This window comes from Nyctereutes procyonoides, unplaced genomic scaffold (genome assembly GCF_905146905.1).
Source record: "Nyctereutes procyonoides isolate TBG_1078 unplaced genomic scaffold, NYPRO_anot_genome, whole genome shotgun sequence".
In the NCBI taxonomy this organism is placed as follows: Eukaryota; Metazoa; Chordata; class Mammalia; order Carnivora; family Canidae; genus Nyctereutes; species Nyctereutes procyonoides.
Window position 1 is genome coordinate 60041335 of NW_026575046.1, and position 71601 is coordinate 60112935.

The 71601-nt window shown below is 51.0% G+C and overlaps 1 long non-coding RNA gene across 1 annotated transcript; it reads right to left on the minus strand.

Annotated features, from left to right (window-relative positions):
* Positions 1–9301: 9301 nt before the first annotated feature.
* On the minus strand, positions 9302–58573 carry LOC129509966 (uncharacterized). The gene is made up of 5 exons (XR_008664447.1): positions 58149–58573; positions 52284–52392; positions 26289–26421; positions 15319–15457; positions 9302–9344 (listed from the first exon to the last, which is right to left on the minus strand). It is a non-coding gene; the product is annotated as an uncharacterized LOC129509966 (long non-coding RNA).
* Between the last annotated feature and the right edge of the window lie 13028 nt (positions 58574–71601).

Sequence of the window (71601 nt, forward strand, 5' to 3'; positions counted from 1 at the left end):
GTTGTGAATAATGGAAAGTAAAATGGAAGGGGGGATGAGGAATGGTCTGACCTAATATTGAAGTTGTTAATAATGTGGGAAAGTTTTCAGGATTTTATTCTAAGGGTGATGAAAAGCCGCTGGAGGGTTTTAAGCAGAAACAGACACGGCCAAAACACCAGGGCAGATTGTCCTTCCCACGGCTCGCAGACCCAGGGAGCTTGAAGGGGTCTCTGAGGACACCCACTCGTCCCTCAGCTGGTGTCCTCCACTCCCCCCACTTTGATGTTTGCAAAGACTCACCTGACCCCTTCTCCTACATTTCCACTGACAGAAAGTGCACTTCCTTTTGGGACTTCTCATTTTATTTTGGGATTGCTCTGAAATTTTTCATTTTCCTGCAGCCCCTCTCTACTGGCAACGCATAACAAGTCTGAACAAATTCCCCAGCCTCAGAGGCCACGCACAGGGCTTGCTGCCCTAGTTATGCTCTGCTGAATACACAGCCCCTGGATACTGGTCTCCCAAATCTGTCTCTAGCAGAACAAGATCCTGAAAGCAGGGGAGGGTATAAGATCAGGGATGCAGGATCCCTGCTCTGAGAGTGTACCCAGCCCAGTGCAACAGCATGACATGGCAGTGGTGGGTTCACAGAATCTCTTATACTCCCGTAGCCTCCACGGGGGCCTTTCGAGTCTCTGGGTGTGTTTCCTCAGCTGCCCAGCTCTGCATCCCCAGCCTAACCTTCAGCTTCATGAGCTGATGCAGCAGGAATTTATTTACAAGCTCATTATCCCTGTGAATCATGTCCAGCTTGAGTTGGGGCACAACAAGGAGCTGAGGAGTGGTCCTGCAAGCAGCTGTGCCCATGAGGCTTAGGGAGGGCACAGGCCAGAACAAGCAGGACCTCACTGCGCCGAGAGCCAAGAGGGCAGATGGGAACAGTGGATGGGAGGTGGTTCGTGCCAGCCCTGGAGTTTGTTCCGGCTCCAGCAATGCCAGGGTTTTTCCAAACTCTGGATTCATTCCAACACAGAGGCCCCAGATGGAAGATTTGGCTGGCAATCATTCTTGACTTCGAAGTCCCACAACGTACCACGGTACTTGAGAAGGTAGAGAAGTGGAGACCAACATCCCTCCGACTTGTATCCTTCCCAGCAGGGGGGCTCTTGCTCTACAGCCCCTGCTCCACCAGCCCCTAGGATGAAAGATTTTACACTACCCTTATTCCAATGCAAGTGATGACCATTATCATTCAAACTCCTCTTGGGAGTTATTTATTTGATTGCCACACATAAATTTATCCATTTTCATTTGAGAGAAAAAGGTTTAGGTCTCTGAACAGCAAAAAGATTGGCCTGATGTCAACTTGTTGTAAACGGTGCAGCCCAGGACTTAAAGCCAAACCCTTAACTCCGTGCCCACACTTAATACAAATCTTACTATCTGCCTCTGCTTTCTGAGTGCCTTCTGAAATGCAGAATGCCACATACACCTGTTCAGGTTGACTCGAGAACACAGAGATTTCCCAGCTCTTTCAAGAAGGAAGAGATTTAAAACAGGACATAGAAGCCATGGTAGGTGGTTTGCAAAATTGGCCATGACTGTTCCCCTCCCCATGGCCATGTGAAGTGCTTTGAATTGGGGCCAGTCTTGTAGCTTAGTTTGGTCAACAGACTACAGTAAACGTTATGTCGCGCCACTTTCCCGCCTACCCAAGAAACCTTGTGTCCTTCCACTGCTCTCCTGGAGCCCTGTACCATCACCATGTGAACAAGAATGAGAGACCCCCATGGAGGACAGACAAGTCATCCAAGCCAAGGATGCTCTAGACTGTCCAGCCTATGGACCATCTTGCCGCTGACTTCCGACCCATGAGTGAGCTCAACCAAGGCCAGAAGAACTGCCCAGCTGAGCCCAGCCCAAATTCTGATCCACATTATGAGCTAAATATGTTCATTTTAAATGACTAACTTTTTGAATGTCTGGTTATTCAGCAAAAGCTAACCGATAGAGAGCTCATAATGCTTTTAGAATGGCTAAAAAAGGGAAGGTTATTAGATATTTAGAGAATAGAGGTTCTCTGCAAACTTTCAGGAAGTAAAAAAATCGTGAGATGTGTGGGAACTGCTGCAATGTTCACAGACACCACCAATGTTGTGGACTCGCAGGAAAATTCTGAGCTTGTTTTAAAATCTCATGTCTGGGGCACCTGGGTGGCTCCATCAGTTAAGCATCTGCCTTCAGCTCAGGTCATGGGCTCTGGGATCAAGCCCACATTATGCTCCCTGCTCAGCAGAGAGCCTGCTTCTCCCTCTCCCTCTGCCCCTACCCCTGCTTATGCGCTCACTCTCTCTCTCTCTCCTCTCTCTCCCTGTTTATCAACTAAATACATAAAATCTTTAAAAAAGAAAAAGAAAATAAAATCTCACATCTGCCAATGCCCACCAATCCACCTGCCACAGCTGATGGGACAATGGTATGGCTTCTGCTTCTTTCCCACCTTCTGAATCTCATGCAATTGCCTCTCATTAGAAGAATCTAATCCAGAACCTGCACGTGTGGCAAGAATTCTTGGAAATGTAGTTCTCGGGCATCTAGCCCCCAGCATAGACAGGAAAGTGTGGAAGCAGAAAAGTGAGACTGAGTTGCCCACCAATGACCTCCACAGACAAGGGGTCTACCCTGCCTCAGATATTGCTTCTGAAGATGCTTCATATTGGGAAGGATGCTTGTTTCCATGTAACTCCCTCTACCACTCCCCACCATGACCCTTATTTCTACCTCCAAGATCACCTTGGCATTCTTAGCTCATTTCATTCTCATTGAAGGTCTGCAAGGAAGGAATGGATGAACGTTCAGCTTCCCCAACTTACAGGAGGGTTTGGCCAAGTCCCCAGAAATGAGGACAATCTGGACAACTTCCCCCAGCTACCACTCGGCTGGCTCCATCTTCTTGATTCTACAGCAGCAACTTTGTGATGGAAGCAGCAGACAAAATCCAGTTCTCTCTCCATTATAGGGATGGGAAAACTGGTCCAGGAGCACGGGCAAAGCCTAGTGATGACGAGGTAAGCCTAAAGAGCTTGGCACCGTGAGTTTTCTCCTGCTGGGGACTAATCCCTAATGGCCCAGGTTTAAGATAAACTGTCAGGATTTGAGGGTAGAGGAGCTTTCCCTGGAGGAGGGAAAGCAGCTACTTTGGGAACTCGAATTTGTGAGAAATGTGGACTAAGTGCCTGCAGAACCTGTGCTCTTGCAGGAGGATTCTCTTCTCTGCTTTCCCTCAGGGTCCAGCTCCCAGGGCTGCCTTGATGCCGACCCTCTTTGAACAACCTCATATACTCCTATGGATTCAGTTTCCATTGAAATACTGGTGACTCCCAGATCTAAATCTCCAGACCCATATATCCAGCTGCCTGCTGTGCTTGTGCCTGGGATTGCCCGCATGGTCCTCCACTCAACATGACTCAAGCTCAGGCCCCTCCCTCTAAACCAGCACCAATTACCACCAATTCAATTGGTGGCATCAACAAGTCACCCTCACCAAGAATTTCCCTAACCCCGCTCAGTTTCCATAACCAGCTCCCCATCTGGTCTCTTGGCCTCCGGTCTTGTGCCTCTCCAACCAATCTCCAAGCTACCAGAAGGAGCTTCCTACCCACACACCTGCCGTGACACTCTCTAGATTGAAACACCTTCTTAGCTCCCTGGCACCCACAGGAAAACATCCCAGCTCCTTGGTCTGGCATGCAAGGCCCTCCCCCAGCTGGTCCCTGCCAACATCTTCAACGCCACCCATTCTCACATTATTTCCTAGCCACACTGAACTGCCTGGGCCACCCAAGGAGGTCAGGCACCTTCATCCTGCCTTTAGTCTGCAACAGCCTACCTCCACGTCCCTGGATCCAAGCTAGGTGCTCTTCCTGTGGGCTGTCACAGCACCATGTTCTTACAATCCCTTGGTAGTTATATCTTAACTTCATCTACCCCACAAGACTGGAGATGAGGCCAAACTTCCAGATTCATCTTCATATCTCAGTCTCCACCAGGAGTGAACACTAGTAAGTGATGGTTAGACAGGACCCTGAGCTCCCCCAGATTCTGTCAAGTTCATGGCAGGAAGTGTGTTCAATCCATAGTAAAATAACTAATAATAATAATAATAATAATAATAATAATAATAATAACAATAACAATATAATAATATAATAATAAATAGCTAAACATTTTTAGCCCTTACTATGAACCAGAGAGTGTGCAGGCATGATTAGCTCAGGTTGTTCTCACTACAAGCTGAAGAGCTATTACTGTCAGTAGCCAAGCTTCAGAGAGGTGAAATCACTTGCCCAAAGTGCTTAGCAAGAATGTGGTGGAATCAGACACTAGTTCTTTCTTTGGGATCACAGAGCCGTTTTTAACTCATTTGATCTTCATTGAAAGCCATCTGCAGCCTCCAACCCTAGTGATCCCCATGGAAATAGAAGATGACACCTATGTGCCTGCCCTTCTCCAGGCTGGAGAAGGAAGCAAGAAGACCTGCATGTGTCACCTAGATACTGTGCCTTAGGATCTACCCCCTGCCCTCATCAATCTAGTCTAGTATTCACAGCAAGGAAGGAAGGAATGGCTGGAAAGATTCAAAGTCAGATGGTCCACACTCTTGATCACTAGACATACAACCTCTCTAGCATACCCCTCTGCATGGCAAAGTCCGCTCCATCACGACAGGATGAGGGCCAGGGTGACTTCTTCGGTCATGCCGTTAGCAACTATACTTTGCAAATATTTGGGGGAAGTGCTTGGCTAATTAAATAAGCGTTCTTGCTTCAGAACTTATCAGAGCCTTTAATATGCCAGCGTGCCTTGAGCAAAAGATGTGTGGCATTCCCCAAACTCACTGGACCACAGAGCACTTCATCTCCTCAGGCATCTGCCAGGACTAGTGACCCACGAAACACGCTCTGGGCTTTGGCAACGTTGACTCCTACACCCCGTGCCTCTAGAGGTCTGGCTGCACTTGCCTTCATGAGATAAACCAGATTCTTTCCAAAGAATTTTCTTCCTTGCTAAAGTTAAGTCAGGTCAGTTTCCATTACTTCCAACAATAGACCTGGACTGAGACGTGCCCTCACTTGCCCTCAGAAAGGCCAAACCTCTGGAGCCTGCTGGGATTTACACGCCAGGGTAGAACACAAGAGATGGATTTGGGGAGACCAGAACAGTCAGATGTGGTCAGGCAGGCTTGACAGAGACCTACCACGGAGGTCTCATCCTCAAAAATTCATGCTAAAGTGCTCCTCGCTCTTTTTTGTTTTCAATTTCCTTCCTGATGAGAAAATTTGCCATTTTTAGATAAAGAGAATGGCAACTTCTGTTTCTGAATCCCTGTGGGCAAGCTCATGGCCTTCTGACCTTTCTGTCACACTTCTGGCTGTCACAAAGACGGGCCCTTTCCTCCAGAACGTTGAGGCAGCGAGTCGCACATCCCTCTCCCCTCCACTCGCCCCAGCTCTGGCACATACACACACGAGCACCCTATTTCTGCTTGCTTCCCCCCAAGTTTACCGTCTAGGCTGGTGGGGGGTTTGGGCACAGGAATACCTCCCCTCTTGGGCTGGTGGATGCTCCAGACAGGCTGCAGGAGGCCTGGCCTCCAGAGTATGGCCCTCCTCCTCACCATTCCCCACTCCCAGGTGAACCAAAGTCCTGTTCTCTTAGCCAACGCCGCCTGCTAGACCATGACTTCAGGTGGCTTGCTTGCACCAGAATGACCGCTCAGAAGCTCACCACGGAGGGCGGCAAACCTAGAATCAATCATTCTAGATCTCTCCAACCCGCCTACTGCAGTCTGTCCTCACTACCTGAGCCAAGCTGCACAGCCACACCAGCACCAAAGGAGGTGCCTCGAGGACAGAGCCAGACCTGGTCCCCCACCCGGGGGGGGACACTGCTCCCAGAGCCCTGGCCAGGGAAGATGGCAATCCCACCCCCACACACACGCCACAAGCTGGGATCGGGGTCCTTTCTCTCACTCCACATCACCACTCACCCCATATGAGGTTTGTGCCACCTAGCTCCAAGACCACCCCTTCAACCCTCTCTGAGCCCCCCGCCAGTCTTCCAGCCCTGGCCCAGGATCATCAAAGACGTTGGCAGTGGGGTCACAGCCCTCCTCTCCACCCAGACCTCACCCTGGGGACTTGAGTGTCCGCACGGATATCCCACCCAACACAACGGATGCTCAGTTCCTTAACCTCACCCCGCAGCAACCTTCTCCTCCTCCTCTCCATGCCAGCCACCCACATCTCCAGCCAGCCTACTTCTGCTACCCGGAAATCCTAACTGCAGACTAGCCCCTTCTTTCCAGTTTGCGATTTTTTTTTTTTTACTGTGGTAAAATACCCATAGCATAAAATCAACCATCTTAAACATTTTTAAGTGTACAGTTTAGTGGCATTAAATCCACTCACATTGTTGTGCAACCATCCATCTCCAGAACTCTTTTCATCTTGCAAAACTGACATTCTGTTCCCAATAAATACTAACTCCCTGTTCCCCGCCCCCCCCCCCCCGGCCCTCTACCCTCGGCAACACCAGTGACGGTCTCTGTGACTTTGACGACTCTAAATGCTTCAGACTTAATAAGTGGAATCATCCAGTGTTTGTCATTCTGTTATTTGCTTATTGCACCGAACATAATGTCCCCAACATCCATCCATGTTGCAAGATATGTCGGAATTTCCTACCTTTTTAAGGCTGAATTACTAATTCCGGTGTGTGTTTCTATGTTATATTTCGCTCATCCATTCATCATCAATAGGCCCCTGGGTTGCTTCCACCTTTGGGCTCTTGTGATCCATGCTGCTATGAACATGGGTGTGCTCAGAGCTCTCTGAGGTCCCGCTTTCAGTTCTTCAGGGTATATGGCCAGAAGTGGCATTGTTGAACCATACAGTAATTCTACTTGTAATTATTTGAGGAAACATACTGTTTCCCCAGTGGCTGCATATTCCACATTCCCACCAACAGGTCACAAGGGTTCCAATGTCTCCGCAACCTCCTAATACCAGGTGTTTTCTGTTGAATACATCAGCCAAGCATCTCCAAGTCTTTACCTAAACCCTTAATGTCTTTGAGGCATTTCACACCACAAGCCACTGCATCTTTCTCAAAATGTTCTCCTTACCTGGCTCCTCCAGGCTGCCCTCACCTGGCTTCCTCTCTAGCATCAGACGGCTTATTCTTAGTCTCCATCATCGCCACCATATCTTCTGTCCACACTCTTTGTTATTTTTTGCAGGAGCGGATGGAAGTAATATGTTTTTGACTTTCAAAAGCTGTAAAAGTGTGTACAGTGAAGAATTTCCTTTCTCACTCCTGCCTCTTAACCACAAGACTCCCATCCCCAGAGGCAACCAATATTACCAGTTTCTCATATATTATTACGCATAAACATTCAGACAACTACAAATTCTCCCCCACACAAACACACACCATACTTTTTCACCACAAGAACGGCAGCATTCTACATGCATCAAAACTTCCCTTGTTTTCTTCACGACCGTATATCTCGAAGGTCTTTCATATCAGCACATCACAAACTTCTTTGTCCTCTCTTCCACCTCTAGCACACTTCTGCATGCACGTGCCCGGTTAATTTTATCATCTCCCTTCGGATGCCTTTTGGGGTTGCTTTCCAACTTTTGCTATTGCAAACCATGTCGCATGGAGCTCGCTGTGATGATGCAATGTTGTAATCATCTTACGTGCATCGCTGTCCACCTGTGGGGATCTTTCCACACAAATCCTCAGAAGTGGTGAGGCCAAAAGCAGGTGTCAGGGTCAGAAGATCTTGCCCTGATCCCCCGCACTGAGCCTCACCGTCTCCACTCACATCAGCAGTGATGATGTGGATGGAGGGTCTGATTCTGCAGACAGCATGCTATCAAATGTTTTGATTTTAGCCAAACTGAGAGATGAAACAATGTCTTAGCGAAGCTTTAATTATATTTCTGCTATTAGGAATAATGGGGCATCATCTTTTTTTTTTTTTTTTTTAGGTTTCAGTAAGTCTTTGCATCTTGTCCGTCTTTCATGTTGTTGATCTGTTTCATACTGATTCGTGGACATTCTTTATAAAAGAGGGAGATAAGCTCTTGTCGCTGGAGTCACAAATACTTTCCAAGTGTGTCTTTTGACTTGGCCCGGGTTGGCCTTTGCCGCACAGAAGTATTGTTCTCACAGTTAAAATAATCAGTCTTTTCTTTCACGGCATCGTGCTTAGGAACTTTTAAAATTCTCTCATGCTTCTGGTACTTTCAAGGCTTCATTTTGTTACATTTACATCGTTGTTTCATATGGAATTTATTCTACTATAAAATATGGGGTATGGATCCAATTTTTTTTTCCCAGATGTTTCTCCAGTTGTCCCAACCCCATCTGTTCAATAATGTATTTTCCCACTCAGTGCAAAATACCCTATTTACCTCAGACCAAATTCTCATGTATTGTTTTTGGGATTATATTTTGTTTCACTGAGTTTTCCAGTACCATACTGTTTTATATAATAGAGCCTCACAGTACAGTTTAATTTCTGATACAGCTGGTTCTCTCTCTTTACTACCTTTTTTATAGGCAGGAGAGGGGCAGGTGGGGGGAGAGAATCTTAAGCAGGCTCCATGCCCAGCACGGAGCCTGACACAGGGCTCCATCCCAGGACGCTGAGATCATAACCTGAGCTGAAATCAAGAGTCGGATGCTTCACCAACTGAGCCACCCAGGTGCCCCTTTACTATTCTTCCTCAAAAATGTTAAGGCTATTAATGCTGTCAAGGACTATAAAGAGTCTGAGTGAGTTTTTAGTCTTCTTGCAAGCCAAGAAGTTAACCTGCCTCGTTTCCTGGATGCTGGCAAAAGATCTGAGGCTTTAAGGTCAGGGACAAAGGACTCTGTTACTCTTGACAACAGCAACAGCCAGAGTATCAGCATTTGTGACAGTTCTACGAGCCCCAGTTCCCACAGGGTGACACGAAAAAATCCAGGGGATACCCTCACGTGGGCGAGCTGGGTCACAACCTTCTTGAGTCTGGGGAGCCCGAACCTTTTACAAGGAGCCTAAGCCCGCCTGGGCTTTGCCCCAGAGGGAGACAGTATCATTATTACACCAGACAGGAAACAAACCTGTGCTTTTCTCCAGAGGGAAACACTGTCTCTACTTACCAAGCGTGTTCACTATGCAAACAGCCCGGAGGAGACAGTCTGGAACAAAGGTGGTCACTGCTTCTGCTCATCCAGAAACATCTACAGAGAAGTGGTGCTCAACACTTGCTGATTTTCCCACAGGAACTCGAGAATCAGTTAGTCTAAATAACAACAAAGTCTTCACTTTTATGGAGAAGCTTATTAAATTCTAAATTATCCGAGATAGGACAGGCAATTTTATGATGTTAGTCTTCCTATCCAAAAACATTATTCAAATGCTTTTTTGTCCCTTGGAAGCATTTTAATGCTTTTTCCACTTAGATTTTGCACATCTCTTGTTACGTTTATTCTTATGGTTTTTTTTTAATCTTTTTTGTTGCTATTATAAATGTTTTCTATTCCCATTTTGATCTCTAACAGGTTGTCATTAATTCTTGCTCTTTAAATGAATAGTTTTCCTCCAGGGTCCCTCCTCTGCCTTCCTCTCTCCTAACTGTAGGATTTCCCGGAATGAGCTCATTCTCTCCCAAAACTTCAATGAGCATCTGTCAGCCGATACCTCCTGTACTGTCATTTTCAGCCCTGGTCTCTCTCAGGAGCTCCTGACACAGATGCCACGGACACCCCATGGGCACTTCACACCCAGGCAGCATTGAAATTAAACTCCTCATCTTCTCCCTACACTAGCTCCTCCCTCATACTCCAGCCTCTGCCAACAGCATGACCATTCCCCCCCAGGCTCCCTCCATCTCACTCCCGCAGAAGAGAGAGGCTTTCCCTCACCCTCTTTTCCAATCAGCCACCAGGTCCTATCCATTCTTCCTCCTCAGTTCCTCTTTACTCCATGCCCTTAACCCCATCTTCACTGCCAGGGCCTGAGTCCCACACAAATGCCTAGGGAGCCCCCTGAGTGACTGCTTGCTCTTGCATCTCCTCTCTGTTACCTAATCCTATCCTCCTGCAGGAGCAGCCCACAGATTAGATCATGCCAATCCCCAGAAGCTCCAGAATAAAACAGAGGCCACCATACCCCCAACATAGCACCCCTGGCCATTAGTGACCCGGCCTCTCCCACCTTCCTGGGCTTCAAGCCTTCCCCAGCCATCCCACACCCACATTTTTGCACATCTCTGTGCCTAAGCCCTGGCTTCACCTGAAATATCTCAATCCACCAGGGCCCTCTTTCCCCAGCTACCTCCTACCCCTCCCTGAGAGTTCAACTCAGACACTAACTCCTCCAGACTTCCCAACACCCTCTCATCTGCATGAGACGCATTCACTCTTTCATTCATTTCTCCACTTCAGCAAGCATTTATTTGGTTCTCCACTTGCCAAGCTCTCTGCTAAGTACCAAGGACACCAGGATGAATTGTGTACAAGCCACTGCCCTCTAGGGATTCACTAAGTTCTTGTTATTCAAAATGTGGCCTGGGACCAGCAGCATCAGCATGTATCAGGGAACTGGCCAGAAATGCAGACATTCAGGCCTCATCCCACACCTGCTGAATCAAATCTGCACTTGGACGAGATCTCTGAGAGGTTCGTGTGCACAGTAACATTTGAGAAGCACTGATCCAGGTGACATGTAAACAGAAATAAAACAAACCGAGTAAGAGGAACCTCAGAGCCACACAAGGAGGACAGGTGAGAGCTAACTAAGGGAACAGGAAGGGAGGAAGGGAGGGAGGGGCAGGACAGGTAAGCTCAGGACAGAAAAGTGGAGCTGGAGCTGGGAGGAAGGGGCTTCCAGGCGGAGGACACAGTTGGAGCAAAGGCATGGAGGAGAGAAAGCGCATGCGCTGGACTGGGGCTGCAGGAACCGCCGCTGCTCAGCATCATGAGAGAGCGCACTCCAGCTTCACTTCCTAACCCTCCACTCTAGACCCACCCATAGCCTGTCTGTCTCTTCAACCACGCATGGTCAGGGGTAGGGGCCAGGGAGCACAATCCCGCAGGCCAGGGGTGACACCAGACCAAAGCAGAGCAGAGGCAGCCCAGGTGGAGGAGAGAACACACATTCCAGAAAGATTTGGGAGGTCAGATTGGTGGTGGGGAGTGTGGGGAAGATGCAAGAGAAGAGCGGATGTGAGTCTCAGGACCCAGGCTTGTGCGGGTGAAAGTAGAAACCAACAAGGCCGGGAGAACAGCAGGAAGAACAGGCGTGGGAGCCAAGTTGGTAAGTGCCCGTGTTTATGCAGCACTTGTTCTGTGACGGGCACCAAAATCAGCACTCCGCATGGGTTTCCTCAATGAGTCCTCATCCAGCAATCCTCGAGGCGGGTATTGTTACTGTCCCCGGGTTACAGAGGAGGAAAGAGGCACAGAGAGGTTAGACTCCTTGCCCAGAGTCACACAGCAAGAAGTAGGAGAGCTGGGAGCTGAGCTCAGGCCACAGCCAGTTTGTCATCCCACTTGATGGGTTGGCTTCAGACACGGTGGGAGTTAAGAGCCTGCAGACTCCAGATGGAGAAGAGTGAGTGGACCGGAGGCTCAGGTGAGCCACGAGAAGAGGTGCGGGCTCACAGAGGTTGCCAGAGCCCCTGGGTGGATGAGGCGATGCTGGGGGCAGGGCTGGCAGGCAGTCATCTGGGCTGACCAGTGCCCCCTGTGGGCTGCCATTTGCTGGTTTAGCCAGAACCCGGCACTAGACAGATACCTCCGGAACCTTCAGAAACCGACCTCTTTCTCTGGAACCCAGGCTTCCATGGGGGGGGGGGGGCAGGGCTGCGGGGAGCCAGAGAGCCTGATCACGGCCTCAGAGAGAGAGATGTCCCAGAGGCAGGCAGAGGACAGCTTCAGGAGGCACAAGGGAGAGACCACTACCTCCCAGTACCTTCTCTACCTCCTCATCCAAGGAGGGAGAGCGGCAGAGGGACTCTGCTCCCACCCACCCCAGCAGGGGATGGAGCACCCTTTCTGCACTTTCTGACTACACAGCACTCCCAGCCTACCATCTTCTCAAGCGTAAGGGGGTGGCATCCCACTCCCAGAGCTCCCAGTACGATGAATGGTCCTTATGGCCAGAAGGTACCATGCAGATCGCAGAGAGTCTCCCCATGGCCGCAGCACATGCCAACACCCTAAGGAGGGGAGAGTCTCCTCACTATGGGTATCAGGCTAGATGGAACCAAGAGCTCCCCACTCCCTGCTCAGGCCCCAGAGGCAGGGCTGGGGGTCCAGGCTGGAACTCCTGGCTAGCTGACAAAGGCTCCAGGGAGCCGGGGCCTGCCATCTGGGGGGACAGGCTGAGGTCCCTGAGAGGGTGGGGGGCGAGCCTCAAGCATGGGCGGGAGGGGCTGCTGCTGCGCAGGCCCCACCCCCGCCCAGTTTGGCCAGCCGGAAACAGGCCTCCACTGGCCTGCTTCCAATTTTGCAAGAGAAGGTAGAGATGCAGATTTCCATGTGAAATCTCCAGGTTCTCAAATGTAGATAACAAACTGGCAGTGTAAATGTGAGGTGGCTTGGATCAGGATCCAGGGATCACCCTGCGCGCCCTGGATCAGGTCTAGGATTTGGATGAGGCCAAGGACCCAAGGACGGGACCTGGCTGTGCCCGAGTCCGCATGGGCATGGCCCCGCGTGTTCCCACAGACGAGCGTGTAAGCAGGGCACGGCTGCAGCACCAAACAGGCCATGGTGCGTGAGCACGTGTGCGTGGTCCTCGCCCGGGCCTTTGCGAACGCGCGGCAGCAAGCACAGGCACAGCATGTGCGCTCACACAGTGCGCGGGGGTTGGCGTGAGCCCGCACTTAGGTGTCCGCACACATGCCCGTGGGCTCCAGTCGGGCCGTGTTCGCGGGCACCGAGCTCCCAGCTCCAGCGGCAGGTTCCGGGGCGGGGGTGGGGGGCCGGCGGGGGTCAAGCCCACACCCGCGGCAGCAGGGGTGCGCGCACACACATGCACGCTCATGCACGTGCACAGGGTGGGGGCGGTAGAGGGGAGGTGGCGGCGGCCAGGGCCTGGCAGAGGGCAGCGGAGGGGAGGGGGGGGAGGTCGGCAGGGGGGAGGCCGGCGGAAGGGAGGCCCAGGGAGGGGAGGCCGGCAGAGGGGAGGCCTGGGGAGGGGGAGTCCAGCGGAGGGGAGGCCCGGGGAGGGGGAGGCCAGTGGAGGGGAGGCCCAGGGAGGGGAGGCCCGGGGAGGGGAGGCCCGGGGAGGAGAGGCCGGCAGAAGGGAGGTCTGGGGAGGGGAGGCCAGCAGAGGGGAGGCCCGGGGAGGGGAGGCCGGTGGAGGGGAGGCTCAGGGAGAGGAGGCTGGCAGAGGGGAGGCCCGTGGAGGGGAGGCTGGCGGAGGGGAGGCCGGCAGAGGGGAGGCCACCAGAGGGGAGGCCACCAGAGGGGAGGCCGGCAGAGGGGAGGCCGGGAGGGAAGGACCGTGGAGAGGAGGCTGGCAGAGGGGAGGCCGGCGGAGGGGAGGCTCAGGGAGGGGAGGCCCGGGGAGGGGAGGTCGGTGGAGGAGAGGCCCGGGGAGGGGAGGCCCACAGGGGGGTGAGGCCCACACGGCAGCAGCCCCCGGGCGCCGCGGGAGGAAGGAGCTCGCACGCAGCCTTGGCCATCAGTCACCAGATGTCACCTTCTGCTGCCGATGCAGCGCGGGGTGCAGACAATGGCTGCGTGGGCCACCCCCCCACCCGCGACCCCACTGCCCTCGTCCGCGCTCGGCCTCCCCAGCTCTGGGCGCCCCACCTGGCGGCCACCCCCTCCTCCACATCCCCTCCCCTTATCTGCTTTCAGGACAGGGCTGTCTCCCCCAGGGAGCATTTCTGGGCCTCCTTTCTCTGGTCCACCCCGTCCCCGAGCCCCCAAACTCGGGTGTTTGTGCTGGGGCCACCTCCCGGGGCGGCACTGGCCTCCCAGACTGCTGCTGATAGGAGACCTTCTGCCAACTAGTATCTGCGGGGAAGAGGGGGGATGAATGAATTAGGAGAGTCACCATTTTGCAAGGCGCATTAATGGAAGCACCTAGGACACGGTCACAGTTCTGTGACGGTTGCACAGGAGTAGACCTTACACAGAGGCAGCAGCCTGGCACCGTCTTGGCACCACTAAGAACAGGGCCAGAGTAGGCTGCATGACCAGGTATAAGAAGTCCACGCACCACCTATGCTGTCCTCTTGCCGAAATAATTAGCCTGGGATATAATCACGTGTCTGGAACGAACCACCCAGTATGGGTAGTATCATTTGGATCCTGACTCAAAGCAAAGGTAAAAAGACTTTTTCAAGATGATCAAGGCACACTGACAAGAAATAGGTATTCACGATCTTGTTAAATGGTAATGTATTAAATCCCTCTGTGGACGTCTAACTCTGGGAAAGGAACAAGGGGTAGTGGAAAGGGAGGTGGGCAGAGGGATGGGGTGACTGGGTGACAGGCACTGAGGGGGGCACTTGACAGGATGAGCACTGTGTGTTATACTATATGTTGGCAAATCGAATCCAATAAAAAATATTTTAAAAAATAAAAATAACTGAATCCCTCTGTGTTAGAGATATGAGGAATTGTATTTAAGTGAAATGTGTTGTCTGTTGTAAACAACTCAAGGGGAAAAAGTGGGTGAGGGAAGAGCTAAAACAAAATTTAGCAAAATGTTGACAGTTGGTGGATGGCGGTGATGGGTACATGGGACTTCCTTATACTGTTGTGTCTGCTTTTGTAAATGTTTTAAGATTTCCAAAGTGAAAAAAAAAACACAACTGTACTAAATGTCTGCAAACTTACTTGAAAATACCTATGAGTAAGAGATTGAGATTGGTGGATGGATGGAGGTATGGGCAAGATGGACAGATTCAGGAATGATGTAAAATGACAACGGCAGATCTGGGTGGTGGTATATGGATGCTCACTATATATTGCCTTTTATTTTTCTGTCTGTTTGGAATTTTCCAAATACAGTATTTGGGGAAGATTTTCTTTTTTTTTTTCAATATTTATTTGAGTTAGAAAGGGAGAGTGAGAGGGGGGAGAGCAAGTCTTAAGGAGACTCCACCCTCAGGGTAGAGCCCATTTGGGGCTCAGTCTCACCACCCTGAGATCATGACCTGAGCTGAAACCAAGAGTTGAACATTTAACCAGATGAGCTACCCAGATGTCCCAGGTATTATTATTATTATTAAAAAACAAAAATAAAATGCTTACCTGTACCACAGCCAGTGCTTTTGGTACACAGCCCCTGCTCAGGTATGACACTGAGACTGCCAAGGGTGGACAATGAGGACGCAGGCCCAAAGAATTCTCCGTGAATCTCAGGATCCTAGGCCAGACATACACAAACGTTCTGTAAAGGGCCAAGAGGTAAATATGTGAGGCTTTGTCAGCCACGTATTTCTCTGTCACATATTTTTCTTTGATTTTTTTTTTTTTTTTTACAATCCATCAGAAATGTAAGGACAATTCTTAGCTCAGAAGCCTACCCAAGGGATCCCTGGGTGGCGCAGTGGTTTAGTGTCTGCCTTTGGCCCAGGGCGCGATCCTGGAGACCCGGGATCGAGTCCCACGTCGGGCTCCCGGTGCATGGAGCCTGCTTCTCCCTCTGCCTGTGTCTCTGCCTCTCTCTCTCTCTCTCTCTCTGTGTGACTATCATAAATAAATAAAAATTACAAAAAAAAAAAAAAAAGAAGCCTACCCAAAACGGGCAGCAGGCTGCATTTGGCCCTTGTTTGCATCAGTTTGCCACACCTGCCCCAGCCCTACAAAACGTCCGTAGCCAGGGAAGATCAGAAGTGTGGCAGGACACTGGGGTGAGGAGCAGGTCAGACCATCCCAGACTGGAATCCCAGTTCACGCTTCGGAGAATCACTTCGCTGGCCAGGCCTCTGAGGTAAATGGGAATGTCATTACGATAAACCACTTGGGCTTGCCAAAAGAGAGCACGAGTTCTGACACAGGGTCTGGCACACGGACATCCAGTAACCACCCTCCTCCCCCTCCTCACCTAGTACATGTGTTTATGCACATGCACACACACACACACAGCCCTCCAGGAAGAAAAAACTCACCTGTGATCTTTAGAGACCCTGCCACAAAGTCAGAAAGGCACTCAAACCAGAGACTATGGTTGGAATTCTGGCTTTGAGCTCAATTGGCTCTGTGACCTCCAGTAAATGTTGAGCCTTTCTGAGCCTCAGTTTCCCTCATTTAAAACCAATATAATATCACTACCAACTTCCTCCTGATATTGTCAGGGTGACTCGCTGAAGTTACTGATAAGGGCAGTTAACATAATGCCTGATACGGGATAAGCTGGACAAGTGGGGGCAATGTCCTTTTGGCTACTATGTTGTTCCAAAATGAGAAAGCAGCTTCCCTGAGAAGAGGTGCAGGATGCTTGGCCCAGTAGATCACAGCAGGCAAGGGGCAATGACAGACCATTCAGGGAGGGCTGCCTGGAGGAAATGCCAACATGACCTCAGCCATGGTCATGCTTGGAATCCCCTGTCTCTTTCAGTGGAGAGAGCAGTGGGAATGGGGAGGATATGGAGCCATATCTTTCCCTTGGGAATAAGAAACCCCTTCTTCATGCTGATGGCCTGCTGGAGCTCCTTCTGCCCCCTAGCCTCTCCAGAGAGGACTACCCAGGCCCTGGAGATAGCAGGTCCTTCCCGAGTCCCGAAGAGACTTGGCCTTCGTGATATTTGGTTTTGTTTCCTTTTTAAAATAATGCCTATTTTAAAAAATTTTTATTACAAAAGTAATGTATACAGTTTGAAACAATTTGAAAAAGAATAAGAAATTTTTCCTAAATTACCCTTTATCCCATCATCATTGAGAACTGTTATCTTGTGTAAATTTTCCAGGCTTTTTCCTCTGTAGTATACATTTTTATGTAGATATGTATTTTTGCAAAAATAGAAACATATACTGTTTCTTTTTTGAAAGAAATCTTGTTTTCTTTTCACATAACACAGCTTGAACACCTCTTCATATCCTTAACTCTGCTACATCTTTGTGTTTGATGCCTATATAGTAGTCTACAGTGCAGATAAACTCCTAGTAAACCAATTGACTATCACTAAAAGAACACAGATATTTTATTTTAAAGATTTATTTATTATCTATTTATCTGACAGAGAGAGAGCACACACATGCGCATGAGCTGGGGGACGGGCAGAGGGAGAGGGAGAGAGAGAATCTCAAGCAGACTCCCTGCTGAGTGTGAAGCTGGACATGGGGCTGAGATCATGAGATCCACGACCCTGAGATCATGACCTAGGCCAAAACCAAGAATCAGATATTCAAGCAACTGGGCCACCCAGGTGCCCCAAGAACACAATTATTTTAAATGGCAATTAGTCAACAGCATTGCCAAGTCTCATGAGCACTTGCATCAAGGAAGATGTTCAACTCCGAGCTGAGTACTCAACCCAGAATGCAAAAGGGGCTTTGCATGGAGAGAGTGTTCATCACCTTCTCCCAAGGGTCTCGGGTTCCTCCCCACCAGAGTAGCGCGTGCTGGCCTGGATGTGCAGAGGGCCCCTGCAGCTCAGCTATTTTCTGGGAGAAACTTGTTGGCCATAAACAAGAAGTCATGGTGAAAGGAAGAAGAGAAACAAATCTCTCACCCCGGCCAGTCCTGTGCTGCCTCGGAGCCTCAGTGCTTTGCTTCCCTGACATATAAAACATATTGCTCACCTGAGCATTTTCCCTCTAACTCAGCGAGGGGAGCCCAGCTATGAACCCTGCGGGAAAACACTGAGAGAAGAGAGAACAACTCTGCAAGGCCTTCAACAACTCTTCAGCCAGCTCGTGTGGCAAATAGCAAGTGTGACGAGGATGCTGAGGTTGGATGCAGTCTGAGGTCTCTTGCTGCTCTGAGCTCACACCAGAAAATTCTCAGCCAGAATTTGACCTGTGATCTTGGGCAAGTCAGTTCCCCTCTCAGGGTCTCTAAGAGTGACACAGAGATGTAATACCTACACAAGGTCACCATGAGGATGTACAAACACAGGAGGGACTCTGAGATGTCCCCTCCCTACCAGACTCCAACCCCATCCTGGGTCTTGACAACCAGTTGCTAGGTATCTATTGAGGCCCTATTGTGGATGAGGTGCCTGGGAGGCAGGAATGAGCAAAACAGATGGAACACTTGCCCCCATAGCACTTAAGATTAGTGAGCAAACAACAAATAAATGATGACAGTGTGTAGTATGGTGAAGAAGCACAAAGTGTCCCTAGAGTTAAAAAACCTCTCACCTAGTTGGGGGTCCTCAGGAAGAGCTTCTAAGAAACAGTCATTTCGGGATCCCTGGGTGGCTCAGCGGTTTAGCGCCTGCCTTTGGCCCAGGGCGCGATCCTGGAGACCCGGGATCAAATCCCACATCGGGCTCCCGGTGCATGGAGCCTGCTTCTCCATCTGCCTATGTCTCTCTCTGTGACTCTCATAAATAAATAAAAATTTTAAAAAATTAAAAAAAAAAGAAACAGTCATTTCCATGAGAGGTAAGAGCTAGAAAGAATTATATAGAAGGAAAGTCCAGGAAAGGGTGCTAGGGGCAAAAGAAACAGCCTTGAGGGGGGAAAGGAACATGCTGTGACCCAGGACTGACCACAGGCCAGCAGGGCTGGAGTGTCAACAGTCAGGGAAATGGCTAAGGATGAGGCTTGAGGAGGTTGACCAGGGCCACCATGCAGGGTCTTGTAGGCCACAGAGATCTCTCACAGGAACGTGTGTGAAGTGGCCACATCTGAGGAACAACAGAGACCACCACTGGGACTGGAATGGAGGGAGTAAAGGTAGACACAGGTCAGACAAAGTCTGAGGCTAGATCTTCAAGGCCTTGAGGGTCTTGTGTGGATTTCAGCTTTTAAGTGAACTGGGAGCCACTGCTGGTGAGAGCAGTTGAGAAAAAGAGTGATATGGTCTGTGAAATTTTAAAAAAGAACACTCCAGGCGTTCCACTTTCAATACAGTAGTATAAGCTCTTAACAGACCCACCCTCCCTGTAACACCTATTCGCTCTGGATATAATACCAAAATAACCACTAGAAGGCTCTAGGAAATTCCCCGAAACAGGCAGACTTTGGAAGGGTGTCAAATCTTTCAAGAAGGGGCTGGCATGTGGTAGGTTTCCCATGTTTATGGCTTTTCCCAGAGGACAGGCTGCAAACACCTAAAAGTCCAATAGAAGACACTGTTTTTCAGGACACCTGAGTGGCTCAGTGGTTGAGCATCTGCCTTTGGCACAGGGCATGATCCTGGGGTCCTGGGATCGAGTCTTACATTGGTCTCCCAGCATGGAGCCTGCTTCTCTCTCTGCTTATGTCTCTGCCTCTGTGTGTCTTTCATGAAGAAGTAAATAAAATCTTTTTTTAAAAAAAGGAAAAGAAAACACTTTTTCTGGCCTTAAGAGTCAGAGGATGGAACCTCGGGCAACCAGAGCCACTGGAAGGTGAAGGGGAAATCCTGGAAAGGAAAGTACAAGGGAAGGCCCAAACTCAGTTAATACATTCTGACAAGTGTCCACTCAACTCCCAAAGCAACTCGCAGAGAAAAGACTCAAGACAGCCTACAACTAAGACTGAGAGAAACCGAGCTGTGATTTAAGATGCCGCCCACTGCAGGCAACACAGACTGTAGTCTGACTCTAATCAAGTGAACTGCCTAAGACAATGACATCAGTGCTCTTTGGAAGAATATAACAAATTCCAGAATCTCTACACCACATATTTTCAATTCCAGAATGTAATCCAAAATCACCCTATAAATAACGTGGAAAATATGATCCATCCTCAAGGAGAAAGATAACCCACAGAGTCCAGCCTGAGAGCATCGCGAAGTTAGAGTTATGAGGCAGAAGCTGTAAAGGAACTTCTGTAACTATGCTCTACCGGGCAACAGAAAGCACACACTTAATCAAGGAAGAGATAGTAAACTTATAAAGAGAAATAGAAAATATGAAAAGAATCAGAAATTCTAGAACCAAAAAATTCATTATCTGAAATGTTTTTAAAGTTTCACCCTGTATGGGCTTAAAACAGAATGCAGATGATAGTCAGTGAGCTTAAGTAGATTAAGCTAAAACCATGTCATCTAAAGAAGTCAAAGAGGGAGACAGGGCAATGGGGGGGAGAGAGAGAGAGAAAGAAGATTGAAAAAAATGAACAGTGTCAGGAATCTCTGGGGTAATAGCAAATGTCTAACATATTCGTAATTGGGAGTCCTAGACAGAAAAGAAGAATAGAGAAAAAATATTTTTTTTTGCTCAAAATAATCTTTTGAAGAAATAATGGCCAAAAAAACTCAAAACAGAAATAACAACAACAAAAAACACCTCATTTTCCAAATCTAATGAAAGACATAATTTCACGTATACACTCAATCTGCTAAAAAAATCAAAGAGAAACAGCCACGAAAGCAGTCAGAGACAAAAGACACATTACATCAAGGAACAAAGATTCAAATAACCACAGACTCCTCATCAAAAACTTTGGAGGCCAGAAGAAACAAAACAGCATCATTAAAGAGCCAAAAGGGGAAAAACAAAAACCCTGTCAGCCCATCAAGGCTCTAGAACTAGTGAAAATGGTCTACAATAACAAAGGCAAAATGAAGACATTTTCATTTAAAAGGAAATTTAGCGAATGTGTCATCTGAGGACCCAAACTATAAGGACACTAAAGCAAGGTCTTCACATTGAAGGTAAATGGCACAGAAGGGCACGTGGATCTTCAGAAAAGAGTGAACAGCCCTCGATGGTAAATATATAAAATCATAAGATGATTTTCCCTCTTAATTCCTCTACTATGTATAGGACAGAGCAAAGCAAAATGGTGATGCTGTCCTTCTGAAGTTCACAATGTACTGGAGGTAGCACCTGCGAACACTGTAGCTTACGGGATGGGAGGATGGCAGATGTTTGCAAGAATTTTGTGATTTTCTGTAGAGTGGTAAAATAGTGACTCTCAATTGACTGTGAAAAGTTTAGGATGTATATTGTAATCGCCAGGAGGAAGGAAAAAAAATAACACTTTTTTTTTTATGATAGAGAGAGAGAGAGAGGCAGAGACACAGGCAGAGGGAGAAGCAGGCTCCATGCACCGGGAGCCCGACGTGGGATTCGATCCCGGGTCTCCAGGATCGCGCCCTGGGCCAAAGGCAGGCGCTAAACCGCTGCGCCACCCAGGGATCCCAAAAATAACACTTTTAAAAATGTAAAGCAGGGGCATCCGGGTGGCTCATTCTGTTGGATGTCTGCCTCTGGCTCAGCTCATGATCCCAGGGTCCAGGGACCTGAGCCCCATGTTGGGCTCCCTGCTCATTGGGGAGCCTGCTTCTCCCTCTCCCTCTGCCCCTCCCACCCCCCTGCTTGTGCTCTCTCAAATAAATGAATAAAATCTTTTTAAAAAATAAGAATGCAAAGCAGTATGGCTAAAATGCCAAATAACTGCGTTAAGATGGAATCCAGAAACAGCCTGGAGGGGAGGAGGCTGACACCAGGACAACCAGTCAGGGTGTCAGTGACACAGGCCAGCTGAGGGGTCCTGTCGGCCAAGGCTAGGGTGGGAGCAGTGGACGTGGGGAGGGATGGCAGGTTGTGGGTGTGTGCTGAAGGCAGAGCCAAAAGGATGTGCTCATGGATGGGATCTGGTGTGGGAGAAAGCCAAGGGTGGCCCTGGGGCCGGTGACCTCAGCTGCGGGGATGGAGCTGCCGTTTCCGGTGATGAGAGTGAAGGCCCCTCTGCAGCCTGCTCTCCTCCTTGCTCTGTGCTGCCTGGGACTCGCTGCAGCCCCTGCGCCTCTTGGAAGCCTTGCTGGGCTGGAGGCCAGGTAAGGAAGGAGGAGAGGACAGAGTCATATGCCACCCACCATGGCCCTCGAGTTGGAGCGGGGACAACAGAGCATGTGTGCCTCTCGGCAAGGTTCACACCAGATTTCAAAAAAAAAAAAAAAAATCATCCTTATGGCTTCTTCCAGCTTCCAGAGCCCCATCTCCAAGAGTTGCTTTCCAGTTGGGAAGTAATTGAGAAATAATTGCTAATATTTCACAGAGGCAGCAGAAGCCTCGGCCCCGGCCTCTGGAAACAAATTAGAGATGAGGGCGAGGCTTAGAAGCGGAGAACGGCCCTGCTTCTCATTAGCAATTGCAAATCAGATTACGGAAAAAATGTTTCTGCAGTGAGGATGGTGTCTGCCTGGAAAAAATTAAACCGGCTTTGGGGCCAAGCGGAGACCCTGAAGCGGGATTCAGAATCTGGGTCTAAGGGTAGGGCTCGAGGATCCAGTTGCCCAAAGTCAGCCAAAGAGCACACTCACCGCGGCCCGTCTGAGCCTCAGTTTCCAAGTCCGTTCAATGGAAGGAGGCTGCAGGACTCCAAGCTCAAGCTGGACGCTGGTGGCTCCGTGCTGGGAGAGACCGTCTGCTGCCAGACGCTGGGGCCCAGCAGCTCCAGGAGCCGGGGTGGGCAGGGGGCGCACAGCAGAGAACACTCGCTCTGACATCTGTGCCCGGCTTCGCCCCTACGTCCTGGATCCCTCCCAAGGAAGGAGTGACGGCGGACGCTGACTGGGCGACAGGCCCAATTATAAATTATCTGGCTACATTCATTCAATCCTCATACAACCCTACGACGGAGGTACTACTATGACCCCCGTTTTACAGAGAAAGACAAACAAGGCACAAAGGGCCCAGGGTGGGCCAAGGCCACAGAGCAAGCTGCAGAGCCAGGCTGATCTGAAATCCCACGCGCTCACGCACCGGGCTCTCCGGCCATCCAAGAACTGTGCTTCTCCCTGACTCCACCCCCAGACTTCCAGAACCTCACAGGTTTTGGCAGTTGGCCGGCTGAAGGATACCAGGCTCGGAAGCCCCGCAAACCTGGGTATGAATCCTAACTCCACCACTGGCAGCTGCATCACCCACGGCCCGTTTTCACTTGTGTGTGTTTTTAAAATATAGATTTGGCATCGATTTGCTCTAAGAAAGGAAGCAGGCCAGGGTGCGAGATACCAGACCGTATCTGAGGGCCAGCTCCTCTCCTTTTTCTGCAGCCCCGACTCGGGCCCAGGGCTAAGGGGCCCTCGGGGCTCCCTAGAAGCCTCTCTCCCCCACAGGCTTCTCCGTCCTTCCTCTGACTGAGAAGCCTCCCTGTACCCCCCGCCACCCTGCCACCCGCACCGGAGCTCCCTCCTGGGCACCTGTCGCTCCAGCTCATGGGACGCCTCCTGCATGGCCTTCCTTTGCCATCCAGAAATGCAGCATCCCGTGGTGACCTTAGGGGTCTCCCTTCCCTCATTCCCACTAGAGGTGGTGTTGGAGGGAGACAGATCCTTCAGCCTGGCATTCAAGGCCCTCCCTACCCAGGAGGCCCTTGTACTCTGGAGAAGCTGACCTCCTTTCAGTAACTTCCCCAGGCTCCGTTTTCCCTACACACACAGGAGCCTTTGTCCCAAGTCTGTTTCCCCCAGCTCCCCCCTCCCCACCCCGCCGACCCACCTCAGGGGCCAGGAGTGGGGCATGAATTCTGAAATACACAGATACTCTGGCCAGAGCTGCCCTGGGGACAAACCCCAAAAGAGAGACCAAAGCAAAAGGGTCAGGTTACTGGAGAGATAATCTGATTATATCTAGTCAAGTGGGGAGGGGGGATGATGGGAGGAGGAGGGGAGCCCCGAGCCCAGAGACATGGGAAAGAGACAAGTCAGGACGCCGGAGCCAGAAGCTGGGGAAGAGCGACAAGAGGACAGAACAGAACACACAAGATACAGGCAGCCCTGGGTTCCAATTCTCACTCCACCGTACACCTCCACCTGCTGGCAAATGAGCCTGCACCTATACTCCCCGAGGCCTTGTGTCTTATTCTTTTTTTTTTAAGATTTTATTTATTTATTCATGAGAGACAGAGAGAGAGAGAGAGAGAGAGAGAGAGGCAGAGACAGAGACACAGGCAGAGGGAGAAGCAGGCTCCATGCAGGGAGCCTGACATGGGATTCGATCTCAGGACCCTGGGATCATGCCCTGAGCCAAAGGCAAACGCTCAACCACTGAGCCACCCAGCCGAGTGTGTTATTCTAAGGTCAGGCCAACCCACCCAGCCGCCTAAGGCTTGTTAGGCTAATTATGAGAGAAAGCACAGGGCAAACAAGCCAGGGCCCGGGCCTGGCCCTGTCCGTGCATCCCAGTGTCACTTCCCCTCGTCCCCTTTTCACGCACAGGGAAGGGCAACGTGGCCCCCCACCGCACCCTGGAAGCTGGCAAGTACCCCCACAGCACCGCTGGCAGCTGGTCTGTCAACCTGAGAGCGAATCTGCCCCCAGGGAGGCTCCTAATTTAATCAGCTTCACAAATCAGCTCGATGGGCTTAATTGATCTTTTTCACTCCTAATATTGTTGCTGTCACTTTCTGAGCTGTGCCTCCTCCAGCCACCCTAGACGTCATGCTCAGCCAGCTGGAGAGGGAGAGGGAACACTGGCTATGGAGCCAGGAAGCTCGCCGGTACCCAGGAAGGAGCGCAGGGAGGGGTGGAGGGGGGCAGGTCAGGACCCACGCACCCAGAGGGGCCAGGTGTCACTGACCACGGGATTTTCATGCGAGTGTAGAGCAGAAGGGCTTCCTAGTGAGCCATCTGCTGGGGCCTCAGGCAAGTTAGTCTAAGCCCTTCTGTGCCTCAGTTTCCCCGCCTATAAAGGCCATAGCAGGTACTCTGCCCCTAACGATCTACAAGTGCTTCTGGCACACCTACTATGATCCAGGCACAGTGCGAGGCATAGGGGATGGTGGAAAGCAAAAACTAACCTGTTCTGCCCTCACAGGGCACTCTAGACATGCCCCCCACCCCATGGAGCACAGCGACCAGTGGGGTACACTGACATTGACCCAATACACACATGACCAAATGGCAAACGTCAACTGTGAGAAGTATTGGAAGAGAAGGTTCATCATGGCATGAGGGAGATAACAGGGCAGGGGGGTGCTAGAGTTGAGGTATGAGGAGGAGGTGGTGTTATCTAAGTGAAGAAGCAAAAAGAACATTCCAGGAGAAAGGTCTCTGTCTTTGGTTAAAAGAACGAAGGAGCGTGGGCAAAATGACACTAGACCAGAGGCTCCTCACCAGTGGCTTGGCAAGTTTTTGGCCAGGTTGTAAGAAATACATTTTGCATGGTGACTGGGAACACAGAACATACCCGCGTGTTCATGTCTAATTACCTGCATATGCCAATTTTAAAAGATGGGTTAAAAATTACTCTTGGGACACCTGGGTGGCTCAGGGGTTGAGGGTCTGTCTTCGGCTCAGGGGATGACCCCAGGGTCCTGGGGTCGAGTCCACATCGCCTGCTTTTTCCTCTGCCTGTGTCTCTGCCTCTCTCTCTCTCTCTCTCTCTCTCTCTCTCTCTGTTTCTCATGAATAAACAAAATCTTAAAAAAAAAAAAGTTACTCTTGCCACCTTAAATGTGATCGGCTCTGAGAGTTTCTATTTCTGTTCTAGCCTGTCCTATTATTCCTTTAAGAAAATGCAGTTTACCAGCCACTCTGTTGATTTCCCAGCCGCCTTGTGGGTCATGACTGCAGGTTAAAATAAAATTAAAATTAAGAAACTGAAAGAAAGGGAGACATTGTGCTTTGCGGGGCCTTGTGGGCTGCATTCAGGAGCTGTGCCTTTTCCCCACGAGTGACGGGAAGCCCCAGTTCTCTTCTGCGGGGCAACCTAAGGAGACTTGCATTTTGAAAAGGTCACCCTGGCTGCTGCCTGGAGGAGACGGGAGTGGAGGCAGGGAGACCAGAATGGATGCTGCTGCCATGGCGAGCCAAGAGGTAGCACAGAGGGGGATCCGTGGGTGGCTCAGAGGTTTAGCACCTGCCTTCAGCCCAGGGTGTGATCCTGGAATCGAGTCCCGCATCGGGGTCCCTGCATGGAGCCTGCTTCTCCCTCTGCCTATGTCTCTGCCTCTCTCGGTCTCTCACGAATAAATAAACAAAATCTTTAAAAAAAAAAAAAAAGAGCACAGTGGCTTGGAGTTCAGTCTTACAAAGCAAATGAGCTAATGGGTTTGAAACATTTCGTGCCAATTAAAAATATATGTATGTTTTATGAAAAGTCGCAAGGTGCAACCACAAGATCTCCAAATATAGATTTGGGCCACCTGCGCACAATCAGGTTTCCCAGCCGTACCATCTTGGGAGAATCACTTTGCCCCACTCGGTCTCAGTTTCCTCCCTGTAAAATGGGTCCCAAGAGTTTGTTCCTTCTGGAGCCATTGCCAGGTTTGGGCACAATGGTGCGGATCCTCAGTCAAATCCCGGACCTGTAGCGAGAACCCAATAGATCACGGTTATTTAATACGAACAGAAATGTTAGACTGTATCAGCCATCCATGTGCGCTCAGCGCCTGTTTGGTGCCAGGCACGGGGGACACGACGGAAGATAAAATCACAGAGCCCCTGCCCTGTGGCAACGCCTGGCCCAAGAGGAAATTTCCAGAGCCATGACCGATTTAGCTGGGTTGATCCTGAGCCTGGGTCTGTGACCGCGCCGCACAGCTCACCTGATCCAGCTCTCCCATTTGCAGGCGAAGCAAAGGAGGCTGCAGCCCGCAAAGGCTCATTTTTAAACAGGTCGAATCTTCCTATGAGCATTTACCTGAGCTCAGTGCATTTCTGCAGGGAACTGTACCAGGCCTGGCGGATCTGCTTGCCTGTGGGGTGGCTCTTGCACATCCAGCCTCCCACACTCGCCCCCTCCCTCTCGGAAGCTTCCACGGTGCAGATTTATGAAGAAGCCAGAGCAACAGCAGTCTGTGCAGCCGGAGCTGGCACCATGAGGTAGGCCATGCGGAAATTCCCCGAAAGCCAAGCTGGGGCAGCAGATAGGGACGGTGGCCGGGGGCACCCTGCTGGTGAGCACTGCCACCTCCCCTGGCACCTCTGAGCCCCAGTGAGGTGGCCACAGGCAGCTGCGCTCAAGTCCGTACTGCCCACCCCGCACTGGCTTCTGGACCCCCCGGCAACCATGCAGATGAGAGGTGCGTCCTCCCTTTAGCACCTTCACTGGAGTCAAGACTCACTGGCCCTGATTTCGGAGCCACGGGGCCCCTGACCATCAGCTGATTCTTCGAGAGCCTGCCAGGTCTTCATCCAACAAAACACTTTATCCACTCCTTGGCCCACTGCCTGGAAGTGGGGGAATGACCCTCAGGTCTGTGTGGCTGGCTCTGAGGCCCTGTCCTGCCGGTTCCGTTCCTCCATATCTATGAGGAATGTCCATCCTATGTCTCCAGATTTGCCTCTCTGGCCTATTTCTCATCTGTGTCTCTCAGTCTGGGCAGATCTCTCGGGCTCTGTCTGTCTCGGGGTGTTTCTCTCCACATCTCTGGCCTGCATGTCTGCAGATGTCTGGGAACGCTCCTCTTGGTTGTGTCAGGTGCCTCTCTCTCTCTCTCTCGGCGTCTGGAGTCGCCCGTCACTTTCCTTTCCGTGTTTGCCCGTCTCTGCCCACATCCTTCTTTGGCTTTGTGTCACTGAGAGAGCGTCTTTCTGGTACCTCCCTGGGGCGAGGGAGTGGGAGATGTCTCTTTCCTGGGCCTCAAAGCACCAGCCTTCTGGTTCTTAGAGTGAGCCAATCAGACTGCAAAAGTCACCTCTCCGCCAGCCGGCCCTCCAGCCCCCACCAACTCATACACAGACTCAACCACTTCCCTAAGCTTTATGCCAGCAAAAGGTCCAGGGGACCTCGACTCTGCTGGCAAGTTATCCCATCCACACTCCTCGCAGTCAAAATGCTAATTCTATTGCCCTCCATCGGCCCTCAAATGCTGCTCCCACATTTCTCAGCTGTGTGACTTCCCACAAGTCACTTAACCTCTCTATGCCATCCCCACCCCCCACGCCCAGGGGTTATCTACACAGACTCATGCTGCCTTCTCAACTGATCCCTCCTGTAGAGGATAAACAGGACTAATCACTCTTGGAAGGTCTCTCTATTAAAGAAGAAAAACCTGAGTTTGCCAGTGTGTGAATCTCCATGTTGGGACAACAGCTGCACTCTCTGCATCAGGTGTGGGATCAGCCACTCTACCTGGAGGAGAACCAAGCTGTCTCCTCGCTCCTTACTAGGCAAGAGAGAAAGAGACTTGTTCCCTATGAGGCTGTTGCTCCATGAAAAATAAAACTAAATGCAGCCATAGGGAGCCCACTGACGGTGGGAGGATCTTATTTGATCACCCTGATGCTGTGCCTTTTCAAGGGTAGGAGGAAAATGCAAGTACTAGCTGGGACTAGGCCTCTACTGATTTTCAAACGTCCCCAACAAGGCTCACGAGACAGTGAGCAATGATGCGTATGGTTTGTCCGGGCAGGATTTCTGGGCAAGGGGGCCCAGACCGTGCAGCCTGCCGAGCTGCAGCGAGGTGTTTATAGACCCCACGCTCTGGATCAGGAGCTGCAGTGGGGCCAGAGACAGACAAGCTCCCTCGCTCCAGCCGCAGCAGAGAAAGCTTTTAGGTCATAGGCTCACACCAGACACTGACATATGGTGCTGCATTAGCCGACCTCCGGTGAGATAGGGTGCTGGTCGTCGCTCCCATTTTATAAATGGACAAGGTGAGGCCCAGCAAGGGTAAGTAACTGGCCCAGAGCCACCCAGTTACCCTGGGTAGTCTGGTTCCCCAGTCTTGCTCTTAACCTCCTGTGTAGTTCTAGAGACCAGAAGGTAGAGCAGACCAGCGAGCCACTAAATTCCCCGCATGTGGTACACGCACCTATCAGGACTTTTCAAGGATAAAGACAGGACCTCACTGTCCTCATGTTTTGGTTCTCCTAACCATGTTTTCTTCTTTGTGTCAAAACAGAGTTACCAACACTGTGGATAGTTTCACATATTTATATTTCACAAATTAATGCCTTTAGTCCTCAAAGTGCAATGCAGTAAAAATTATACTCCTTCCAAGATAGTTACATTATTTACAAAGATGATTTGTGATTTCATAGTGCTCCACACAATGTGCGCTGGTGACATAAGCTAGGGCTGATCATTTCTTTTGGGGTGTTGCTTCGAGGTGACAAAAGTAACCTCTTTAGGGGGGTAGTATCCTAAGTCCGAGGTGGGAGCCATCCGCCCAGGGCTGCTAGGTTCAAAGATGGATGGAGGAGGCCGTGAGCCAAGGAATGGATTTCTGATGGACAGAAAGAACTGTGCAAGGTAATAAATGTGTTGTTTTCAGCCAAAAAGAAAGAGTCTAACCTGGACACTTCTCCTGAACCTGAGGCCCTTTTGCCCACCCCCACCCACCCCCCAGCTCCCTTGGGAGGTACTAAATATTTACAAGAACAGAAGTAGTGTGAGGAGGAGATGTGATCAATTCTCTCAGGGGTGAGAGTCAGGCACCAATCAGGATGGCTTCACAGAGGTAATGACCACCAAGCAGGGGTTCTGCAGGATGAGTGGCAACTCATGAAGCAGAAAAAAGGAGCAGGAGCATTTCACATGGAGTGAAAAGCCTGTGAAAAGGCTCAGACTCAGTGAACAGTCTGTGTAGAAACACCATCCCAGGGCTCCGGGCTACCTGGATTCAAGTGCAGAGGAAAAATGTGGGTAACAGTGAAGATAAAGCCGGAAAGGTAGGTCCAGATCATGCAGGGGCTGCAGAGGTAAGACCTTCTCTGCAGGGAAGAGAAAGAAAGGGAAGAGCCTGGAGTTCACGTTCTTGGAGGAAGTTTCAAATATGCTGGAAATGTTTAGCCTGGAGATGAAAGAATTACAGCCTGGAAAGGCAAGAATGTGACAATGTCTATGGGACAACTTCCCCACGCTTGTCAAATCCTTTTACTCCACACCCCAGGCACAGGGTTTAGGACACACCTGGACATTAGGAAGTGACTGGTACAGCTTAGAGGTAAAGATGAATAACCAAAGGGGCCCGAGAGAGGAGTGGGCCACAGAGGTGAGAATGAATTCCCCATCACTAATTCCCCATCATTTAGGCAGAAGCCAAGGGGCCACCCGGCAGAGATGCTGACAGGAGGTTCTAAGATCAGGTAAGAGCTGGACTAGTTAATTTCTGAGTTTTCTTCCAGCCCTAAAAATCTCAGATACTATTTTGTCTTGCATTAGAATAGATTCAAGACATTGCCTTTGGGGGGAAAATAGTAATCAAAATGTAAATACCATGGGAATAATAGATTTGGCCTAATTATCAGCGATTACTCAGAGTTTGTCATTATTTCCGTACAATATATCCCAAAGTTCCGGAAAACAAATCAAAGAAAGTACCACGGCCGGTGCCATTAATAGAAGCAAAACACTTCAAGACGAGAATTTAATTTACTGGGTGAGTTCTTGAGGCACGTTTTTGTTGATGAATATTTATAAAAGTGGGTTAGGCTGGACCTGGTAATGATTGCGAAAAATTTTAATGCTGTCCCCTCATTAATTTACTTTTAATGAATGACTTGGTAAAGCGTAACCATTTGTACGTAATGATTTCATTAATGGCTATGGCATAGGCAACCGTTTTTCACACGTTTGAATGTCACTTGAATAAAATGATACCTTAAATTATACAGTATAATAAAGTATGTTTGTTGAAACATGACAAGCTTCTGCCTCTTTGTACTCGGGCTCCAAGAATTCCTTCCATTTGGAATAGCAACAGTTTAACGGGACTACAGTGATGGATTTCTTCCATTTCTGAGGTTTCTCTCAAAACTAGTCCCTGGGCTTCCACCATGTGAACTCTGTACATGGAGACTTGGAGCCAGAGAACGCAGTGAGGTGAGCCCCGCCTAGCCCCCACCCCGACTTTCCTTCCCCCACCCTGGGGGCTCCCTTAACTGGACCTGAGCAGAGGCCCAGCCCCATTATCCCGCCTCAAGAAGACTCCTCCGGGCAGGACCAAGCCAAGGGTGAGGTCAGCCCAGGGGCGGGGCCCGGCCTGGGGAGGAGCCAGGGGAGGAGCCAGGGGAGGGAGGGGGGGGGGTTGGCCGGGGGAGGAGCCAGAGGAGGGAGCAGCCCAGTGGGGGGTGGCCCAGCGAGGGGGAGGAGCCAGGGGAGGGAGCAGCCCAGTGGGGGGGGCTGGCTGGGGGAGGAGCCAGGGGAGGGAGCAGCCCAGTGGGGGGTGGCCCAGCGAGGGGGAGGAGCCAGGGGAGGGAGCAGCCCAGTGGGGGGGGGGCTGGCTGGGGGAGGAGCCAGGGGAGGAGCCAGGGGAAGGAGCAGCCCAGGGGCGGGGCCCAGCCAGGGGGGGAGGCAGGGGAGGGGCAGTGTGTGGCCAGGGTTGGGGCCCACCAGGGGGAGGGAGCAGCCCAGGGGTGGAGCCCGGCCAGGGGAGGAGCCAGGGCAGGGGCGGGGCCTGGTAGGGGGCGGGGTCTGGGCCACCGCCTGGTCAGGAAAGAAGCACAAAAGATGTCCTGCTTGGATTCCTTTCTGCTCCTCCCGTTGTCTGGGTCTCACCTGCTGCCTCTCAGCATTTTCCAGCGTTGGGCATAAGGGCTGCCATGACAACACACTTCCTTAAGCTTTTCTGAAACCGTTTGAGAGAACACAGAGGCCTCATCCTATTTTAAATGGGTCCCCTTGACAAACAAACAAGAACAGAAAGGGAATCATAAATACAGAAAACAAACTGATGGTTGCCAGAGGGTGGGAGGATGGGCGAGACAGGTGAAGGAGGTTAAGAGGTACAAACTTTCTGTAATAAAATAATTAAATCACAGGGATGAAAAGTACAGCATAGGGAATATAGCCAATAAGATTGTAATAACGTTGTATGGTGACAGATGGTAACTATGCTTATCGTAGTGAGCACAGCATAATGTATAGAATTGTCGAATCACTGTGTTGTATACCTGAAACTAATATAACATATATGTCAACTGTATTTCAATAAGAAATATATATTAACAGTGAGCTTCAAGAAAAAAATTCCAGGAAAAGTGCCATGACTGCTTATTGATGCTCCAGAATAAAGACTGTATTAATATTGTTCAAAAAAATAGATCCCCAACTGCAAAGTGCTTATCTCATTTGTAACAATCTTATTTGTCTGTTGTTTGTTTAGTGCAAGGGCCATTCCACTGGTGCTCACAACGGAGTCTCCACCCCTGGAACATTAACAAGTGACCAGAAAATACTTATTGGCAGAGACAGAGAAAGGAGGAGGAAGAAAGGAGGGAGAAAGACCAATTGAATGAGATCTGAAGCATAAAGCAAAGCAAGCCACCCGCCTTAAAAAGAAATGTCGAGATCAATGTCATTGGCTCTGTAGAGCAGCCACTTCCCTTCCTGTCACCCACCACCCCTCCCAGCAGGCCCATGCCCCTGCCCCGGGTCTCATCACCCCTGCTCCCCATAGTTACTTATTACCTCCTGGCATGAAAGTGCTCCTGGAAATGAATAAGGTGTTTGGACAACAATGAGAACAATATTCCTCAGCAGGTGTACGGTTATAGGAGCTTTTCAAAGTGTTTTCCTATCTCTGATCTCCTCAAATTCTTGCGGGTCCAGTCTCTCTCACAGGCTTGTTTCATCATTCCCGTTTTCTTCCAGGGGAAACCAACTCCATGGAACGAAATGCCGGCTCAAGGTCACAGAGCCAGGAAATGCCAAAGCTAAGAAGACTTCAACTCAGGTCCTGGATTATGTGGCCAAACAGCTTTTCATGTTTCTCAGGTCCTTAAAAGGATACCTCTCCCAAGGGTGTTTGCATTGTAAAAGAGAACTACAAAGACAGCGGAACGTATGATCTAAATGAATGAATTGCAAACAGCAAAATGCCCTGTCAAAAGTATGTGCCCAGGGAAGAGTAGTGCTGGGGCCGGAGGGACAAGGTGGTCCCGGAAGACTCATCACACAGACGCCCAACCTCAAACAGATCTGGGTCCATATCTCCTCCATTCCATTGACTAATAACCCTGCAATCTTGAGCTACTGGTTTCCATCTTTTGAGTCTTTCTCAATCTGTGAAATGGGGATGATAATCTCACCTCAAAAAATTTATGCCAGACTAGCATGCCTCGAAATTTGCACAGGTTACCAGCATAGATTGGCAGAATTACATGGAACGCCCCCTCCACAGTTGGCCCAGGCAGGAAGCAGGCGCTGAATGGAGCCCGTCCTCATCCCCAGAACCCCTCCAGTCCTTGCTGTGTAGGGGAAGGGGTGGGGAAGATGGGACTGAGAGCCCAGACCTCATGCTCCAGACTCATCACTGCCCTGCGCTAGAGACTGGACTCAGGCTTCAGGATCCAGCCCAAATAGGAAGGGCCGGGTTCCTCTGGCTACACTGCAGCCCTCATCTCTTCCGAGTCTTTCCCCACCTCCTCGGAAAAGATTTATGGAAAGATTAAGGGGCCTTTTTTTCAATATCTATTAATATTCATGGCAGTCTTCACAGCCATCTGCTTTTAACGATTTTGTTTGCAAAGACCTGAGATTAAAATATGGCCTGCTAGTGCTCTGAAGCATCTGAACTGAAGGCGATAAAACAAAGGCCTTTTCAGGAGCTCCGAGCTGGCCTGTCACTCTACCTGCAGCGGGGGAGACTAATGACTAGTGGGAAGGAGGGGCGGAGGAGGGGGCACCCAGACCTGGCTGAGATTAGATCCCGGGGCCAGTGCTCCACCTCAGCTGGCAGGGTTAATTGGGGGGGAATGAAGTGGATGAGGAGCCCCAGCTCCCTCCCAACCACCTTGCACAGGGCCCTGGCATGAAGGGGCTTGCCTAGGGCAAGAGGAAGGCACTAGCTGCACCTCAGGGAAGACCCAGCGCTTTGAGGGCTCCCAGCCCTTGGGACTGCATACTAAAAAGAGGGCTGACAATGCAAGAAATGTCCCGGGGTCCGGAAAGGGCAGGGGGAGCCTTCACGGTGATGCTGTGACCCAAAGCCACCACCGTGGCACGCCTTTTATGCCTCCATGATGTGCACTCGGAAGCCCAGGGTCTTTGTCCAGATTTTCAGTCAGTTACTCCAGTACACTTCTGCCTTGGGTGGAACCCTCATTCTCCTGCCAATATCCTGGGGTGCCTTTGGCCAAGCTGGTGTCCCTCTCTTGACCTCATCTGGAAAGGGAGTTTTCAGTGAGGTCCCAGAAGGTGATTTGGGGACAAGGGGGGGCAGGCTAGTACATGTGGCAGTGCAGACAGTGCTCTGCACAACCCTAAGGGCACCTGTCCTAGCCTCTGCAGCAGTCCCGAGCCTCCTACCAGAGCTCATCTGACTACAAGCACCTGCTGTCAGAAAACCAACAGAATCCAGTCACTTCTCCCATCAGACAGGCCCCTCTCTTTTCTGGCTCCCCTAGATTCTAGGTTCCATGCTCCCCAGCCACCTCCAGGGGGGCAAATGCCTGGGTCTCCTCGTGCCTGCCCAGCCTCCCCCTCCTGACAACAGGGCTGCCACTGCGTCTGAGTCAAACTTGCCGTCCCAGGCTCCCACCCTCAGGGAGTGGAAAGGCACCATCTGTATCTACCCTGGGCCTCTGGGGGCCAAGACCCCACACGCAAATACCAGGGAACCCCGCCTTGCAGCTCTGCTGCAGGAAAGAAATATTTTACAACAGGACCCCCCACCAAGGCTCCCACCTGACTGCATCAGGCCGAAGAGAAATGATTCGGTCTGAAATCTCCCATGTTTGGGAAATCTTCCTTTCACTTCCACGCCCCTGGAGCTGCTTATGATTCTAGAGTAGGGCAGCCTTCCCTAAAGGCAGCAGACTCCACCCGCTGTGGCTGCCCGTGGCCCACCCACGTATGAATGCTGTTACCTGCTGGACCCTCAAGCCAGCCCCAAGCGAGGGAGAGAGGTGGCCGGCCACACCATATCCCTTCTCCGAGGACCACCGGGCACCCACTGTCCTGGGAAGGAGTGGGTCAAGCCTTGCCCACTGTGGGACCTCACCCAGCCTGTCCCTGGCTTTCCTGATGTAACCTCAGTGGCCTCAGCTTCTACAGGAAAACTCTACCCCCTCAGGAGCTGTCACCATCAGGCCCTGCCCACCTTTCTAGAACCTTCTCCTACCTAATCCTCCTCCTGCTACCCCACACTATCGTCCAGTCACGCCCAATGCACGGCATTCATGGCGTGTGCATGCTGTTCTCCCCGCCTGGGATGTGTGCTCCTTGTTTTCATCCAAACTTCAAGGCTCCCAACTCAAACATTACCTCCTCTGTGAAGCCATTCCCTAAACACCAGGCCAGCTCAGCGGCTCCACACCCGTAAAGAGCAGCTAGTATGTGGGAGAACCCTTCTCCCGCATTATCTCATGGAGTCCTCACGTCCCTTTACAGGATGTCCTACGACTGTCCCCATGTCACAGACCAGGGCATCGCAGCACAGAGGCAAATGCTTGCCCGAGCTCACAGAGCCACCGTACACTACTGCCGGGTCCCAAACCACGGTGTTCTGGCCCCCAAGCCCGAGCACCAGCCCTGCTGCTCCACGTGCGAGTCTCCCCTGAGCACAGCCTTTCACGTGCCTGAACCCCAGTGCTGCGCACGGGGCCCGACGCGATGGGGTGCACACAGCAGGTGCACTGGTGGGAGTCTGTGAAGGAGTGTGAATGCGGGGCTCCGAATGGGGCATGGGAGAGGGGTGTGTCGCAGGGACTGTGAGTGTGAACATATGTGATGCTGCGGTACGACGTGCGAAGGCGTGCGCTGCATGTGGGGGGGGGGTGTGCACGTGGGGGATCGTGTGAAGGAGTCCGTGCAGTGGCATACACGGCATGGGAAGGCCTCAGCGTGTGAGAGAGGATCCACGCGTGTGTGTACAGCGCGTGTGTGAGAGCGAGGGTGGGGGGCGGGAGTGCAAGAGCGAGTGTGTGTGTGCACAGGCAGCCTCAGACACTCCCCGGGCCCCGCACGGGTGGGTAGAGGCCTGATCTCAGCTGCATGAATAGTTAAAGCCCTTAAACTGTGCCTCTTCATCACTGATATTTTTACAAAGTTGTCACAGAGAAATATCATTTTTCTTCCTCCTTTATTTCATTTTCTTTGGGATATAGTAATTAACAAAAGCCGTTAGATGCCAGCAAAACTGTTTCTTTTGAAGTTTCTACATGGCTGTCACCCGGGAGATAAAGGCAGATTATTCAATCTTGACATTATAATTGTGGATGTGCCAGATAAAAGCCTGGATGAGACACTTCACAGCCCCACTCAGAGGGGAGGATGAGATCACCAGGAGGGAGCCGTCCCGAAGCTGCGAGGGCAGGAGGGCTGGCGGGACAGGCGCCACCACCAGGGGCAGGGGGTGGCCGGCCACAGGGCTGGCCTCTTTCATTCCGAGTCGGACTGTCCCCAAATCACACGATGTCAGGCGGAAAGGGAGCATCTTCGATACTGAGGTGAGACAACCCAGAAGTCAGGAGCTAAGCTGCGGAGCCCCATAGCTCTCCCTCCCGGGGCTCCTCCGCTCAGCTCACTCCCCCTTGACCTGCAGGACGCTCCATGCCCGTTGGATCAGTGCCCAGCTCCCCAGTGGTGAGTCTGGGTCTTCCCAGTGGCGACATCTCCAGCATCTGGCACCAAGCGGGGTGCACAGGTGGCCGCCCAGGGAAGGAGCCCCGGGCTCTGGTCCTGACCTGCACTCTTGCACCATGGGCCTGGGTGTTGAAGGCAGGTGTAAGGGTGCAGGCAAAGTCACATGCCTGCTTGGAGCCCACCCAGGTCTTCTCTCAGGCCGCCAGGCAGCAATGCCAACTTGTTGCCAGGAGGGCGTACCGACCAGGGGCTGGGCCGGGCAGGGCCAGAAGAGGCCCCAGTGTGAAGAGCAAGAGGCCAGCTGTTTAGTGGAGGTAGATGGACCGGAATCCAGATGCCCTGGAGAACATGTTTGCTCTGAAGAGTAAAGGTTCCTAAAATACAAGGGCTGACAGTATCGGATTTCCCAGGTCCATTCTGAACCAAGTCACAACCCTGAAATTCAGCTTACCCAAACCAGTCACGCACCGGTGCTCTCCACACTCCACCCAGCCCACAGACAAGCCGTCACTGTGTTAAGTAATAATAATAATCATAATCATAATATTAACTGTATCAGTCAGAGTCCAACCAAGAACCTATAAACCCCTCCAGGTATTTAAAGCAGAGGCAATTTAATAGAAACACAGGACATGACATATCAGCAAGGCTACACAGAGATTAGCAACAGCAACAAGCCCCCCAGGGACAAAGGCAGGAGGTATCACCAGAGCCCAGAGGCCTCAGTGACCCAGCCGGCCTGGAACTCCGACTGGTGCCAGAGACACGGGCCTCGCCAGAGATGATACCCAAGGCAGGGAGATAAGGGAAACACCAGGCTTAGCCCTGCCTCCCAGCCACTCACCTTCCTGTCAACATCCAGAACCCGCACCTCTGACAACTCAAGGCACCCAAGCCAGGACCCTTAAGGGGAGAGCCCCCCTAAGACACAGAGCAAAACAGTGGCAGGGCGAGAAGGGGCTCTGAGAGCAAATTAACCCAAGGGCCGACCCCCTTGCCAACGTTACAAACCCTTGAGCTGGGCGTCCAGCTTGTCCTGGAAAGGGCAACGTGGGGCCTGCTCTCCCAAGTGACCGTGAACATCCAGAGGTGACAGAGGCTGTCCCCTTCAGAAGGGACATGCTCCTGGCCAGTCTCCACTGTTCCCACCAGACCTGCCCGATGTGTTAATGGTACCAGGAGGGCTTTCAATTTGCAGTTCCCCATCTAAATCAATGTACCCATGTTGCAGAGAAGCAGGGTGGGGCCCAACCAAGGAGAGGCGGCTCACGCTGGGTTACACACGATGAATCAAGAGCAGAGGCCAAACCAGAGTTTAGATGCCTTAGGTTACACTCCCTAAGTAAGTGCTGAGCCAGTTAGCAAGGACGGAAAACCGTCTGTGACATGAGCATGCCTGTCAGTGGGGAAACGAGTGCTATTTCCTAGCCCAGCATCGGCAAAACAGCAGGGCATGTGCTCGTACATTGTCGGGAGGACGGCAGGAGAGGCACCAACAGTCATGACAAGGACAGGACCTGGGCAGCAGAGGCTGTTCTGAGCCTGGCACTGCCACTCGATTGCTATGTGACCAGAGCAAAGTCCCTCTCGGCGCTCTATGCCACAGAGGCAAGCCCAGATGCCTTCCTGGCACCATCCCCACTCCACCGGGCTAGGACTCTATTTCCTGGGCAGAGGTAGGAGGAAACCATCCTCCCACAGAAGGCAGATGAGTGCACGAGGGTCCTTAAAAAGGAAGGTCGAGGGGAGACACTGGGAAACATAAATCTGCCGGCACGGCTCTCTCAGAAAGGGTTTTAATTAATTGTTTTTATACGACATAAGAGCAACTCATTACCGAACAGCTTTGATTTGTGACACCTGCATTATAGATGATTTTTAAATTAACATTTCCCCAATAAAAGGTGTCAGTAGAGAGCGGAAGGCGCCCAGAGAAGTATAAAAGGATAATAATATGAAAATACAAACAAACACCAGCCCAGCCTAACAAAGGGGGCCGCTTCATCAATTTTACAATTAATTAAGGCTGCCTAAGGTAGCTGGGGCTCCGGAGGCCGTTGGAGGCACCCGGTTGAGGCTCAGGCATCCAACACTAGGAAGCAGGGAAGGGTCTGAGGCTTAAGAAAGAAACGCTATGAGGGTGAGAGGCCATCTGGCAGGCTCCCCCTAAGGGCAGAGAAGTAGGGGGCAGATCTGTTCTGGGGCATAGTCCCGCTTCCTCCATGCTGCTGGACGGGTCATCCATCAACTCGGGGAGGGTGTATAGAGCCCCTGCCACGTGTGCCAGGTGGAGTGATGAGCTCCAAAGTGAGAGAGAGGGAGGGGCTGCCTGGAGATGCTAGGAGCTCTGTGAATCCAGTCCAGAGGGAGTGAAGGGCAAAGTGGCAGAGATAACTGGGCAGGTGAGTGAGGGCTAGACGCCAGGCCTCTGGAAAGTGTCACCCCACTGTTGGGGTTTTTCCAGATGGCCTTTGAAGAGTCCCAGGTAAAATAGCCACAGGAGAAGATGTCTGCTTAGACAGAGGCAGGTGGATGGTACCTGCAAGAGCAGAAGAAGGAGGAAGAAGTGAGCCACACACACCCTGCTGGCGGATGGAGCTCAGATAGAAATGGCTGAGGGAGAGGAGTGGGTGATTGCAGGGTGACTTCAACGCCAGCATCCCCAGCTCTTGCTCCGGGGATTGGGGATCGTGCTGGGAGAGGCCGAAGCGGAGGCCAAGGAGACCTCCAGCCAACGAGAAGGCTGGAGGAGCCGCTGTCCACCGTGCATGGACAAGGTCCTGCCCACAGGGGTCTTGCACTCTGGCCAGGAGAAAACAGGAAGAAGGGACACAAATGGTTGGAGAAAGGACTTCAGAGTGCCAGGGAAGGGAGCGCTGAAAGACATGGAACCGCATGCTCTGGCTGGCACTGCTGGCTGGCGCGGTCTGGGACCGAGTGGTCAGGGAAGGCCTCTCAGAGGAGGCAACATGTCCAGGGGGCCCAAAGTAGGGCAAAGAAAGTGCAGAGGCCCCAAGGCTCCGAAGCTGGGAGGGGAAAGCGTGCCAGGACTGCCCTCACCGACCTGCATGTTCTACTGCTCTATGATCCATCTCCACCCTTCCTCGGGTTGATGGAGAGGGGGGTTATGGGATTATGACTGGTAAGTGAGGATGGGTTTCACCTGTGAATGGAGGCCATGGAGCATCGGGAAGGGTTTCTCGTGCCCTTCCCAGGCCTTTACAAAGCTCTCCCTCCCGACATTTCCAGGGAAGTCTGTCTCCATCTCCAGGCCAGGCTCCTCTCATTTTTAGTGATACCCCAGAAATCTCTCCTAAACTCCAGAACCACTTGGGTATCTTCAAGGCACCCCATAACAAATCCATCATCTTCTTCCCAATCTCAATCAAAGAAGCCACCATCTGTCCAGTTGCTCAAAACAGAGACCTAAGAATTGCCTCGATGCTCCCTCTCCCTCTCCCCCGCAGCCAAGTCCTGGTGGCTCTTCCTCCTTATAGGTCCTGATCCCATCTCCCACCCGCAGCACTCCATTCCACCTGCCCTAGCTCTGCGCATGTCTTACCTGCGTGACTACCACAGTCCCCACCCCCATGCTCCTCCTAGCCACACAGCAGCTAGAGAAATCCTCCTGAAATGAAAGCCTGTCCAAAAATCTTCAAGGGCTTCCTGTGCGCTCAGGCTAAAGTCCAAACCAAGTCATCATGCTTATCAAAGGCCCCTAGAATCTAGCTTCTGCCCATCTCCATAGCACCATGTTGTCTTTCCCTCATCCAAGCTTTGTTGTCCAGACGAAGGGATTCCCCTCCCCAGACCTCCCACTGCTTCTCTCACCTGTCTTCTTTCACACTTGCTGACCCTTTGCTCAGAACATTCCAGGTGCTCTGCCCTGTACCAACACACTGTTGTCTGGCCACCTTCAACTCCACAGACCAGGCTGCATGTTCTTTTTTAAATTTTTGTTTAAGATTTTATTTATTTATCCATGAGAGACACCAGCAGAGGGAGAAGCAGGCTCCCTGCGGGGGAGCCCTATGTGGGACTCGATCCCAGGACCCCGAGATCACGCCCTGAGCCAAAGGGAGATCACAACCACTGAGCCACCCAGGTGTCCTCAGACTGCATGTTCATCCAATACTTTTGCAATTGTTTGCTTTGTTGTATAGATTTCCCCCCACCCCAGGTTGCAAGCTCCACAAAACCAGGAACTATTTTCACCTTGTTCACCTCTGTACTCCCAGCACCTGGGGGGCACATTGCTAAATGAACAGGAAGATAAATAAATCAATGGATGCCTCAAATGATGTCACATAACACATGCCACATGCTTACTAGAAATTTAGATGTTCAGTGAGACCAACAAGGACCAACATCTTTAACTTGGTGCCATACGTTTTGCTAGCTGGCCAGGCTCCCATGATGAGTACAAGTATTGTAATGGGAGTAGAGATGGACCTCCACTTGAGATGGTGCATCACCTGCTTCCATGAAGCCAGTATGGGTCATGAGCCCAACAGAATGTCCATATGGTCTTGGGCTCGCTGGCCCCAGGGTGCAAGAGGATGTGGCTATCAACAGGGGCTCCTGGCTGGGGAGTCTGGGTGCTTCTGATACCCTCTGCCTGATAGGAATGTGAAACCGGTGGATCCTGGTTGGCTGGCCCACAACAGAGCATCCCCAGCCCATATCAATGCACTGGATCCATTCATAGACTCAGAGATGCGGTTAGGGACTAAGGCTAGGGTCTGTACGTGCTGTTAGGGAGGTTACCACCATCAAACATCCCAGGCAGACCACCAAGTACAGAAAAAAGGCTGGGATGGAGACCAAGGTTAAACACCCTTCAGAAAGGGTGAGATGGCCTATGCCTGAAGGAATCCAAGAGGGCCTCCTGGAAGAAGGGGTTTGGGCTGTGCCAGAAAGGATGGGGCCGGTCAGAGAGCAGTAAGTTCCTAATCAAACCCCTACTTCCTGCATCTTCAAAACCTCCTGCCACGAGGAAGCACCTCTGAAGGCCAGCTTTCTCCTTCTACTTAGTCATAGACTCCACCTGTGGTGATACAATTCCTGAATGTCGGGACTTGAAGGAGCCATGGGTCCAACCCGTCTATTTTACAAGAGGAAAGAAAAGGAGGCCCAGAGAAAGAAGCAAAAATCACCCTATGCATTTGAACAAATTCATCCTTTGCATTTCAAATGGGCTTCTGGCAACCTAGGCGGTCTTCTCCTTCATCTAACAGTTGGGGGTGGGGGGGTAGGTGCTGAGGCCCAGAGCGGCCACAAGGCTGGTGAAGGTCACACAGAAGCTGACAGAGCCAGGACTCAAACTCAGGTGGCTCTGATTCCACATCTAACACCCTCAGGTGAGTTTTCCCATCTTCGGTTCTGATTTTTCTGAGACAGAAAGAATAACTGGTAGTTGATGTCAAAAATATATGCAACTGTTCTGATTGACAGTACAAGCTCTAGGATGTACAAACACGGAATGATTCTATTTTTCTCAATAACTGCTATCAGCTCTGCTCTGCAAGCCCCAACCCCACAAGCTGGTAGTTGAGGGAGAAGAAGGAGGGATGGAAGAAAAAACTTGCCAAGTAATAGTATCTTCATTCTCTTTGACAATTTTCCTGGTCTCATTTAATATCTGCAGCTGCCACTTTGCAATTATTAATAAAGTGTCACTGTCCAGTTCAGAGCCACCTCCTGCCCAGCTCCTATGAGCTCCAGCAGCAGGGATAGGAGCATCCTTCTGCTGAGTGACTGATTGCCCCCAAGTGAGGGCCTGGGTACTGCCCCCTGTCTAATGCTGGCCACTGGTGTCCTCATCCCAAATGGCTTCTAGCGCTGGAGGAAGCCAGCAGCCAGCTCCTTGTGTGACAACAGAACCCTCTCTATAACTGCTGACACTGGGGATATTCCAGGGCCTGGCTGCTTCCTCTTGCTCCTGGCCAGTTTGGAGAGAGGCACTAACTCTAGGAGAGTCCGTATAAGGAGAGTTCGGTCCAAAGCAGGTCATCGTCAGAATCCTGAAACAGAAGCCCAGCAGCAGCCAGGCTCCATGGGAACCAGGCCGGTGAGGCCATCAGGGACCAAGGCACCCCTCCATAACTAGCAGTCTCCCTCGTGGCATCCATACACCTTTCCATCCTCCTTCTCAGTTGGCCAGTTCCCTGTGGTCACTCACAGCTGATGACCATCATGGGTTTCCAGCCCTAGTCAACCTCATCAGTTCTTCCCACTCCCAGGCTCATCTTCTTTCAGGGAGGAGTCAGAGAGGAGTCAGACTAGCCCAGTTCATGCTTTTGAGTCAGGTCACCCAAAACATATAATGTGGGGCAGCCTCTGCTTCAAGTGCCCACCTCAGATTAATCAGCTGAGGTCTGGAGGATACAAACACAGCTGCTACCCAGGTTAGGTGCACCAGGGGGGCAGGGGTTTCCCTTAGCCAGGAAATCAACCTCTCTAAGAGGCTGAACCAGTTCTACAACACTGGGTTCAGCAACCCCTCCTTTTTGGGTACCACCGGCAAGTTCAGTACATTCATTTCCACTTCTATGAAATAGATATCAACAAAAACACCTACCTCAGAGGGTCATCAAGAGAATAACATGAATTAATCCACGTAAAGCACTCAGAACAGTACCCTCTGACATGCAGTGAGCTTACAGGAAAGGTTAGTGATTCGAATTATTACTATCATTATCTCTAAAACAAGATGGAAATAGGAAGTCAAGGCTCTCTGTTCCTTTGCTGTAAAACATCTCAGTGTGGGCTCAGTGAGCAAGTCAAGTCAGCTTGAGAAAAGCACAGGGACTGAGTCAGATACACCTTCCTAAGGAGCACAGGGTACAATGGGTACCATCTGTCGAGGACTCACTCTACTCAATCTTCCTCAGCCCTCTACACACATGGTCCAACACACATGCGATCCACCGGGATCAAGTTCCAAAAGGGTCGATAAATCGTCCAAATTCACACACTTTAATCTTGATCAAGCTGGGTGCTCATCCCAGCTCCAGCCTCCCCATCCCTACGTGACCTTGAGAATGTGGCCCTGTCCCTCTCCCAGCCACAGCAGACATACGTGGTAGACCAGATGACTCTAAAGCGCTGCTGACTCTAGTCCCACTCTAGTAATTTTGTAGCTTTTGTTGTGTTCTTGGGGGGGAAACCCTGAGCAAAGACCACCCTGTGACTGACATCCGACCCCAGGACCATGGTGTTTTACTTCCCCATTTATTTATTGCATTCCTAAAAGTCATGGGGAAAAAAAAATAAAACTATTATCCTCAAAACCCCATAGGTCTCTTAATGACTACTCCACTAATTAGTAGCAGCTGTTAATGAAGTGTGCAGGTACAAGCCTAGCCTCATCAATTAATCCATACATGCTCCTGGGCTGCAGTAATATTTAAAGGAAAAATCAATACCTGGCAGCTGGACCTGGGGAGGTCAGTCCGGGTGGGCAAGGAAGGTGTAGCATTTCAAGAAATTTGTAACTAAAATAGCTTATGCCTGAAGCACAGTACAGGAGAGCAGAAACCAGGACAGCCTTTAAGGGGCACAGGGATCCAGGCTTGCCTGCAGTGTCGACACAGGAGTGGCTGAGTAGGGAGGGCAAACAGGCACCTGCTCCTTCCATGGGTGGGCGGAGAAAACTGTGCAAGGCCAGCAGGGGTGCTCCTTCTCCAATTCATCCTATCACAAAATCCACTTATTCCTGTGGGGTATGGAGGCTGAGGGGCCTCCTATTACCTCCTCCTGGTAGATACAGAGATCAAGGCTCCTGGTGAGACACTGTAGCCCAAAGTTGCAAAACAAGTCACGGTAACAGTTGCTTTCCTGGCCTACACTGTGCCAAACACCCGGCATGCATCATCTCATTTAATCCTTACACTATCCTAATGACATAAGAACCACTATTCCCCCATCCTGGAGATGGAAATACTGCAGCTTTGAGAAGTTAAAACCACTGGCTTAACAAAGCTGATCATCCACAAGCCTGGTACTCAAACCAGGCGGCCTGACTCCAGAGTTCATACGCTTAGCACACCCGGACTCCTGAGCAGTGATAAGCCTTCAGTCCTGTAGAATAAGATCCAAACTCCATTGTGTGATTTACGGCATCTTAAATTCTCGCCCCTATATCAGTTTCCTACTGCTGTTATAATGAAGTACCACAAACTTACTGGCTTAACACAACATAAATCCACTATCTTGCAGTTGCAGAGGTCAAAAGTCTGACATGGTTTTCACTGGGCTAACACCAAGGCGTCAGTGGGCTGAGTTCCTTCTGAGGCTCTAGGGAGGATGTATTCCCTTGTCTTCCTCGGCATCTGGAGGCGGCCTGCATTCCTCCATCTGTGGCCCTTCCCTGGTCCCGAAGCCAGCAATCCAACCACTATTTCCCACATCACACCTCCCTCCTTGACTCTCCCTCCCTGCCTCCCTCTCACAGAGGCCCTGTGCTTCCAGGCCCCCCCTCCACAGATAATCCAAGATAATTTCATGGATAACCAAGGACAATCCGGTGCCTTGTGCCACATGAAGCAACACACAGGCTCAGGAGAGTGGGACATGGGCGTCTCTGGGGAGATACTAGTCTGCCTACCATGCCCCCTTGCTTTCTAGATGTTCCACCCTCATCAAACATCTGTATCAGTCAGCATCTGGTCAGAAAAACAAAAGCACCCTCGGTATCTCTGACAGAGGGAATTTATTAATAAATATACGGCATTAGTGACATCAGCGATGAAAGAGAAGCCAGAACAGAGCTGTGGAAGCAACCTAGAAGTTAGCAGAGACAGCAAGGAGCCTTTTCTAACCTTCTCCACTCTGCTCACAGATATACGCAGTCAAGGTCAACGGCGCCCACCTCCGAGCTCTAGTGACCTAAGTGCCAAACACATGGCTGGGTCCCCGGCACTGAGCCCAGGGTGTTGCTTAGAGAAAGCTCACCTGGGCCAGGGTTCCTTCCTCCACAGCCGAGGTGAGGGCACAGCCCTAGCCCAGGGTTCCCACAAGAGGTCATGGTGCAGGTGACGCAGGTGGATAAGATGCAGCTGATCAACAGCTGACTATCGGCCCCTGAGACCAGGGTGCATGTTACCTGCACTTTGCTGCCAACACAGACTTAGGCAACACAGGTCTTGCCTACTTGGAGAAAACATTGAGGGGCAGACAGATCACCCCCATCAGGAAGAGACTGGGTACGGGCTCTGGAACATCCAGCAGGAAATCTGTCGTCCACAGGCTGCCCCGCTGCTGGTGCGAAGTGAACTTGCTTCTAGCTAAGCTATGGAGTCTGGCTTCTCACCATGTGGGAGGCATGGAGAGATGGGAGAGGCCTTGGTTATAATCTCGGGGTGCTGACCTTTCCCTGATTGGGCATACTCCACAGCTCCCCTTCCCCAGCTGCTCATCCTGAGATGACGGGAAGGGAGGACATTGGAGAAACATCCGGGGAGGAAGGGAAGAGTAGAAGAGAAAGGAGGGGAGCAAGAATCCCAGGAAGCAGCCCTTCCCAAGTGAGTCTGGCTCAAGCTGGAGCGCGACACGGGATGTACAAGATACAATTTTACCTCCCAAGCACCCAGGGATGCGAAACAGCCCCGTCCCCAGCCCCCAGATGTGGTCTAGCTCCAGAGGGCCCGATCCCGGGGAGTGACCCCACTGGCCTCCTCCCAGAGCCTGCAGGCTCTACATCCTGGGGCGGTTTGGGGGAGGGTGGCCCAGACTGGCTTCTTGCACTAGGCCTCCTCCTTGCCCAAGCATCTGTCAGTCACCAGGCCCTGGCCAGTCCACCTGTCCCCATCCTTGTCCTTGTCCTCAGCCACAGGCTGGATCGGGCTCCTACCACTCCCTCTCCTTCATTCATTCAGCAGCCTCCCAAGCCCCGCCTCTGGCCTCACCCCCTCCTTTATCCTTTACCCTGCTACCAGGGCTGCTCTTCCTGAAAGAGATCTGGCCAAGTCACTCCCTTACCCAAAGCCATCAGCAACTGGTCACCATGGCTGGGGGAGCCAAGGCCTTCACAAGGGAGGCTGGGCATCCCCTCCCACACAGCGCCTTCTCCTGCCACCTCCTTCCCTTCGCCCTCTCAGCACCTTCCAGGAAGCCACCTGTAGCCACCCCCCCCAACACACACACACACACACACACACTTGCTGGTCTCTCTACCTAGAATTCTCTCTCCCAACCCTGCAAATAAGCTCATAGACTCAGGAATCTTTACAATTCTGTTCTAAATCTTGGAATTTTGTTCAGGAGTCACCTCGCCCCTGATGACCCCACACCGTGTGCCATCCCCACCCAAACCCCACCTCCTCCCGCTCCCCCGTTCTGCTTCTCCGTCTCATCTGTGCCTGGTCCTGGCCATAGCAGCTGTCCTGCCATGTGTGCCTCCCCACCTGGAGCCCACCTCCAGGGCCAGCACAGGGCGGACTTGGCCTTTTGGGGGAAGGGAGGGCAAGGCAGTCCACCCAGCATGCCCACAGATGTGCTGGGGGTAGGAATCAGGCTAACAGCGGTTTGTATCCATTGATGTTCTGCTCCACTTTGTATGGGGACCCTCCCTCCTCTGAATACCCCCAGCCCACGGGGACCTGAGTAACACAGAAGATGGGGTCCAGTCTGGCTGCCTGCTGAAGACAAGGAAATACGGTCAACATCATGACACTGACCAACACCGTGGGGAAGAGGATATGTCCCTTCTCGATGCCGTTTTGCAGGACCTCATTCAAATCAAGGCTGTCAGTAAGTCAAAACCCCATTCTGTCTTTGTGGTGTTCCCACCGCCATCCAGCTCACCCCCGCTGTCACAGTGACCATTGGTACCCCAGATGAGCCATGACTACCTAGAGAGGTGGGAGGCATCACCCGCCGGTAGCCCTTTGCATGACTTCAGGATTGTTCTATCATCTCCTTGGGAGCCCGGAGCAGCGTCCTATAATGTCTACCACTCACCAGTGAGCACTGCAACGGTTTGGGGGAATTACTCAGGATCTTGCCGCACAAACGTGCCCTATGACAGGTGATCAAAGAACCATCAACCCAATTGCTGTCCACTCAAGGATTCCCTCAACCACACACCCAAAGCCTCCTGGTTAGAGCAGCCCCCTTGAGGGCTGGGGGTAGAGTAGCAAGCCAATCAGCCCAGGTCCCTGCCCTCACAGAGCCAAGACTCTAGCATCAGGAGCTGCAGCCAAACTAGTCCGCGTGGGGCTTGTGGGACAGACAGAGTGCTGTGGAGAACTGCAGGCCGAAGAGGAGGCAGCAGGAGGGCTGGGGTGGGGTGGTTACTCTTTTGCAAGAAGAAAGGGCAAATTATTCCAAGACCAAGTGAATGGCAGTGTTCCATCGACTTCTGAGCTAAGGAAGAGAACAGAGGACAGAAACTGGAACTAGTTGAGTCCAGTGTCTAGTACTAGAGAATAAAGCAGAAGGAAATGGGCGCCCGTGTGGCTCCATGGCTGAGCACCTGCCTCTAGCTCAGGGCGTGATCCCAGGGTCCCGGGATCGAGTCCCACATCAGCTCCCTTGCAAGGAGCCTGCCTCTCCAGAACTTTGCCTGTGTCTCTGCCTCTCTGTCTCTCTCATGAATAAATAGATAAAATCTTTGAAAAGGGATGGGGAGGAAACACTCCCCAAGACTGCCGTCCTGCCACACTGGGTGCACTCTCCACACTGGGTGGTCCGGGTGCCCCTCCCCCAGGGCCTGTACAGAAGCACCACCTTGCACAGCGTGCTCGCCTTCCCACACCCCAGCACCCAGGCTTCCCTCTCCCCCTCATCCCCCTCACATTCTGTGGCTCCCTACCGTAACTCCAACTGCTTCCTGCCCCCCACCCCATGACCTTTCTCCCCTCTCCTCCAAATGATGACCCACTCCAGACTCAACCCTGTGCCATCCCATGAAACGGCTTCTGATCACACACCTCAGTCAGTCCTGTGTCCCCAGACTGTGGGGCTCTGGTCCCTACGCTGTATCAGTGGTATTTCTGGCCAGGCATCTGGCTGCCCCACTGCAGAGCTGCAGGACTTACGGACAGTGGAGCTTCCGAACGGCCTCAGCATCTTCCAGGATGCCAGGCCCGTTGCCATGCATGCAGAGGATGGAGAAGGGGATGGCCTGCGGTGACAGCCACTCCAAGGCAGGAATGCCACCTTGGTTCATCCTCCCACAAGTGACAAAGGCAGGCAGAGGACACAGCCACATCCAAGGGGCCAGGAGCTGTCTGTCCAGGTCCTGCGTGAGCAGGAGGCGAAGCCCCATATAACACAGACGTCATTCCACTCTCCCATGTGGCCTGATGACAGGAGGCACCAATAAATACGTGATGCGCACAAGAGCATCTGAACGAAGGAACATACACACCGTCCCCTCCTCGGCCTCCCTCCCACTGCACACAAACCAGGCTGGGCACTGAACTGCCAGGAGGAGAAGCTCTTCTGGGGTCTGGAGCAGCATCGTATCGTGAGGGAGGGTCTTTATCCACCTGCTGATCTGGCTCCTTCACTCAGTTTTCTAGAGAACTTTCTAGACCCTCCCTCTAACATTGAAACTGTTGGATCCCAGGTTTCTTTTATTTTTAAAAATGTTATTAGTTTCAGAGGTAGAGGTCAGGGATCCATCAGTCTTATACAACAACCAGTGCTCATCACATCACGTGCCCTCCCTAACGCCCATCCCCCAGTTACCCTCTCCTCCTACCCCCTTCCCCTCCAGCCACCCTCAATTTGTTTCCCAGAGTTAAGAGTCTCTCATGGTTTGTCTCCCTCTCAATTTTCATCTTTTTCATTTTTCCTTCCCTTCCCCAATGTTCATCTGCTTTGTTTCTTAAATCCCACATGAGTGAAATCATATGGTATTTGTCTTTCTCTGAACGACTTATTTCACTCAGCATTAGACCCTCTAGTTCCATCCATGTCATTGCAAGTGGCAAGGTTTCATTCTTTTTCACAGCTGAGTAATATCCCATCGTGTGTGCCCATGTATACACACTACGTGTGTGTGTGTACATGCACATACGTGTGGTAGACATATATATACCACATCTTCTTGATCCAGTTATCTGTCGACGGACATCTGGGTGGAGTCCAGTTTTTATGAGGTTCTAAGCTCATGCTCAGTGACAGCCTGGAATCAGCAAGCATCAGACTCAAAAGCCCTTCTAGATGGATTGGGGCAGCCGTCTCCTCGCACAGAGGGAAGGGACTCTGTCCCAAAGGCGAGCAAGCAGCAGGCTGGCCCCAGGCCGCCCAGCACTCTCCCGGCTGTTCCTATGCACAGCCTCCCCCTTCACTGCCAACACTGCTGGGCACGTACTTGACTAGAACTTCTCCCTGACCCTGTCCCCCGCCAGGACAAATGTGGGCTTATCTTTGCATTACAGAGAAAGGACAGACGTGGGACCGTTCATTTGCCAGTTAAGGCAAGTGAGCTGTTGTCACGCCGCCCAGGGCAGGCAGGTGGGGATCCTCCCCACGCATAATCAGACCGGGGTCTTCATCTCACAAGGAACGGGGTCACGCTCATGTTAATAGGAGGCACAGGCATTTCTCACCTACCTGAAGGGGAGCTTGAGAAGGGAATTAATTCTGACAGTGGTGAGGCACGCTTGATTGCTGCTGGGTTAGAAGTAATCAGCCCCAGCCCAGAATGAGAGCCTCCCTGCTCCTCCCCACTCCCTTCTCCCTGGTGCTCCCCACTTCAGCCCTCCTCAGAGCAGGGCCTCACCTGCCCTCTGCAGAGCCAGCAGAAAATGGGCAGAGATGAAAGCCACCTACAGAGTCAGGAGATGGAGGAGATAATGGAATTTGCACAACACGGGATGGAAGGGTGACAGGGAGCCCTTCCAAAGATGGAGGGGGCGTCCTCACACCACGTGCAGCTCAAGGGAGCAAGGTGCCTCAGCCTGGGCATGAGGCCTGACCCTACCTTCTCCTGCACCCTCCTTCCCCAGGACTCTTCCATACGGAGACAAATGAACTGTAGTCACGGTCAGAAGTCATCATTAGGGGACAGTAGCCAAGGTCAAATTCGGGACAGGGAGAGGTGATTTTCTTTTTCTTTTTTCTTTTTTTTGGGGGGAGAGGTGATTTTCATTCCCACTGTTCCCGAGTGAGCACCCAAGCCCCCTCACTGAGATTTCTGAGTGGTGGCAGAAACAACTGGGAATAAGACCCACCCCATCCCCAGCCCCAACTGTCCTTCCCCAGAGGCATGGAACAGGAACAAAATGGACCGGCTTTGTGGGGTTCAGCGCTAGTTTGCTGCAGGACTAGCAGATCTAGAGGAGGCCTCTTGTGAAGGGCACAACACAACCTTGAAGGAAAGAAACCTGGTGAGAACCCACCAACTCCTCCACCGCTGCCAGGGGCAGATGACGCACTGGGCCCCAGCCCTGCAGAGGCTCACTCGGAGGGCAGTAGAGGCGGCAGGCCCTGAGGGCTTGCTTTCCTGGGCTAATTGCCAAGTCTTGGATCATGGGACCTCGCCTCCAGGGGCTCCTGGGCGGCTCAGTCGGTTAGGTGTCTGCCTTTGGCTCAGGTCATGATCCTGGGGTCCTGGAATCGAGCCCCAAGTCGGGTTCCCTGCTTAGTGGGGAGCCTGCTTCTCCCTCTGCCTCTGCCTCTCCCCTACTCAGGTGTTCTCTCTCTCTCTCTCTCTCTCTCTCTCAAATAAATAATAGCAGGAGGTGGGGGACCTGATCTCCAGGGTCAGCTGCCACATTTACCAGGCCCTCCTGATCCAAAGAGCTCATTAGTACAACTCCAGTACAAGCGGAGTTCCCTTACAGTGGCCTGTCTCAACTACTCCTTTCAAGCCAGAAGCCCCAGCCTCAGGGGCTCCTCCCTCCCTCCTCACCAGCCCCTTCCCACAACCCCCCATGTAACAACTGCATTCATTTGCTATCGGAACCTACTCTACTTGGCACTGTTCTAGACACTGGAGATAAGAGCATGAACCAGCCATGGCACCAACCCCTGGGCTCACAGCCCCGCGAGGGGGCCCAATGTAGAACCCACCAGTGACCTCACGGCTGGAGAGCGCTGTGATGGGGGGCATGCAGAGCACTGCAGGAGCACAGCAGAGGGCCCAAGGGTTCCTCAGGTGGAGGTGAGGAAAGGCAGAGTGTCTTCCAGACCATGAGGAGGGCATGGACCAGATCCTGACAGGTGGAACTTAAAGTTCAGTGTGCCAACTGGTTAGCGTTTGGGCTAGGGAGCCGCAGGAGGCAGGAAGTGGCCAGAGCTCGTCAAGCCTCCTAAGTGATTTTAAAGAGCCTGAATTTATCCCAAGAGCAGCACAGAGCCTTCCAAGGCAGTGACCTAATCAGATGTGTGACTGAGGAGGAGAGTTGTCTGTAGATGGGAGACGAAGGGGCCATCCAGGAGGCCAGTTCCCAAGGAGGCAGGGGCGGGGGGCACTGAAGAGACAGTGATGAAGGGGCAGGAAGGACTACATCTGTACACATCGTAGCACATGGCAATGAGTCACCACGGGGAATGGCAGGCAGCCAGGCCCAAGCACCCTTGCTGATAATTACTGAGCACTTACTGTGTGCTAGCCGCTGGGACAAGCACTAGCTGCAACATCTCACTTAATCCTACAACAATCTGGGAAACACATTGTTCTGATCGCCACCCTACACGTGCACATACTGAGGCTCGGAGCATCTAATCCCTCAAACTTACCTTAAGTCAATGGGCCAGCAAGTAAGAGGACCAGAATGATTCAGTTTCTGGGCAACAGGGTGGGTGTGGGTGCCATTGTCCTGAGAGGCGAGCCAGCAGAGGAACAGATCTGAAGGGGCAAAGAAGAGGTCAGAGACAGACACGTAGTTTGAGGACCTGGAGCACATTGAGGGGGCAATATCAATCTGGGGGGCAGCAGACTATGTGGATCTGAAACCCAAGGGTGTGAGCTATGGACACAGGAGACTTTTATGTTTAGAGACCAGAAGCCACAGGCTTGGAGGAAGAGATCCTCTGGGGCACACGTGTAGAAGAAGCACGGAGGCCAAGGACAGAGCTCTGGGAAACACCAACAGGCCGGAGGTGGGCTGAGCAGGACTGGGTAGGAAAACAGGAGTCAGAGCAGGCCACCGCCACCTTGACTGCGGAAGAAAGAATGATGACCCGGTCAAATCCCCGCATAATCACGCTAGTGACAGAGACCCTGGCAACACACTGATGATTCAGGCCAGCAGAAGAGTTCTTATCTATGGAATGCTTTTAGCACGATGTACCCTATCTGTCTAGGACTACTTATGGTAAACAAACCTGGACCCTGTGGATTTATGGGGCACGACTCCCTGGGAAATGTTGTGCAAGCCAGGTAACTATCAGAGAATAAAATGGAGATATGTCATGGCCAAATAGCTCCCTTTTTAGCAAGAGATGCCTTGCACATATCACATAGAGACCTCTTTTGACAAATCCAAGGCAGAGCACTTCCTAATGTAGCAAGAAAGGGCCTGGGGAGCAGTATTGGTGGTTCTAGACCTCATGCTTTACCTGTGCCTCACAATTATTTGTATCCTGGCAATGATTAGTAAAGCTTAATACTAGGTAAGACCTCTGATTCCAAGGAGCTTGGTTTGACAATCTGACCCTTTGTATTTTATCTCCAGCACAGAAACTTACTAATATTTGTCATGATCTTTCAAATTTTCTGGGACTGAGCCAGGCTTGAGAAGTGGCTACTTGATCTTGCTGATGAGTGAGTATCTAGAGACAGGAGAGGAGCAACGAGGGGCTTTGTGTGATGGCCTAAGATTTTGTTCAAGCAGAAGCAAGAGGACAACAGGCCTGAATGTAGGGGAGTGGTAAGGTTAGACGGAAGCTCTGAAGAGGCTCCTGGGTGACTGTGCGGAAACCAGATGGTAGAAAGCAAGCTTGGCGGCAGAGAACCCACGTAGGGGCTCACCTGGAAAAAAAAATCATGGAGCCCTGGACAGCACAGTGGCAGTGGGAATGAAGAGCAACTGGAGAATTTGAGACCCATTTAGGAGTTAAGAAAATACAGAACTTAGAAATTGCTTGGGTCTTTGATTGGCAGCAGCGAGAAAAGGTGGGGGGGGGGGAGTCAAAGCTTCTCATTTGGATAAGTGGGTGGTTAATGGTGCCAGTGACAGGGAAGGGGAACATGGGGACAGGCAAGCTGGGAGAAGATGAGAGGTTCTGCTCTGAACATTTCAAGTGTCTCTGGCACAGCTTCGTGGAGCTGTCTTGTAGGTAGACAGGTATGTGGTTCTGAAGCTCAAAAGCAAGGACTGGGGTGGAGAGAGTGGCCTCTAGGTGACAGCTGATGCCTTGAACCAGATGAGATTTCAAAAGAAATGTGAATGGTGAGGAGTGAAAAGGCCCAAGCCAAGGACCGCTGATGGTTATGGCAAGATTTCACAAAACGTGCTCGAAAACCATGTGCGTTATTAGATGCCCATGAAGACTGGTAAATGCAGATTCCTGGGGCTGCAGGAAAACCACAAATCAAAAAGTCTGGTGTGTGGGCCTGAGAATCTGATCTGCCTTTTAACAACCCCTCCCCCCCTACCGATTCCTAGGTGCCCTGAAGTCTGGAAATCACAGAGGTGAGGCAAAGGAGATGGAGAAGGAAGAGGAGAAAGAGGAAGAAAATAGGATAATTCAGTGTCCCAAAAATCAAGGGAAGAGGTTTTGCAGGAGGGAGACGATGAGTGTGTCAAATGTTTCTGCAAGTGTAAGGTAAGGGATGAGTAGCGTCCCTCAGATCTGGTGACATGGAGGCCATGGGTGACTTTGTCCAGAGCACTCTGGGAAGAACATGGGAGCAGAGGCTCTCTTGAAATGGACTATAGGGTAGGTGAGAGGTGAGGATGGAGGGAGGGAGGGTGCAGACCATCCTCTCAACAGGCCCAGCTTTCAACAGAAGTGAGCATGATTAAGACAGGAACTGAGTGGGAGGAGGGGCAGAGGAAATGGAAGGAAAGAACTCCATTTAAAGATGAAGATAGAAACTTAACTCAATGCTTATGGGACTCTTTAGTCAAGGTGGGGGGCATGAAGATAGAGCAAGGAGAAGTCCTTATGAAGGCAGCAAGTGGTAGCATTAGCCTTGCTCCAATAGAGCCTGGGGAAGAGGACAGGATGGCGGACAGTGTCTTTATATTTGGAAGTATGGTGGCAGGAGACTGGCATTCCCATCTGACATGTTCTGTTTTCTCTGCAAAGCAGGACCCGAGGTCGAGTGCAGAGAGACTGAGGTGGAGGTGATAGCAGAGATTTGTTGAGGGAACAAGCAAGGGAAATGAGGTCATGCTAATGATGTCCACTGTTCCGATGGTGAATGTGCTTTGGCTCAAAATGTATCAGAGAGCTGTGATGATTTTGTCCAGGTCAACAGAGCCTGGCCAGAAAAATGTCCTGCTCTCTACAGTCACCATACTTATTGCTCTTCTAAGTCACATAAAGTAATACAGCCAGCAATGAGTAGAAGCCAAGCACTTCTCTGAGTGGTTCCTCAGAGCAGCCAGATGAGGATGACCACTCCTGACTGCAGCCTTGGACAGGGACCAGGGGAAGACTCGCCCACCTCTCTGGAGCACAGGAGTGGGGGGCTGCTGCTTCTGTGCTCAGCCCTCGTTGCTCAGAAATGCTTTAGGAGACAGCTCATAACCCCCCTAGTCCTAAAAAGCCCACTCACTGCAAAGGGGGGGGTCATCTCAGCCAAACCCTGCCATACGGAGGGTCATGATTACACATCTACGTTGAATCAGGCTCACCCGGGGAGAGCAAAGCCCAGATGAGACAAGACCCAACTCTGAGTCCAGAGGTTGAAGCTTCAGAGGAATTATAATTGCTGGCACATCTTTTTCCTTTGTGTTCAGAACTTCCAAATAAAGAGGCCATTTTTCCTTCTCGAGAGTGTCTGCTGTCTCATGTTCAGTGCCATCAAAGCCTGCAGGGGGTCTCAGGGGAATTAAAATGGGCTCTGTGCAAATTACTCAAGTGAACCCTGAAGCCAATCAGCAGCACCCAGTGTAGAGGTTCAACAGAGGCAGGAAAGGAGGCCGGCAGGCGGCCTGGTGGTGCAGTCATTGTGTCCCGGCAGTGGGTCTCCCCTTGCTTGTGCTCAGTGCCTGCTGAGGTGTTATTTAACAGGAGGGCCTGCCCCCACCCCAATCTCATCAATCAGAATCTCTGGGGTAGGCCCACCAGTTACACCAATACCCTCCCAACCTCAAGAGCCCAGGGCCAGGGCCTGACCCCATCCTACAAACCAGAACGCCGAGTCATCAGTACCCAGACTTAGGCTCCAGGATGCTGACTCACAGCTCACAAGCTTGATGAGCAAAACCCAAATGCCAGCATATTCATCACAGACAGTCCTGCTGTGACTGGCAACACAGGAAGCCCAAGCACTAGAGCTGGGGAGCTGGGGGCATCAGGCTACCAGGCTGTGACATGTCCTCCTTCATGACAGACAGAGGCCTGGGCCAGTCATTCAGAGCCCCTGCCAGTGTGCGCCTCTGGGCCACCCGATGTCCTCTGTCCCTATTAAGGGCTGACGAGACTGCGTTCTGATGTGCTCAGACTTCATGTACATTCAGCCAGTGATTTCTGAGCTATCTTGACCTCCTCACTCTTGAAGGTGGCTTTGTGCCTTTGTTCTCCTCCATTTTATGGGTCATTGTTGTTGAGTGCCCAGGGGACTAGTGATTTCCCTTCACACTCAAATCCTTGGGGGCGCTTCATATTTTTAGGGTACTGCTTCATGCCCACGCACAGGCAAGGAAACTGAGGCCACTGAAATGAGGTGTCAGATCCAGGGCCATGTGGCTTCCTCCTGCAAAAGGCTGAGGTCTATGCCAAGCAAGTGGGAGTGAGGATGGAAAAGTAACAATGGGGGCTTTGTCTCCTTGCTCTCCTTCATAGGCACCCCATATTAAGGAGAGCAAGGAGGCAAAGCCTCTAGCTTGGAGAGTGGGTAGGTGGAATGATACTAAGGAGACTGGGATGGCATGAGAATGTTCGGGTGACTGGATAGTGGAGGAGAGCCATGCTACCCGTCAACCAGCCAGACAATCAACACATTTACTGAGGACCATGCTCGCTACTGCAAGAGAGGCAGGGACAGGAATGGACCAGAACACAAAAGGCCTATGCTTAACCCTGTTGTGATGAACTATTTTGTACCTGTCTGGTGAGCACTAATCTGAGCTCTTCTTTTAAGACAAGGAGGGGCTCACAGGGGCCTGGGTATAGTCTGCCTGCAGCTCAGGCATTCCTGCTAAGGGACCCACCCTGCCACTATCAAGGAAACTATCAATCAAGATGCTACATGTCAGCTCAAATTGAATTCCTTTAATCCAAAAAGAGAATGTGAGACTCCTATAGCAGAAAAAAAGACTTACAAGTAGGTCTTCTGGCTTCAGGTCCAGCTGGATCCCGGGACTGGAACCACACCTTCTGGACCAGTGTTTGCTCTCTTTTTGGCTCTCTGGTTCTTTCTCTGTTCTATCCCCCTGCTGTACTCCCCTCTGTGCTGTAGTCATGCTCAAGCACACTCTCCCTACTTGTGGGACTCCAAAAGCTCCAGGTTGATAGCATCGCAACCTCAAATCCAGAACAAGAGTTCTCTTCACTACCCCACACAAGGGCCAACATTGAACTAACTTTGCCCATTGACCCACCCATCCCTGGGCCAATTACTGTGCCGGGGGAATGTGATGCACTGATTTGCCAGGCCTGGTTCATATCCCCACTCTGGAGACATCGTACAAAATCCACACGGATTCAGAGTGGGGAGAGAGTGGATTCCCAGAGAAAAGGATGTTCTAGTGCCAGAAAGAGGAGATGAATATCAGGCAGACCACAAATGCCTACTACCGTGATAAGCAAAGCTCCCCATCTGGGTCCAAGTCCAGAGCAGTGAGAACTAGAGGTCTCTAGGTCCAGGGCATCCTAGGAGCATTAGCGCCGTCTCATCCTTATGGCTAAAACTGCTCTGCTAGCACCTACAGAGTGCACCCTCCCCGCTGCCACACCAGAACAGACCCCAAAGGTTTTAGGGTGTCTTTTCGAGAAAAAAACATGGAAAGGGAGAGATGGGAGAGAACCACCTCCAGGGTTCTTGGTTTTACTAAAAATTATAGCAAGAAGGGGCTGAGTTTGCCAGAACATGGTCAGTACTAGAAGGATGCACAGGTGAGTGTCACTTGGGACACAGGAGAAAGGGGCATTGTGGGAAAGTGGGGCTGGAAGGGAGCAGGACACATTTGCAAGGGGAAGGACAGGCTCAGAGGGAAGCGAGAGGAATGAGGCTGAGGCATGGGTGTGGCCCCCTTCGGAAGGATGAAAACAGAAAGCTGTTCACCTGTACTTTTCATCACCTCCTCTCTTGGCTAGTTAGGAGCCAAGACTGACAGGTAGAAAACGTCACATCAGTACTGTGGCAGCTCAGACTGCCCTTCAGGGCACCGTGGGCCCTCCTCCAGGAAGCCTGCCCTGCATACACACTCTCCTGTAGCCCTGGGGATCGCCTCCCTCCCCGCAGCTCCCAAGCCTGCCCTCTCTCACCTGTTGCTTCCTTGGGCCACTTCATGTTGGAGGGTCTTGTCTCGTTGACTGCATCTTGGACCAAGTCACAACAGTCCCAGGTCGGAATCACCTAGGGCCCAGACCCCAGGCCATCCCTGCACATTCTGATTTGGAAGTCTGGGCTGGGTCCCAAGCATCCGTGTTCTCCGTAGGCTCCTTGGGGTATTCGGAAGCAGAGGCAAGTGGAAGAACCAGTCAGAGCGCGTGGACTGCTACGGGGGACCTTCTGTCTGTCCTAGGTCGGGAGAGCAATCAACTGGCACAGGAGCCAGCACCCTGTGACCCAAAGGCCCCATCCAGCCCTGCTGCTGGTTTTCGGGAGTAAAGCTTGATTTCATTTACATATGGGCCACCGCTACTTTCAAGGCATCGGGGCGAAGCTGAGCAGTTGTGGCAGAAGCCACATGGCCTGGAAAGTCAAAAATAGTTCCCGGCTGGTCTTTGCCAGCCCTGCAAGCAGGGGACAACCTCTGAGGCCCACAACCCGGTCTCTTGGTTAAAGATTCAGAGCCAGAAAAACCTGCTTCTTCCTCTCTTTGCCCAGCGGTCGCGCCACCTCCCCCACGACGCCCCCCGCCCCGCGAGGCCTGCACGGTGCCCCCGGGGCCCGGGATCCCCCAACGCAGGACCCAGGGCCCGCCTTCTGCAGCCCCCGCCTCCTTCGGGGAGCGCCTCGCCCTGATTGGATGAACGCCCTCGTAGTCCAACGTCAATCAAGACGCCCCGCCTCCTCCGCGGGCACGTGACCCGCGCTGAGCCAATCCCTGCAGCCTGGACCTCGTGCGGAGCTGGGAACTGGGCCCGGGGTTCCAGGGTCTCCCCACTGACGTCGTGGAGCCTAAAGCAATGGTCCGGGGGTAGGGGGGGTCCCGGCTCGCTGGTCCGGGGGCGCAGGGGCCCTGCCCTGCTCGGCCCCGCTCAGAGCTGGTTTCTGTGACGCCGGGGGCGGCCCTGACTCCTCCCCAAATATTCCTTTTATCTTGAGTTTAAACCACCTGATTATTGTGCCCCAAGAGCCCCAATTAAGCCCCAAACGCGGGAGTTGGACGAGGCCTTGGGTACGATCTGCCCCTTCCACAGACGGGCGCTGGGCCTCCAGGGAGGACCGTGACCGGGGCAAGAGGGGCGGTGCAGCCCTCTGCCCGCGGTCCTCACACCTCCCATCGGTGTCACCTCCCCTGCATCAGCACCAGGCAGCGTCCATCCCGACACACTGAGATCCTTTATAGAAGTTAATAAACCTACAACAGGGAGCACTCCTCACACGGAGAGCAAGAATGACAACTCTATAAAAAGAACGATCCCCGACCAGAGCTGTGTGTGTGTGTGTGTGTGTGTGTGTGTGTGTGTGTGTGTGTGGTGTAATATCAGGAATTAAAAAGCGTCAAAAGATCAAGTGGGAGGAACATGAAATATGAATGGGATGAAAGACATATTTCTGTGCACGGAATAATAACTCTAATGAGTTTCCTCATCAGAGTCCCGCACCATAAAGTACAAAAGCAGGGCAAGGGACTGAGGAGGGAAACAGGGGTGCAGGAGGAGGCTTTGTGTGTGAAAGCAAGCTTAGCAGGTGGGCAAGGGAGGAAAAGACAAGAGCAGAAAGAACTGCCAGTGCGGGTCTGAGAACCCTGACACAAGTCATTGCCCACCCCCCCAGGAGGTGCCTCCTGGGCACAGGGACAGCAGGACCCTCTGGCCCCAGGGCATCTGGCAGGCCCCAGCAGGCAACCCCCACCCCTCCCCAACCCCCTCACCCCCCTACTCCCCCAACAACGGCAGTGAAGTTGCCACTGAGCTGGCAAAGAGCCTCTGCTGACTCTGGTTATCCAGGTGGGGAGCCCGTGTTGCTGATTCCTAGACGCTATGGAGTCTCCCCAAGGGCCAGGAGTACCTACATATACAGGGACACAGCCTCTGTGAGCTGCAAAGGCAGACAGACCCATGGCCACCAACTCTAGGACTGCCACCTCCTAGGAGAGGCTCAGAGCAGGGGACCCATGGCTACACCGCAGCTTCCTCACTGCTAAGATCAGGATGCTCCATCCTCCTGAGCATTACTGGAGGGTTGAATGAGATGACACACAAAAGCCTCCTAGCCCGGTCTCAAAGGGGGTGTCCGAGACCCATCAGTCCCCCTTGACCCCGTCAGACACACAGGAAGCCATCCAGGCAATAGTCGCTACCAATGCTATTCGGACCCTATCACCGCATGAGATGTTCACAGGGCCCTGGGATACAGGAGAAGCCCAGGCTGCGCTTCACACGGGACAGAGAGGCAGCTGTAGCACAAGAGCAGGGACAAAGGACAGCTGTCTCTGTCCGTCATCCCCCCGAACCAACGGTGAGGCGGAGACCCCGGGCCAGCCCAGGGTGCCATAACCTGAACAGGTGCATTTCCATGACAACCCTCTGCTTCCACCGTCACTGTCATCTTCCTCCTACACACAGAAGCCCTCCAAATGCCCAAGCAGTGGGGATCCCTGGGTGGCTCAGCAGTTTAGCGCTGCCTTCGGCCTAGGTCGTGACCTCAGGACCCCAGGATCGAGTCCCACATCGGGCTCCCTGCATGGAGCCTCTGCCTGTGTCTCTGCCTCTCTCTCTTTCTCTCTCTCTCTCTCTCTCTCTCACTCTCTCTCATGAATAAATAGGTGAAATCTTTTTTTTTTTTTTTAAAAAAAGGCCCAAGCAGAGCACCCATTAGCCTCAGCAGCCGGCCCTCCCAAAGGGCACCACGGAAAGATCTGTGGCACTTCAGGCCTGGCTGAGCCCTGTGGAGACAAGCACGTGGCCACAAGGGACAGAGCCGGAAGTTTCTGCATTGCCAGGCCAACCTGAGGGGAAACTAGTTACTGACAATATGAGTAACAAAATGTAAATAGCGCTTACTGTGAATCAAGAACTCCACGTCTATGAGCTCATTTAATCCTCATGATAACCAGAGGAGACAGATATCACCATTATCTCTGTTTTGCAAAAAAAAAAAAAAAAAAAAAAAAAATCCAGGTGCACAGAGAGGGTAAGGCACTTGTCTAAAGTCACAGCGGGGTTGGGGGGGGGGCGGATTCAAAGCCCAGGTGTCTGGTTCTAAAGTCGGTGTCCCTAAGCCTGGAGGACTGCCTGGTATTGAATAAGCTGTCAGAGGAGGGGGCTGGGATCGAGGGAGGCTGGGCAATGCAGCTCGGTCAGTCCCACCTGGAAACAGAGCAGAGGGTGGAGTCGGAAAAGGCCTTTGTTTGCCATCCCAGATGCCATTCGGGCAGGGACTGGGGCTTCAGAAGACGACAGAGCCCTAGAACTTTTGTGACATCGTGGGGTTGTTATTGGCCTCTAACTGTGCTCCCATCATGACCAGCCACAATGCAGGTACACCAGGAAAGCCGTGGCCTGTCCAGGAAGGAAGCTGTGGGGCTGATGGCCACCTGCCCTGCGTGTGGCCATGGGGGGAACACAATGGATGTCCATACCCATGGAAGCCAAAACGGGTTGGGCTGAGCTGCGAGTCTAGCCTCAGACCTGGGGTGGGAGATCCGGGCTAAATCAGGATACTGGCTGTACTTAAGTAACTCAGTTGTGTCATTAATTGTTTAATGTCACCCAGTTGGCTTCAAGTGGGCAGACGTGTGTCTGTCCTGCTCGGCTTATGACCCCAGGTTTTGGCTTAGAGAATGGTGCATAGGAGGTGCGCAGTAAACATTTAGGGAATGAATGGGCAAAGAGAAGAAGTGGGTGTTTCTCAGCCTCCAGGGGCAGAGCTCTCAGAGGATTTGCAAGAACAGAGACCCCATTGCCTTCTCTGTTGTGAGCCACAGGGGGCGGTGATCCCTGCTGACTTGAAGTCACAGAATCAGGGCAGGTTGGGGAGAGGAGGGGATGGCAGTGGCCAGGGGGAGCGGGAGGCCGACTGAGACCGGACACTGGAATGAGGACCAAAATGGCCCCAGATGTGGGCCCAGGACCAGACTGGGCAGCAGAAATCCCCAAGCAGTTTCCCGACAAGGGGCCTCTGACAGGTGGCCTTGCAACAGAGACCCTCTCTTGTCTGCGCTTTGAAGGCTGCCCTGTGAAACGTGGCCTCGCATCCAGGAGGCCCGTGGATCAAGGTGGTCTCGGCAGATCTACTCGGGGGGATTAGCCGGTGACATGACCGTGACACGATGGCCTCCTTATTATTACACACACCCTCTCCCTGTCTACGCTTCCAAACCCTGATTTGTTTATTCCTGAAAAACTGTTTCCACCAAGACACCAAGCTAGGCTACAAGAGATAGCACTGACTCAGCCATTTCCCCATCCTCGGCATAAAAGGGTCTAAAAAGAATAATTTAAGCTTCTCTGGAGTGAGATCATTTAATGAATCTTCTCGATGCTAAGAGGTTTTATATGCCTTTTTAAAAACCCTTCCCCAAGCACAGGGCTATGATATTACCTTGGAGAGCGGAGAGATGAAGTGATCCACGTATGTGCAGCACACGGGGAGGAAGGAGGTGGTTTCCTTGGCAACAGCATCCATGTTCTGGCTTCCCTTGGCTAAATTGGAATATATTGAAATCTCTGCTTTGGGCACCTCTCTTGCGAAGGGAAACGAGTGGTTTTCTGTTCAGGCACTCGCAGGAACCCCGGACCTGCAGCTGGGGAGCAATGTTCTGTGAGTCTGACACATCTGACAGGGGCAAGGCAGTTAGCAAGCTGGCAGATGTCCTCAGCCTTCGTTTGCAGAACCAAACCATCCCTTCCCGAGCCAAAGGAAAATGAAAGCAAACACAAGAGGCTTGACTGGCCCAGCAGATAGGACTTCATCTCATGCGGTCTTTGTACATCCGCTGTTCTACAGCTTTTCCAAATATGCCCAGATCAGTGGCTCAGACTCCAAAAGTCAACACACGATGTGCTTAAAATGAAGAACGGCTCTAAGAAAAATAAAGACCTACCAAAAAAAAAAAATGTCCACAGCTGATCCACTCAGCTGCGGAGCCAAAACTCGGTGCCTGCCACGCAGTAGGATGCCAGCCTCACATTCATGGACTTGAACCTGGAGTTAGGACAGACCTGGATTGTAGCCCTGGCTTCGCAGTTAACATGCCGCATGACTTAATACAAGTTTCGAAGCCCTGCGGACTCCGTTTCCTTATCTGTACCATGTACATAAGCATCGCTTCCTATAGGATTGCTGGGGAGATGAAATAAGGTGCCCTCTAGAATGCCTGGTGCAGAGGAGGCATTCGGTTGCGCCTTCTCACCACCAAGAAACAAGTAGCATCCTGTTTCTTTAGGATAGTTAAAATTTACCAAAAAGAGCAGTGTCTGAGGCCCAGAAGCAACTTCACCAAAGAAACTCATTTCTTTCCTTGTTTTATATCTCTGTTCCTGGGATGCTTCTGCAGAGCTGAGTTGGCCCAGCTGGGGAGGGTCTGGATAGGGAGGACAGAAAAGTTGACTCAGGGATGACCAGAGAACCAGCCACAAACCTAAGAGGAAGTAGGCTAAGGAGACCACAAGGGGCTGAGGCCCAGGCAGGCCAGTGGCAGGCAACATGACAGAGGCCAGCAGTGGCCGCTAAGGGAGCATCCACCATCAGCAGGGCCCAAGGTGGGGGTGGAGGAGACTAAAAGAGTGGGGAGGGGGGCACTGGCTGTGTGTGTCAGGGACACGGTCTTTAGAACCAGTCTCTCTATTTAAAGACCCTCATAGAAGATGCTCCACTATTTTCTGTTCTAATAATCTCATACATCTCACTCCTAGGCAGATCTTTCTGGAGCTCAGTGAAAATTATGCTTCAATGGAAACATACCAGGACCAAAGATTTCCCATTAGAAGCAAAGACTTCTGGGGCAACTGTGTGTCTTAGTGGTTGAGCATCTGCCTTCAGATCGGGTCGTGATCCCAGGGTCCTGGGATCGAGTCTTGCATTGGGCTCCCCACAGGGAGCCTGCTCCTCCCTCTGCCTGTGTCTCTGCCTCTCTGTGTGTGTGTCCCATAAATAAATAAATAAAATCAAAAGAAGAAGAAGAAGAAGAAGAAGAAGAAGAAGAAGCAGCAGCAAAGACTTCCATCCTGATTCCTGGACTGATGCTCTTTCTAGTGAGCCTTCTGAATACAAAACTGTGCTTTTGTTATGTTCTAGTACTCATGGTGTGACCTTAGCCAAAACCTTTCTGAGCCTTGTACTTGTGATCTACGGAATGGTCACCCCTTCCTAAAGTCCTGGTACTGCTGTGAAGGTAAAATTAACAGGCAGGCAGCATAGTGAGTGAGAATACACCATCTGCATCTTTATACTCTTTGCTTTTACATCTTCTGGCCATCTGTGAAACAAGGGTTTGCCGCCTAACTGAAGAATATACAAGCACAGAGCTCTCCCCTGCCCCCCAGGGGAAGGTGAAAGGGAATTTTAAAATTTGATGATTCAAAAGTTCCTCTAGAAAAATAATCTACTATCAGTCATTGATACATCTCTAAAAAAAGAACTTCACTAAAAGGATATTTGCTTTGCAGATATTAAAATGCATTCTAAAGCTGCAATAATTAAAGCAGTATGGTACCAGCAAAGAAGTTGGCAGGCAGAGGATTAAATCAGACTCAATACTGAAATGTTAATATACTTTAAAGATATAATTTCATATGGTTGTGGAAAAAAACATAGATTCAGTGAACCATGGTTTGGGGATAACTACCCAACCCACCAGGGAACAAATTTAAACTCTATCCCTACCTCACACTACACTTAAGGAGTGAGTGCCTGGGTGGCTCAGTTGGTTAAGTGTCCGACTCTTGATTTCAGCTCAGGTCATGACCTCAGGGTCATGAGATTGAGCCCCACATTGGGCTCCATGCTCAGCACAGGGTCTGCTTGTGCTCTCCCAGCTCCTCTCCCTGCTTGTGCTCTTTCTCCCTCTCAAATAAATAATCTTTTTTTAAAAACTATACTTCAAAATAAAATTCTGGTAGGTCAAATATTAAAATAAAAAATGTGTTAATAGAAAATGCAGATTAACATTGGTATTACCTTCAGGTTGTATATGCGACACCTTCATGCCCCTTCATACGGCCTCCCAGCTATGGCTGTAGAAATCACTGCCCTAGGTGTGGTCTGCCAACCTGTTGCCCCAGTTACACCACATCTGTCTCTCCTCCTGACTTCTCTGGCACAGCTCTATAGCACATCTGCAGTAGCCCACTCAGCCATTCTGGTGTGAACACAAATGCCAAAGTACAAGGATTTAACACTCCCTAGGACAACCCCGAGCCTTAGGAGATAAAGCTGGAGGGTGAATATCTCTCTCTTCCATCTGTCAGGGAGATGACTCTGAGGCACACTGCGCACAGCTCCTGATAAGGCCCCCAGCAGGACTAAACCCTATTTTTCTTGTAGTGGCCTCCCCTCCCTCCCTCTTTCACTCTTCCCAGCCCCTGCTTCTCTTCCCTAGGATCATTCACCACAATAAACTGTATACAAGCCCTTGTCACAGGTTCTGCTTTGGAGGGAACTCAGGCTACAATGACTGGGTAAGGCCTAAGTATAACCCTAAATTGAGGAAACATACAAAAATATCTGATAGAATCACTTTCTTTAAAACATAAACTGTCTCTACATCGAAATACACCATATACATTCTTCCCTTCCCTTCCAGTCAGTCTACTCTGGGCCAAAAACCATTAGGTGGGGCCCGTCAAGACAGGCAGGGCTAGGATGGGAGCAACATGGGTGTCAGAGCCTGACCAGGGCAAAGGGAGCATACATGTGGGCAGAAAGTGGCCTAGTATGGGTATCAGAGCCCATGTGCACTGAAAGGGCATATATGTGAGTGCAGGAGCCCATGTGGGGGGCGGGGGACAGCCCAGAACAGGGTATCAGAACCTCGGCAGAGAGAAGAGATACCCAGCATGGGGTCTTGGAGCCTGAATAAGATGAGAAGGACACATCCTTCTCATCCTGGAGGGTGTCCCTAGGACACTGGCAGTGATGATGAGTTGACAATATACAAGTTATTAATCAAACAACTAAACATATTATGGATGATGGTGTGGGAGCCAGGTTTTTCACTGACATAGAAGACGGTTATCCAAATGGAAAGAAAGCAAGCTAGAATATATCACATGGTATATGATTAGAATAAGCATTAAAAACTCAGAGTTTTATAAACATATATATGCCTTCAATATAACTACATATATAGAGAATGAATAGAGTTGTAAACATGTGAATGCATGCATATATGTGTGTGTCCGCAAAGAGGGTGGAAGCAGTGACACCCCAAGAGCAATGAGCACACCTAATACTCAGATTTTGGTTTCTAACTGCTATTCTTCACTAAAAGGAACCAGGGATCCTTGGAGAAGTGGCTGATTCCAGAGCTGAGGAGGGACACCTTGATTTGTCAAAAAATAAGGAAGTGTTCAAAAAAATAATGGGGACAAGCTCAAAAAGATACAGAAGTCCTCTCAAAGAGCTTCTACTGACCAAACCTAGGGCCAATCAAGCATCAAAATAGATAATGATATTAATGGAATCTAATAAAATAGAAATCTAGGAGCTTATACAGATAAAATATGGAAATGAAGAAAGTGAAAGTTTGAAGAGGAGCAAGGTACTCATTAAATAGTCTCAAAGTACCTCCCCACAAAATAGGTATTAATTACAAAGAAGTAAGGTAACTTGACAGTGGAAAAATCTGGCAGGCTCTACCTTAATCAGGTGTTTAAAGCTTCGCCCTCCATAATGAGACCAGTCCAAACCACACATGAGCTGGTGGGATGTGAGGAGAAGACCTGAGCATCACTTCTGCTATCCTGCCAAATATGGATAAGCTGGGGCAAATCATGAGGAAACATCAGAAGGAACACTTCAGTAGACATTCAACCAAAAAAAAAAAAAAAAACTGGCCTGTGCTCTTCAAAACTGTCAAGGTCATGAAAGTCAAGGAAAGATTGAGGAACTGTTCCAGATTGAAGGAGAATAAAGAGACATGACAAGTGCAACACATGGTTCTCAACTCGATCCTTTCACTACAGACGGCATTGTTGGGACAACTGGCAAAGGTTGGACTGGGTCTCAGGAACAGCTGGTACCACGTAAAAGGTCAGCTTCCTGAGTTTGACGGTCATACTGCAGTCATGTAGGAGAACGTCCCTGTTTGTAGGAAATGCACACTACAGTTGCCAGGGACGATGGGCATCAGTCACCCAAATGGGTCTGCGAGAAAAAAAAATGGTCTTTGTACTCGCAACTTGTTTATAAGCTTGAGATTATTTCAAAATAAAAGTATAAAAAATATATTAAAATGTAAAAGACAATGAATGCAAATCACATGATAGAAAGAATTACATCCTCAACGTACAGCAAGGCTTCAAACTGTGTTAGAAAACTATGAGGGATGCCTGGGTGGCTCAGCGGTTGAGTGTCTGCCTTCGGTTTAGGGCGTGATCCCAGAGTCCCAGGATCGAGTCCCTCATCAGGCTCCCCACAGGGATCTTGCTTCTCCCTCTGCCTATGTCTCTGCCTCTCTCTTTGTGTCTCTCATGGATAAATAAATAAAATCTTTAAAAAAAAATAAAAAGAAAGAAAACTATGAATATCCAGATAGGAGGAAAAAAAGGACAAAATGCGGACAAATAATGTCTAACAAATAAATGTCCAATAAACATGAAAAAAGTTTATCTTCTCTGGAAACCAAAGAAATGCAAATAAAAATGAGACACCATGATTTTTGAGCCTTCAATTTGCAAAATATATGTTTAAATAATAATATCTCATCTTGGAAAGAGTGTGAGGAAGCAGCTACTTTTATTTACTGCTGGTGGGAGTATAAATTCACACATTCATCCTGGAGGACAGTTTAGCAATTTGTATCAAAAGCCTTAAAATTCTGCAAACCCATTGTGCTAGTAAGCCTATTTCCAGGAATGCCTCCTTAGGAAATAGTCATGAGTGTTCACAAATATTTATTGCAGGGTTGCTTGTAGAGAGAAACAATTTCATTTCCCAACAATAAGGGATCAGATAAATTAACCACATTACATCCAAACAATAGAATACTATGGCAACCATTAAAAATTATTTAATCAAATATCATTTAAGGACAGCTGTGCATGTAAATGTAGTTACGTTATCATTAATATTCAAATCCTATGCTCCCACCTGCATAACTTGAAAGTCTTATCACCTCCCTGTTGTTGCTGGGGGACAATGCAGGTGTCTCACGTGTCCTCAGGAAAAAGCATGACCATCTCTCCTCTGAGGACCACGGGCCAGGCAGGTGCCAGGCAGGCTGGATCCTCTCTTGGGCTTGGTAGGGGCTGTCCCACCCCAGACCTGCTCCCTGGCCCCATCTCACACCACCACTCAATTTTAGCACTGAACTCACATGGTCCTGGCCCCAAAGTCAGCCTCCTTGAGATTCAGGTCTCATTACGACTCATATATTAACACCACTCGATTCACTGTGCTCATCCCCTCTCCCATCTGGACCAAAATTCAATTCTTTAGGCCAGTCAGGGGTCTCTTCTTTTGTCCCACTCCTGTGCCTCAGAAAATTAAAAAAAAAAAATTCTAAAACCTCCTCCAGGGACACCGGGGTGGCTCAGTGGCCGAGCATCCGCCTTCGGCACAGGTCGTGATCCTGAGGTCCTGGGATCAAGCCTTGCATCAGTCTCCCTATAGGGTGCCTGCTTCTCTCACTCTGCCTGTGCCTCTGCCTGTGCCTCTGCCTCTCTCTCCATGTCTCTCATGAATAAATAAATAAAATCTTCAATAAATAAATAAATAAAACGAACCTCCTCCAGCACAACCCCCAAAACAAAAATCCGCTGCTACACAGATCACCACCGGGGGCAGGGGAAGAGAATCACCAGGTCTCCCTCCTGGAAGAAGCAGCTGGGTCCCAGCTCCGTCTCAGCCTGAGCATACACGAGTAAAGACCAGAGGCGTGACCAAACAAACAGAGTAAATGAAAGCCCAGAATAACCTCCTCCAAAAGGTTACCCGTGTTTACCTCCTCGGGTGAGACAGTGAGTGACTTGTATTTTTTGTTTATTTACCTGTATTTTATTAAATTGTCCCCTTAAATCTGCACCTTTAAATCTTGAAAATGTACTGGAATACGGAGTAACAATGATGAAATATGTGTAAGGGTAAAATAAGAACACCCCATAACCCCCCCCCATATACCCATCACCCAGCTGCAATCAATTGGCTGCTCTTTCAGCCTTCTGCGCCCCTCCCTGCCTGCCCCCATACCACTACCTGAACTTCCTTCTTCTCGGTCCTTTGCTCTTCTTTATAACTTCACTGTATAGGTTTGTGCCCCAACTGAGTACTTCTGCTGCTAATTTCTTTAATTTCCCATAAATAAGACCATACTCTAGGTAGTCTTCAGAGATTTGGTCTTTTCCCTCACCATTACGTTCCTGAGATTTATCCACATTATCGTTTAAAGCTGTAGTTCAGGGGCTCCCGGGTGGCTCAGTGGTTGAGCGTCTGTCTCCAGCTCAGGTCATGACCCTGGGGTCCTGGAATCGAGTCCCCCATTGGGTTCTCCGCAGGGGGCCTGCTTCTCCCTCTGCCTGTGTCTCTGCCTCTCTCTGTGTGTGTCTCTCATGAGTAAATAAACAAAATCCTTAAAGGAAAAAAAAAAAAGGAAAGCTGTAGTTCACTCATCCCCCATGGTGTGAACACACACAATTGACTCATCCTCTGTCACGTGGTGGGCATTTGCGCTGTGTCCTTTTATTTCACTATCACTGGTAATCCTGCAGGAACATTCTCATCCGTTCCTCCCAGAACACACATCCAAGAGATTTTTTAGTTTCTACTCTGAGGAATAGACTTTCTGGATCATAGGGTGGAAGCATCTCCAGCTTGTCAGGATAATGACTAATTGTTTTCCATAATGATGTGCCAATTCACTCTCTCCCAGCAGTCTTTCAATGACAAGACTGGGATTCATTTAGAAGTTTCAAAATGAGGACTGTCTCTGTCGTGACAGGCCTCCCAAGGCACATCTTCCTTGGTGGTTGGAGTTGCTCTCAAGCACACAAACTAATAAAAAAAAAAAAAGGCACCTCCTTTCTGAAAAACCCAAGTGGTGTTTTAGAATAATCTGGATCATATTCTGCTCTCCAAACTCATCCTCAGTTGTTTTTGGTTCTGTCCGGGCTCTCTGGGCTATGCTCTTGGGAGAGTCCTTTGTCCTCCAGAAGCAGAGAAATGTGTCTGAAGTGCCATGAGAGGAGCCCTGGGATGGGCAATAGGAGGCCTGGACCACAAGCCAGTCCCTGACTTCACCCACCGGGTGGCCTTGGGAGGCTCAGCCTTTCTCCTGAGGAATGAAAAAAGGGGATAGGGCTAGACAGTCTCTGAGGTCCCTTCCATCTTCAGGCTACACAACTAAATCTCCCACTGCTTTTGTACCTGCTTCACCAGGACAGCCCCTGGGGGCCACCTCCTTGCTCCTCACCCCTACATGTCGTGCAAGCTGTGGAGTCAAAGAAACAGTGGTTTCCCGAGGTCACATCTCTATCTTGCTTTGGCCCCAGGGACAACAGGCACATGGGTCACCTACAACCCCACCTCACTGTCCTGGTTCCCCTCAGGCATCTCTTGCCAGGAACCCTTGGATAGAAATTCCAAATGCAAAAGTGTCTGCCCTCCTTTTTTCTCTCGTGTTTCTCCCTTACTGTGTTAAAGGATGGAGTCATCAGACCTGGGTTTGAGTCCTGGCTGCCTCAGCCTTTTCGGCTTGTGTGACCTTGTGCTAATCACTTAATCCCTCTGAGGCTTTGGCTTCTTTGTGTATGAAATGATGGAGGTAGTACCTAGCCCACTGATCCATTGTGAGGTTGTGACCTCATATCTGAGATCACCTACCTCCGGCACTTAGCACAGTGCCCAATGCATAGAGCACACTGAATAAATGGTAGCTTCCTGTCAAAACAGGCTCCCTTTGGACAGAGTACACATGCCACCATGGCACTAAGGTTAGCCGAAACCTCAAGAATTCAGCTCTTCTCAATTTGCTTCTGCTCTACAAAAAGGGAATTTTTGGAAACTGCAGTCTGCTGCTCAGTGTTGAAGCAAATGGAAAATGGTTTCAACTTGTCCTTAAGAAAAGGATAGAGCAGCCCAGAAAGATGGAAGCAGGGACCAAAGGGAGAAGCCCACCCAGAGAGGCAGAGGCTCAGACAGAAACGGCCAAGCCTACGTGCTGGTCCAAGGGGTAAACCCTCCCATGCCTCTTACAAAGGTTCTGGAGTTTAATTTAAATAGATTGGCTAAGAGTTTGTTTTCTCAAAAATTCTCCTTTCACTGGATGTCTGGGTGGCTCAGTGGTTGAGCGTCTGCCTTTGGCTCAGGTCGTGATCCCAGGGTCCTGGGATCAAGTCCCACATCAGGCTTCCCGCAGGGAGCCTGCTTCTCCTTTTGCCTCTGTCTCAG